The following is a 71,569-nucleotide window of genomic DNA, read 5'->3' on the forward strand; positions in this document are numbered from 1 at the left end:
GATAATTAAAAGACGGCTCTGGAGGAGGAAGTGAGGCTGGTGACTTTGCACAACCCTCCCTCATTTCAAACCAATTCACTTGCAAATCATGGCATCATCTTCCTGATGTTAAGGTCCTCTTCAGGACCAAAGGACAAACCACACAAACAAGTAATAAGCATTACATTAAAGTCTGAGGACTATTATAGGGCCCTTCTATTAGAAACTATATTCCTATGTGACTTATGCAAAGTAGGGATTTATACATTGCTTATTCTTGCCCAAATATGCGAAAGAGGCATGGCAGAATACAGAATGTCATTGGTTGATAGACCTTGTTCTTGATGGCCAAATGACATATTAGCAGGGAGGTCACAGATTGGGTGAAACACGGGGCATTTCCACTGACTAAGTGGTCATAAGATGGTCATAAGATGGTTACCTGCTCATATTGGACAAGAGAGAATGGTCTGGAGGCTCAAAAATAAAATTAGGGGACTTTCTGTGTGATTGGGTCATCTCAGCCCCTATGGGCTGGTCACCACGACAAAGAAAAACAAGGGTAGTGGGCCTTTAGTTAACTTCCTATGATTAACCAAGTGATCCTACAATCTGTAGCTCACAGATCTGGTGCCAAATATACAGAATTTATAATCACTACCCCTATAGAATCACATCAGATTGATTGATACTGATTGGAACAGAGTAGATGAATCAATGAGTCAACATTTTCAGTTTCTATTTTTATTGGCTGCAATCATCAAATTGTTTTTGCCTAAGAATTGCTAACAGGGTTGGTTTGGTGTGTGTTTGGAACTGGTGGAAATTAACATTTTAATCGGGCTGTTGGTTAGAAGTATGGAATGTTTACTTGTGTAATTCATATGGCTTACTAGTACAGTGTGGATTACTTATATTTGTGTATTTGTGTTGTATCCCTTTATACAAGTACTGTGTGTCTTTGTTAGTTAAGTTACAAGTACTTTGTACAAGTACTATGTTTACTTGTTAGTTAAGTGGTGTTATTATTTTTGAGTCTGGGACAGATGAGTGGAACAGTCAAAGGGGAGGGAGCAGCCCTTCTCATCAACTTTCCCGCAGAATGAGCATGTGCCTTGTGACAGACTTGTTCCGGCAGGGTAGTACTGTGGAGCAAGTTCAGTTTCTTTCCTTCTTTGTTAATAATCTTTGCCCACCCATCTCTAAACAAATTAAGCTGACCACTCTGACACTGGGTTCCTCCCTGAGACTCCAGCCCTGCTGGCAGGTACTCTGGCAGAGGAGGATGAAAATAGTAAAAAGGAACTTAGAGAAGGAAAAAGGAATGTTTTCCTTGCAACCCCTCTGCAGCAGCTGCAGCCCATTCCTCTCCATGCCCAGCCCATCCCTTACTGTCCCATCCCTTACCTTCCCCCACCCATCAAAATCAATAGGGGAGGAGTTTGTTTTACTTGTAGAAAACCTGGCCACTGGAGGACAGGTTGTAAAATGGGGGCTAGGGTAGATGCTGGAAAGAAAAAAGAGAAAGCACCCCGGAAAACATTGAGGGACCCTCCCTGCAACCCTGGGCACTCAGCAGTGAAAGCTTTGAGTTCCAGCCTCAGGCTCACCCAGATGACCACATGCTGCAGCTGCCATGAGCTGCTGAAGAGAGGAAAGAGGCAGCTCCTTTCTTCCCCATAGAAAGTCCAAGAAACATTGGTATCAAGCCAAATGTTTGGAAAAGAAGCATGAGAGGATGAGAACGAAAATTGTCTCTTCCCTCAAAGTCTAATGAGTGGCCACTTTTTCTGCTCTGTGGCCAATTCTCTTTGACAAAGTACCCCTTCTCAATCAAGGTAATGGTGGGGAGATGGCACTTGGGTACTAACCAGTGGTTCCACAAGAGACCAGAGCACATATCTTTCCAGAAGTGTCCAGGGTCTGGGTTCAGAGCTACACATGGTCCATGGGATGCCCCTCCCCAACCCATCCCCAGGTATGCTCTGTGGGGTGGGCTCTAATCCACCATGATGCTTCTCCCACCAACCTCCACTGCCTCAACAGAAAGAAAAGTTTTGGGAGAAAATATGAGGAGGTTAGACTAGATAATTTCAGAGATTCCTTTCTCTGTCTGTCTATGTCTGTCTGTCTGTCTGTCTGTCCTCTTTTCCCCTTTCTCAGTTCACTGATGGCACCTCCTTCTTTCTAGTACTTGTTCTAAACTCTCCTCATCCCTCTCCCCGCTTCACCTCCCCACCCTTTCACCTTCACTCTATACCAGTCTGGTAGCTTTATCCTTGTTAATCTTCATGCACAGGCATCCTCCTACTTCTTCATTAGGGGTACCTCCATGGAGGGACAGAGAGGGGATGATGAGAGCCCGTGAAGACCTGGAGTCCCCTCCCAGCTTGGTAGTGCAATGGATAGAGTGCTGGACCTGGAGTCAAGAAAACATGACTTCCAATCTGGCCTCAGACACTTACTAGCTGTGTGACCTCTGTCAAATGCAGATCTGTGTCATTCCCAACCCAGCCCAAAGTGAAAAGGGAGGACCTCCCAGCTTGTCTTGAACCAGGGAAGATAATGTTAGCAGTTAGGATTTCTTTTTTTTGGAGGAAGTTTAAGAGATTTTGAAGAATCTATGAAAAGTGGCAGGAGGGGGAGATCTGCTGCATACAAAGTTCATAAAGTCTTCCTGGGATACCTTATCTTAGCATGGAAGGGAGTCTGTCTGGGCACTAACCCTCACAAGTTCTACCATATGACCTAATAGTATGAGATCTCAAACTATATTAGAAAGTGGCAATCATCAAAACTATTTGGTAATGGCTCAGGGATCAGTGGAAGAGTTGAGGTACACAGGACACGGTAGTAAATGCAGTAGTACTATGGTCATGGTAATTTAGTGTTTGATAAAAGACTCCATCTTTTGGGATGAGAACTCACTAATTGACAAAAACTGCTGGGAAAACTGGAAAACAGCATGGCAGAAACTAGGTATAGACAAACATCTCACACTGTATACCAAGGTAAGGTCAAAATGGGTACATGATTTAGATGTAAAGGGTGATATCAGTGGCAAATTAGGGGAGCAAGGAATAGTTTACTTGTCAGATCTGTGGAGAAGGGAAAAATTTATGACCAGACAAGAAATAACATTACAAAATGCAAAATGGATAATTTTGATTATATTAAATTAAAAAAGTTTTTATACAAACAAAACCAATGCAACCAAGATTAGAAGGAAAGCAGAAAGCTAGGAAACAGTTTTTTCCAGCAAGTGTCTCTGATAAAGGCCTAATTTCTAAAATATAGAGAGAACTGCATCAAATTTAAAGAATACAAGTCATTTCCCAATTGACAAAGGGTCAAAAGACAGGGACAGGCAGTTTTCAGATAAAAAAATCAAAGCTATCTATAATCATATGAAAAGAGTGCTCTAAATCATTATTGATTAAAGAAATACAAATTAAAACAACTCTGAGGTACCACCTCACACCTTTCAGATTGGTTACTATGACAGAAAAGGAAAATGATAAATGTTGGAGGGGATGTGGGAAAATTGGAACACTAATGCACTGTTGGTGGAGTTTTGAACTGATCCAATCCTTCTGGAGAGCAATTTGGAACCATGCCCAACGGGCAATCAAATTGTGCATACGTTTTGATCTAACAATACTACTCCCGGGTCTATATCCCAAAGAGATCATTAAAAAAGGGAAAAGGACCCAGATGTACATAAATATTTATAGCAGCTCTTTTTATAGTGGCAAAGAATTGGAAATGGAGGGGATGCCCATCAATTGGGGAATGACTGAACAAGTTGTGGTATATGAATGCAATAGAATACTATTGTGCTATAATAAATGATGAACAGGTAGATTTCAGAAAAACCCAGAAAGACTTGCATGAACTGATGCTGAGTGAAGTGAGCAGAACCAAGAGAACATTGTACACAGTAAGAGCAACATTGCATGATGACCAACTTTGATAGACTTAGCTTTCTCAGCAATGCAAAGATCTAAGATAATTCCAAAAGACTCATGCTATCCACATCCAGAGAAAGAACTATGGAGTCCGAATGCAGATCAAAGCATATTATTTGCTCTCTTTCTTTATTTTTTTTTTCTTTCTCATGGTTTTTCCTTTTTGTTCTGATTCTTCTTTCACAATATCACTAATGTGGAAATATAAATTTTTTTTAAAAGACATGCTTGATGAAGACTGTAGTAGGGAACAATCTGTCCCAAATAATATTTTGACATTAGATAATATCTTTATTATTATGCAATTGACTGAATGATGTAGACTTCAAAGTTTCACCTTGTTTATGTTTTTTGACTCTCTTTAAAAACATTTAATTTGGTAGGATGAAAATACCACCTTATGGCTCTCTTCCAATAAGGTGTGTCTATGCATACATCAAAATTCTTTGACGTTCTGTGCCAGCTCAAACAATAGACATCACCTTGTTCACCTGTCATCTAATTATCAACATTAGGTAAAGCATACAATAATGTGACAGAGTCACTAAAGGTACTTGTCACTGTCTTGTAGAAGACCCAAAGCAGAGTCCAGTTTGGAGAGGGATTCCCAATAGGTCATCATTATCATAAGAGATAGCATTTATATAGTGCTTTAAGGTTGTCAAATCACTTTACAAATATCATCTTTTTTTTTCTTCTCAAAACAACCTGGGGAGGTAATACCTGGAGTATTATTATCACCATTGTATGAATGAGAAAATTGAGGCATATAGAAATTAAATGACTTTCTCAGGATCATGCAGCTAGTGTGTTAGGTTGGATTTGAACTCACTTTCCTGATTTCATGTCCAGTCCTCTATCCACTGAGTCAGATAGCTGATAAAGTCCTCCAGATGCCCTTTTTGCATATTATATCGTGCTAAGTAAATCAAATCCTTGACGGTTTCAGGGCCTCCTGAATGAGATCCATAAGCACTCAAGAGTTTGACCTATCTTTATAGGATCATACCCTTGATTTTGCCCTCACCCACAGATGTACTACCTCCATGTTCAAGACTTACAAAGTCCCTTTATCTAACCATAACCTATAGATTTTTCACCTCTCCCTCTGCCTTCCCTTACAAAACTACTTCTTACCTGAACTGCGCTGTCTCCCACAATCCCTCAACCCCTCAATTATCTCCCAGATTATCTTCCCTGAACTAGCCACTCTCTCATCTTCTGCCCATCTTGACCCTTTGGTGAACTAAGAGAAACTAAGAGAATTCAACTCTACATTGTCCTCTCTTGAATCTCCGGCTCCCTTATCATATCATCAATTTTGCCCAGCCAAGCCTAAGCTTTGGATCATTCCCACCACATGTTGCCTTCATTCCTACACAGATAGTAGAGAAAATCATACAGCAGTTCTGATGGGATCCACTACACATTTATGTTGCACAACCTCACTGGGCCCTTTCTGCTGCCAGGCAATCCGACTACCCCTCCTTTGTCAATTCATTATCCCATTCTCCACAGTGACTTTTCCAAACTTTTTCATCTCTTCTCAAACCTCCTATAGTTTTCCTTGCTGACAACTTGTCTCACATTTGACAGAAAACATAGAGGCCAGTCACCATGAGCTCTCTCTTCTCTTCCTCATCTCCTGTCACTCAGGTCCTTCTGCCACTTTCTGCCACCACCCCCATCTGATGAATTGATCTAATTCCCTACTAAGGCTGTACTTGCACAAGTGGTCCCATTGCTTCTTATCTCCTCCAACAGATTGTCTCCTCTGTCATTCTCACTCTTTCACTTATTTTCAATCTCTCTCTCTCTACTGGCTCATGCCCTTCTGCTTACAAACATGCCCATGTTTCCCCCATCCTGAAAAAGTCTTCACTCGATCCTTCCATCCTTGCTAACTATCATCTTATATTTCTTCTGCCCTTTATAGCTAAGCTCCTCAAAATGGCCACTTACAACAGGTGCCTCCACTTTCTCTCCTCTCATTCCCTTCTTGACCCCTTACAATCTGGCTTCTGATCTTATCATTCCAATGAAACTCCTCTCTCTTTTTTTTTTTGAAACTCCTTTCTTTAAAGTTACTAATGACCTGTTAGTTGCCAAATCCAATGACCTTTTTTCAATCCTCATCCTCCTTGACCTCTCTGCAGCCTTGGATACCATTGATCACTCTCTCATCCTTGATACTCTCTTCTTTCTAGGTTTTCAGTACACCCTCCCTCTTTCCTAGTTCTCCTCCTACCTGTCTGACCACTCCTTCTCTGTCTGTTTTGCTGGATGCTCCTCCAGATCATGCCCTCCTTTAGGGCTCTGTCCTGGGTCCTCTTCTCTTCTCCCTCTATAGTACTTCACTTGGTAATGTCATCAGCTCCCATGGATTTAATTACCATCTCTATGCTGATGATTCTGAAAACTATTTATCCTGTTCCTATCTTTTTGCTGAACTTTAGTCTTGCATCTCCAACTGTCTTTTAGACATCTCAAACTGGATGTTCAGTAGACATCTTAAACTCAATATATATAAAATCGAACTAATTCTCCTTCTCTCCAATCCATCCTCCACCCTTCCTTCCCTATTACTATAGGGGGCAACACTATCCTCCCAGTTCTTCAGCTCTAAAGCTTAGGAGTTATCCTCAGCTGCTCACTATCTTTTTCCCCAACCCGTCTCTATATCCAATATGTTGCCAAGGCCTGTCAATTTCATCTTTGTAACATCTCTACAATACACCCCTTTTCTCCTCTGATGCTCCTCCCACCCTGGTACAGGCTCCATCACCTCATGCCTGGACTAGTGCAATACCTGCTGTGGGGCAGGGTCTGCCTGCCTCAAGTCTCTCTCCATTCCATCCTCCATTCATCCTCTAAAATTATTTTCCTAAAGCTCAGGCCCAACCATATCAGTTCCCTTCAAAACAAACTCCAGTGGCTCCCAATTGCCTCCAGAATAAAATATAAAATTCTCTGATAGTATTCAAAGACCCTCCTAATCTCACTCCCTCTTACCTTTCCAGTCTTCTTATACATTACTCTCTGATGTGTACTGTTTGATCTAGTGACGCTGACCTCCTGACTCTTTGAGAAACAAGACTGGCCGTCTCTGGGTTTGACATTTTCTCTGTTTCCCATGCCTGGAATGCTCTCCCTCCTCAACTGTACCTACTGATTTCCCTGGCTTTGAGTCTTTACTAAAATCCTATACTCTATAGGAAGCCTTTCCTGAACCCTCTTAACTGTAGTGCCTTTCCTCTATTAATTATTTCCCGTTTATCTCGTATTCAGCTTGTTTGTGTAGAATTGTTTGCATGCTATTACCACATTAGATTGTAAGCTCTTTGAGAATAGGGACTCTTTTACCTTTTTTATATCCCTAGCATTTGCACTGTTTGGCTCATGGTAGGCACTTCACAAACGTTTAGTGATTGATTTATTATTAGGAAAAACCAAGTAGATGAATGAATGAAGAATGAGAGAAAAATGAAGAATGCCTACTGTCCAGATTATGAGATGCAGTTGGATGGGCAATGTGTAAATGTATGTATATGCATATACATACGTGTAGGTGTGTGTATACACACACAGTTATTATGTGCATATACATGTGTGTATCTTAGCCGGAAACAGCCCGTGACCAGTGAGTTCTGTCCAGATTTAAACAAGAGGAGGGGAGGAGGCTGGATTTCCTTTGGGAAATTTCATGGCTCCTTTGATGCCTCAGAACTTCTTGGAACAAAGGAGCATCCACAGGAGGATATAGTTCAAACACTTGTAGTCTTGAGTTCCCTCTAGTGGCCAATGGAAATCACAACTTCAGATGTGACTATAATATCACATCAGTTAGGGAACTTCTTTAAAGTGAGCCTTAAGTAGTTTGCACGTATTCTTACATGAGTTCTAGTTCCTGATTAAATAACATCATGAGTAAAATTAAATTTCCATTAAGATCATAAGTTACTACTCTAATAGATTTGCATCTCTGCTTCTTAAGCTTATTTATCCTTCTCTAACTATACTTAATCTGAAAGAACGAAACACTTAAGGAACTGAATCTTATACATGTGATAAGATCAAACACTAATTTATTTATTTTTATTAATACAATTTTGTTCATCTTTTATATTTTTATTTTATTTTTTATTTTTTAAATGAACACATTAAGATAAATTTCAATGAAATAATCCTCCCAAATTGATGGGCACAATTAGAACATCAGTAAGCTATAAGGCTAAATTGCCAGGTGCTACATTCATTATTTGGTTCTAATATCCCCTGCCTAACTGGTGCCATTAACCCATGAGGCTGGTTGGTGATGTTGTGGGGGTCAAGTATGCCAGTCTGTTATCAGCTTTTGACAATGGTGCACTGTGTTTCTGTTTGAAGTAGAATTTCTGAATAGTTACAGAGCTCCATAGTATTTTTTTAAATTCTGTCCACTTAATAGCTCATCATGTCAAAGAAGACCAAAAGAATGCTGAAGGAAGAAAACAGGTTTTTTAATGATGAATTATAATTGTAATATTATCTTGTTTCTGCTAAAGATAAGATGATTCACTTGTTTTGTGATACTACAATATCAATATTAAAGAAATTCAATGCTCATCAGCGTTATAACACTCATAAGAACCACAAGTATATTTTAAATTAGAGAGAGAGGCGTGAAAGATTGTATTGCAGAAATTAAAAGATGAAAAGCAAAAGCAAAGACAATTCTTTGAGGCAGCAATAAGACTTGGAAATAACGCCAATAAGCAACTTATAAAGTAACTTATATTCTTGGGGGAAAAATGGAAACCATTCTGTGATGTAGAAATTGTAAAAGATTGCTTTGTTGAAATTGTAGGGTACTTAGACCCCAATAATGTTTCAAAGGACAAATAACTGCCTCTTTCAAGGAGAACCATAACTCATTGGCAGCATGAATTAGCCTTCAACTTAACAGAACAACTTCATGAAATATTTCAGAAGGAAAACATATATTATTCAATGGCTTTGGATGAATCAGTTGATACTACTGATTTGGTATAAGTTTTATACTTCATTTGGGTCATAACAGAAGATTTTCTTTGCTATGAAGAGTTGCTCACTGTGGGTACTATTCTGAACAAAACATGGGGAATATCTCCAACAACTTTCAAAATAAATGTCATGAAGTTGGACTGAATTTGGTAAATTTAGTGAGTGTATGTACGGATGGTGCACCTTCCATCACAGGACAACATGAAGGGTTTATTCATGAACAGATCCAGATGCTCTCATTTCTTTTCATTGTGTCTTGCTCAGCAAAATCTCTGTGCGAAAGCTACTATTTAGGGCAGCTAGGTGGCACAGTGGGTGGATAGAGCACTGGCCCTCGAGTCAGGAAGACCTGAGTTCAAATCTGACCTCAGACACATGATAATCACACTAGCTGTGTGACCCTGGGCTAGTCATTTAACCCTCACTGACTCACCAAAAATAAATAAATAAATTAAGTTACTATTTCAAGTGACACCTTGCAATAAGTTATAAGTATTATTAACTATATTTGTGCAAGTGCAACATGGCATCATCAGTTTTGTAACATGCTAAAGTTGAATGATGAAGTATTCAGTGTGGATTTGCCTTCTCACTCTAAAGTGTGTTGGCTATTATAGGGGCAGGTGTTAGCCAAAATCTTATCTCTGGGAGAACAGATAGTTAAATTTTATGAAGAACAGAATCAGCAATGTGAATTATTGAAAATATTTCCATAGAAATGTTGCATTTTTGTGTGATATTGTGAGAGATGTTAACAGTTTGGTTTCCACAGACTCTATAGGAACAATGAATATTGCAAAAACAGATGTTATATATGACGTACAGGAATGTACAGAACAGGACGAGGGGAGGAAGGGCAGAACGACCTTATCCAATCGTATAGCTGGAAGAATTCTGTAAGTTCCTTTTGAAGGGGGCCCAGGCTGAAACTGGCTCAAATTGGTGAAGGTCAAGGGATGGTCACTGACTTTCTACTAACATGCATGCTTAATTAGCCTCATGCATATTAACTTACACATCCCATGGGAGGAGACAGCTGCCATTTTCGTACACGGCAAGGGAGGAGTAACACATCAAGGAGTAGCATGTAGAGGGCGGTCCAGGATGAGTGACATCCTATCCAATGGATGAAAGGAAGGGTGGGACAAGGTGGGATTAAAATCAAATAATCCTGTATAATTGCTTGCTCTACTTCTGTGTGTGTGTGTGTGTCCCATGAGGGAGCATAAACCTGCTCCTTGCGAGAATCAATAATAAAGGTATCTCTTCTTTCACTCCGCAAACTGTGATTTCATTATTACCCAGCTAACTCTTGTTTGGGCTAGCCTCAGGCTGAATTCTGAATTGAGTCTGGGGTCTTTATAACAATTTCATGTCAAATCAAAACAACTTGAATATTTCTTTGCAAGGTAAAGTATGTGTGTGTGTGTGTGCGCATGCACGTGTGTATGATATGTGGCAAAGGATCCAAGCATTTAAAAAAAAAACTATCTTTTTTCAAAACACTTCTTCTTTTAAAGGAAATTTCAGATGAACATTTTTGCCAGTTAGCAAAAGTCATTGACAAGCAGGATGAAAAATTCAAATCATTTGAAGAATATGCAGCTGTTATAGACCTATTAATTGGAGAAAACAATGAAAGATTCACTGACTTGAGAATCATATCACACTCAAATTAGCATTTCAGCCTCACATAGTTGATATCACCAAAGCATTAAGAATTACAGATGGAATTGATTGAGCTCTCAGGAGATGACATTTTAAAGTCATTGTTTGATGCCAAGGAAGATCCAGTTGGAATATGGAAAAATGCAGTAGGATACCTACCTCTTCAGCAACATGCCCCCAAAATGCTTTCTTGCTTTTCAGCCCCTTCTGGCTGCTCATCTACATTCTCCTACCTAGCCCAAATCAAGACAGCTTCAAGCTCACAAAGGACTGATACTTATCTACAGGATCAGCTTAAACTGTGGACCCCCAGGTTTCAAGCCAATATTCAAATGCTTTCCAACAAAAAGCAGACACAACAAAGTCATTGAAAGGTTTGTTACTTTGAAAATTAACAAATAGTTTTCATGTTTTGAAATTATGAAGTACGTGGTAGTTAGAATTTCACAAAATAATGTACATTTTAAAATATATCTAATTGAAGTTTCTTGAATTTGGCCTTATTTGATTACAAGTAGATATTAATGAAGCCTTCCAACATGAAAAGGTTCCCCACCCCTGCCCCAAGGCATCAACTTTTCCAGCTCAGCAGTCAGCTGGAGAGAATTGAACAAGAAGTCTGAATCAGGCAGAGTATATCTGCATGTTGTTTCTACCCAGTCCTCAAGAGGCAGGTAAAAAAAGTCTGCTTGCTATTCCTCACACATGAAATTTCATCTCCCATCTCCACACCTTTGCACTTGTCATCCCCAGTGCCAGCAATGCTCTCCCTCTTCCTTTCTACTTATTGACCTCCCTGGCTTCCTGTAAGACTCAGCTCAAATCAGTCTTCTCAGAGGCCTTTCCTAGTCATTTGCAGCTGGGAGGGCCTTCCTTCACCAAAGTTATCTTCCTTGGACTCTTTATATATCTTTTATATACTGATTTTTTTCCGTCATGTTCCCCACGTTAGAATGTGAGTTGCTTGAGAGCAGGGAATGTTTCTACATTGTTGCCTTTCTTTGTATCCTCCTTGCTTAGTCCAGTGCCTGGCACATTGTAGGAGCTGCAAGAAACCTGAGGAGCCAGCTGGTTGGACACACATTTAACAGATGAGGAAACTGAAGTCCCAAGAAGTTTAAATGTCTTGCTCAAGGCCACACAGCTGTAAGTATTGGAGTCAGGACTGGGATGCAAGCCTCTCTTGATTCTAGGTTTTGCCCTTTCTCTACTAAACCACCTTGTGCTTCACTTCTCTTCCCTAGCCTTGCTCTGTCTTTTTAAATAATTGAATATTTTTTCAATTAATGAGACTTTTTCCTTCTCTCTCTCTCACATCCCCCCACCCCAATATTAGAAAAAGAAAACAACCCTTGTAACAAAGATGCATTTAGTTTATTCACTTTTCAGTCATGCCATATCCTGTGACCCCTTTTGGGGTTTTCTTGGCAAAGGTACTAGAGTGGTTTTCCATTTCCTTCTCCAGCTGATGTGACAGATAAAGAAACTGAGGCAAACAGGGTTAAATGACTTGTCCAGAGTCACACAGCTAGTAAGTGTTATGTATCTGAGGCTGGATTTGAACTCAAGTACTCCTGAATTCAGGGCTGTGCTCTATCCACTGCGCCACCTAGCTGCCCCTTGCCATCATCAATTTCTTACAGCACAGTGATGGTCCATCACATTCAGATGCCATAATTTGTTCAGTCATTCCCCAATTGAAGGGCATCCCTCTAGTTTCCAGTACTTTGCCACCACAGAAAAGAGCTGCTACAAATATTTTTGTATATTTGGATCATTTTCCTCTTTCTTTGGAGATAAAGCCTTATAGCGGTATCTCTAGGTCAAAGGGTATGCAGAGTTTGGTAACTTTCGGGGAATAGTTCCAAAATGCTTTCCAGAATGGCTGGACCAGTTCACAGTTCCACAGCACCTTGGTGTCCAGCCTTATTCTGTGTGGGTTTATATTTTATATTCTGCAACTTTGCTAAAATTGTCAATTGTTTCAGTTAATTTTTTGGATGACTCTTTGAGGTTCTTTAAGTAAGCTATCATATCACCTGCAAAAAAGAGCTAATTTTTTCCTTTTTTGTCCATTCTTAGTCCCTCAATTTCTTTTTCTTATCTTGTAGCTAGTGTTTCTAGCCCTATAACTGATGGGGATGGGATCTGAACCCCTAAAATGAAAAGACCATGTCTTTGGGAACTGGACCCCAAAAAAGAAAAGTTCTAAACTTTCCCTTGTGGCCCAGGTCCCTGGCATTTGCCTGCGATAACAGACCCTTCCCGGCAAATTAACTGCCCTTTCATTATGGCCCTCATTTTCTGCACCTGGCCCCACCCTAGACCCCCATTCCTTAATTCCATCTAGACCCCTTCTCTGTTCCTACAGTCTTCTGTATAAAAGATAATACCTTCCCTCCATTAAAGTGCTCAGATTTAATAATCTAGCCCGCTTGTCAATACAAGCATCACAAATGCTCTGATTCCTTAAGAGTCTGGCCAATAGCTTTAGAATCATGCCCACCTTGCCAGTGTTCTAATAAGCCTTGTCTTCAGCTTAAAGAAGGCTTGGGTTGAATTCGTTTGGCCTCTGTCGCTATTTCAGAATCCCAGCATCTCTAAACCTCAACATATCTACTCTGTTTCTCTCATCTCACTTCCCTTAGTCTAGCAAACTTCAGGGGGATAAAAAAAAAAGACCTCTTCCCTCAACTCATCCATATTCCTCCCTTCCCATTTGGGTAACAAAAACTTTCCATCAGGTGGAAAATTTCCTTCCCAGATCTGCCCTAGAAGATCTTTCTACCAAGTCTCAATGATAGGGGTAAATGGGCTGCTAACAGCCTAGCATCTTCTCTGGATTGTTTCATGGAAAGAAAATAGTGGTTTGGCTCCTTGGACTAACGCTCTACAGCTGAAGGCTTTTGTCTGAATACAGATGTTAGTGGAAAACTTTCTTTGGTCTGTGAAATGTGTCCCACCCATCAGAGGAGTGGACATTGAATCTGGAGTCCAAGGGATTGGGTTGAAATTCCTGCTGTTAGTAAATGTTATTTGGTATAAAGGCAAGAACACTGGTTCTGGGTTCAAATCTCAGTTCCAATGTTTATTACCTCTGTGATCTCTGTGAGAAAAGGCAGAAAGCACTTGGTAAATTTAAACCCTGCCTCCTCCTTGCTTTTAGGAATTCTGCCCTTCCCTCCTTTCCCATGGAGAGAGTGACAGACAGAAAGCACTTCTTTTCTTGCTTTCCCTGGTGGTTTCATATGCTACCAGTGCATAATCTGGATCCTTAATTAATGAACAGGCCTGGGTTCCTTCCCCCAGAATTGACAAGTGTAAAGGGGGATCTCCTGCCCCAAGAGCCCTCCCTGCTTCTGGAGAAGAGAAGGCAGACACTTTGTGTATTTCATCACAGCTGTACTCATGCCTGCTTTTGGAAGGGCCCATAGAACAATACAGGCTCAAGTCCCTAGAAAGAAAAAACAAAAAAACAAAGCCAACGACCTATATTGGGCAAGCCACGACCTCCCTGGACCTTGTTTCATCATCTTTAAAAAGAGTAGGGTAAGATGACCCTTGAAAGAACTCCCAGCATTAGTTCTATAGCTGTGACCTTGGGCACATCATCTCCCCTCTGATAACAAGGAATAAAGTGGGCTTCAGTTTTTTCATCTGTATAATGCAGCAGTTGAATTTCAGTTATCTTTTCCACATCTTGGGGGTTAGGGGTGTGGCCTACTCCCAAATCTGGAAAATCTGCGTAAATTTTTTTGGCCCTCGCTTCTTACCAGAGCAGTCTGAATTTTTTCTTTTATGGGGTGTTTATAGTACCTTTTTGTAAAATTTGGGTTACTCTGCAATACTATAAATATATTTTATGCATTTCTGAGCTTCTAAACCTTTTCTGTGTTGCCTGCTGGCCTTCTCATGGTGTCTGTTGCTTCAGCAAAACTCCCCCAAAATTCCCATCTAATTTCTTATGCTGATCTGTTATATATCAAAACTGGGATGGGGAAAGACCACGATGTGAAAGGGAAAACTGTAAATATCCCTTCCAACTTTTAATCCTATGGACCCTTATAGTAACCAGAGCCCTCTTTCTATAACTGAATAGACTGGAAGTCACTGGAGGGTAGCAACTGCATCTTCTTATTTGCATTCCTCTTCTGACTGCGCCTGGTAGAGCTCCCAGAGTTAGCAATTAGGCCCCCAAAACCTGTTGATTGATTGAACAGTTAAGAATAACCAAGTCTCTAGTATACAGTCAACCTACCCGAGCTGGGTTAAGAAGAGTTAAAATGAAATAAATGATATAAAACTTTTTTTTGGTATTTTGCTTATTAACATTATAAAAGTCTGCTCTCGCTAAAATATAATTAATGTATCAATAATTTAATTAATATATGATGCATGAATGTTTGACACATGGACAGAGTGAAGGAGCCAGTTTCAATAAATATTTGAAATAATAGCAAAACTTAATTTTCCCACCCAAAGTAATAAAATAAAAATGTTTAAAAACTATATTTAGCAGGTTGACAAATGCTGATTGCAATAGTACCTATATGCTAGAGTGAGTTAACTTTTAAAAAATCCTTGTGCATTTCCTGGGAGATAAGGAGGACTTATAAATGATGATCACTAGTAATTAATTCAGTGATAAGCTGACCAATGTAGCTAGCCAAGCAGGTGACATTCAGTTCTAAATACCACTCTCCCACCCAAAATGGAACCCATAAGGGCTAGGTTCTTACTCTGCCCTGGATGCAGTCAGTGAGGTGATGGGGTGGTGCTGTTGAGGTTCAGGGTTTAGGGGTGCTGGGACCCCAAAATCACACTGCCCAAATGAATTTGACACAAGTCTTCTTTCAGCCAAAGACAGGGTTTATAAGAACATCCGCCATATTGGGCAGACTCTTGAGGAATCTAAGCATTTGTATCACTAATGCAAGGGGGCCAGATCTTCAGAATCTGAGCATTTGGCTAGATTTTAAGAATCTGAGCACTTTAATGGAGACAAGATGGACCTTACATACAGAAAGACTGTGGGAAAGATCTAGGAGTGGCCAAGTAGTTTGGGGTGACTGGAGGAGGGGTCTCAGGAAGATCTGGATGGGAGGGGCCAGTAAGCTAGGGTGAACAGAACACCTGAGACCTGGACCAAGTGGCCAAGGGAGAATGGAGTTTAGCTAGGATTAAATGTGGGAAATGGCCTGGAGCCATCTGGAGATAATAGACAATGGAGGGCTAGGTAACAGAATTGGGAGATTGGGAGTTAGGCCAGTTGATAGGATTATAGCCTCAGGTGAATGCCAGAGATCTGGCTATGTGGGAAAGTCCAGGGTTTTTCCTTTTAGGGGTCCAGATCTCATCCTCATCAGTGGCAGGTGTGCATAAGCTGGTTGGTGGGGGTTCCCTAAAGGAGTCTACTTGTTAACCACTGTAACCCCTGATCAGGGGACACCTGGTGCAGTGAATAGATGGAGTGGGACAGTGGATGATAAAGGCTGAAGCAGGTCACAAGGTATGTCTGAGCCACAATGAGGGTGGGATAGAGTCCATCTTTCAGTTTACTGATCTTCACCCCCATGGATCATCATGTTTTACACTGTTCTCTGGAGATTGGGAGTACATCTCAAATCCTTTGCCCTCTTGTCTTATTGTTGCTGAGGACCCAATTCTTCAGTGGGAGAGGAAGTTGGGATAGGCATTCCCAGAACTCCCATGGGCCACCCTTGCTAGTCGCCAACCCTGGCATATTTCCACCACCCTCCTCCTTCAGTCCCATTTACATGCTGGGTTCACTGACATTCTGTGTTATCTAATCTCTGGAGATCCTTCACCCTAGAAGGCAATCCTTCTCCTCCTCCCTAAACAGCTGACCATCCCACTCTTCAAGGCTGTCCCAAACCTTCTCTTCTCTCTTTGAGCCTCCCATGATTCCTCTCCAAGGCTGTCAGCTGGGGACTCCAGTATCTGTTGAATTTCTCAACATCTTTCTGATGGGTAAAAATAATAAACTACTTTCCACAAAAAAAACCAACCTTACAATTAAAAAATAGAAATAACTTTAAAAGTATTATAATAATATACAATGTTTGGTGACTAACTTGACATTGAAGTATCTCAATTTTTTTTTTATTGTTTCTAAGTTTTCAAAAGTGTGAGGGACAAGGTATCATGCTCCCACAATTTAAGATAACCTTTTGATGTGGTCTAGAGGTTAGGGGTCCTGGAATCCCAAAATCACAACACCTAGGTCCTGCCTGAAAGAATTTGACCCAAGCCTTCTTGCAGCCAAAAACAAGGTTTATTGAAGATTCACCATATTAGCTAGACTCTTAAGGAATCTGAGCATCTATGGGCTATTGGCTAGATTCTAAGAATCAGAACATCTTAATAGAGCCAATGGAGAATGGAAAGTCCAGGGTTTTTCCCTTCTGGGGCCAAGATTCCAACCCCATCACTTTGACATCTTACAACATCAGCAAAGAAGTTACATTGTTTTAACAAGCTTGCAAAAAGTTGAAAGGGCAAGTCAATGAGAAAGGCCCTAATCTTTTAATAGGCCCCAAAGTTCCAGAGGGCAGAATAGCTTTTAACCAGCCCTAAGTAGGACAAAGGGCATGGGCTTTTGGATGATGAGGGATGGGGGGGGGGCATGTCAAGGTGACATGGGATGGGTGGATGTGTAAGATTGTTAATATATCAACCTATTGAAAGCAATGCCACATCAAGAGAAATTTTCAAATATAATTGTCAGATTTTTAAAAATAAAAATTGCAGAATGTGGAAGAATTGTGTTGGTTTCTGGACTAACAGAGCTGAATGATAGAGTGAAATACAGGTCAATAAGCACTAGTCAAAAATATGGCTCCTGTTGCAATTTGGATCTAATGCATGTTTCACAGATAATAATTTATGTTGAGAAAAATAAATTAAAAGTTATAAGGGGCAGCCTGATGGCACAGTGGATAGAGCACCAGCCCTGGAGTCAGGAGGACCTGAGTTCAAATCCAGCCTCAGACACATGATATTCACTAGCTGTGTGACCCTGGGCAAGTCACTTAACCCTGATTGCCTTGCCAAAAAAAAAAAAAAAGAGAGAGAGAAATTATCTTAAAAAAAAAAAACAAGCCTGAGTTCAAATCCAGTCTCAGACACACAATACATGACACTTACTAGTTGTGTGTCCCTAACAAGTCACTTAACCCTGATTGCCAAGCCAAAAATAAGTTAGTTTCAGTTATTACAAGAATAATAGATTTTTAAAAATTTATTTATTTATTTTTAGTTTTCAACATTCACTTTTATAAGATTTTTGAGTTCTAAAAATTTCCCCCTTCTTCCTCTCTCCCCTCTCCAAGACAGCATGCAGTCTGATACAGACTGTACATGTATTATCATATTAAACATATTTCCACATTAGTCATACTGTGAAAGAAGAATCAGAACAAAAGGGGAAAGCTACAAGAAAGAAAAAAAAAAGAGAGAAAACAGTATGCTTTGATCTACCTTCAGACTCCATAGTTCTTTCTCTGGATGTGGACAGCATTTTCCATCATGAGTCTTTTGGAATTGTCTTAGATCATTGTGTTGCTGAGAAGAGCTAAGTCTATCAAAGTTGGTTATTGCACAATTGCTATTACTATGTACAATGATCTGTTTCTGCTCACTTCACTCAGCATCAGTTCATGTAAGTCTTCACAGGTTTTTCTGAAATCTGCCTGCTCATTCTTTCTTTCTTTCTACTTTTTTGAGAGTAGACTTTTTAAAAATTAATTTATTTTTAGTTTTCAACATTCACTTCCATAAACTTTTGAGTTTTTAATTTTTCTCCCCCTTCCTCCCTGTCTCACTCCCTAAGATGGTGTGCAATCTGATATAGGCTATACATATACATTCCTATTCAACATGTTTTCACATTAGTCATGTTGTAAGGAAGAATTAGAACCAATAGGAGGAACCACAAGAAAGAGAAAACAAAATAAAAAAGAGGAAAAAAAAAGTAAATCATATGCATCAATCTGCATTCAAACTCCATAGTTCTTTCTCTGGATGTGGATAGCATTTTCCATCATGAGACTTTTGGAGATGTCTTAGATCCTTGCATTGCTGAGAAGGGCTAAAGTCTATCAAAGTTAGTCATTGCATAACGTAGCTGTTACTGTGTACAACATGCTCCTGGTTCTGCCCACTTCACTCAGCATCAGTCCATACAAGTCTTTCCAGGTTTTTCTGAAGTCTGCCTGTTTATCATTTTTTTATGGCACAATAGTATTCCATTACATTCATATACCACAACTTGTTCAGCCATTCCCTAATTCATGGGCATCCCCTCTATTTCCAAGTCTTTGCCATCACAGAAAGAGCTGATATAATTATTTCTGTACCTGTGGGTCCTTTTCCCATTTTTATGACTGCTCATCATTTCTTATGGAACAATAGTGTTCCATTACATTCATATACCACAACTTGTTCAGCCATTCCCCAATTGATGGGCATCCCCTCAGTTTCTAATTCTTTGCTACCACAAAGAGAAAGGCTATAAATATTTTTGTACATTTGGGTCTTTTCCCCTTTTTTACAATATCTTTGGGATACAGACCTAGTAGTGGTATTGTTGGGGCAAAGGGTATGTACAATTTTATAACCCTTTCGACATAGTTCCAAATTGTTCTGCAGAATATTTGGATCAGTTCACAACTCCACCGACAATGTATTAATGTTTCAATTTTCCCACATCTTCCTCAAAATTTATCATTTTCCTGTTTGGTCATGTTAGCCAATAAGAGGAACTGATTTTTAGTCCATTAATAAGAAGATTTTTTCTATTCTCCAACTGATATGTGGTCAAAGGATACAAAAAGGCAGTTTTCAAAGGAAAAAAATCCAAGCTATCAATAGCTAAATAATAAATGTACAAATGAAAATTAGAGACATTCTGAAGCTCTACCTCACACCTATCAGATTGACAAAAATAACCAAAATTTAAAAAAATTTTTCTGTTAATTGATTGCAAAGGTTTTCAAACACATGGGCACATTAATGTACTTTTGGTGGAAATGTGAATTGGCATAACCCTTATAGAAAACAATTTGGAACTATGCCCCCAAAGTCACAAAATGATTTATATGTTGACCCAGCCATACCACATGAAGTCTATACTCCAAAAATATCAAAGAAAAAGGAAAAGGACCTATGCACTACATATATATTCATATATGTATATGTGTGTCTACATATGTATATATATTTCAGCTTTCTTTTTTGGTTTAGTAGTGGCAAACAACTGGAAACTAAGGGGTGCTCATCAATTAGAAAATGGCTGAACAAATGATGGCATGTAAAAAAAAGGAATATTATTGTGCTGTAAAAATGGCAAAAGGGAGAAACATAAGAAAATGTACCAAATGCTTCAGAGTGTGGAATGCTCCAGCCTGAAGAAAGCCTAGACTCATTGTTCCCTTTGCCGGTACCAACCTTATAATGACTTACTTTCTGTTCAAATATGGCTCCTTCAGTGCAAGGTCTGGTACTTCATTAGGTGAGAAAGCAGACTTGAAATTTGCCCATGACCTCTTTCAGGCTACTTTGGGATCTGTATGAAAGAACTGTCACAAGACGTGAACTTAAAAAAAAAAACCAACAACCACATTTAGTCATCTTTTAATTCTTCCCAAGTTGAAAATATCAAGTCCTACTGCTAAGGAGAAAGAAAAAACCAAAACAAAAAGCCTCTCTCTCTCCCTTAAAGTCACAGGACACAAAACGATCTGTTCTGGGATGAGTGAGTGCAGAGGACTAGGAGGGCAGATGGCCAGCAAAAACCCCTCCCAAATACTAAAAACAAACAAAAAGTTTTCAACAGAAACCATGATAAATACAGGACAATGCAAGACAAGTAAAAATGAAGAACAGTGGAAAAAAACTCCAGAGTGAATGAGAGAATGAAAGAGACGATGATCAGACTATAAAGATAAACAACGTTGAAAGATTTAGGAACAATTCAATGACCAACCCCATCTCCAGAGAACCAATGATAAAGCCTGCTGCCCACCTCCTGATAGAGAGGCAATGGACTAAACATGTAGAATGAGGCGCACATTTTTGGACATGGCCATGAGGAAATTTGCTTTGCTTGATTATGCAAATTTGTCACAAAGGTTTAGCTTTTCTTTTTTTCTTTTCTTTTTGTTAGAGGAGAAGATGGAGGGGAAGCAAGAGGTAGAGAAAAAAATCAATTTTTGATCATTTAAAAAAAGAATGCTCTTTGTAAAATTGTGTGATGAAATGGGAGCAGCTATTAGGACACCTGTCTACTGTTGTGAAACACATTGACTTTTCTCATACGAAATACTTTGAAGAGTGAACTAACAGAAGAAATCACCATTTTCTTATGATAATAATGGAGGAAATTCATTTAATAACAACAATTACCTTCTGAAACATCCGTTTGGAGGATATTGTTGAAAAAGTGAGTTGGCGTTATTTTTGGGGTTTGAGGAAAATCATTGAAACTGAGAGTAGATCAGATTCTCCTAGTCATGGTACTTCCTATATGTTGAAGAGAAAACTATTTATATATCCTCTTCGTTTTAGGCACAAGTCTGTCAGAAATGATTTTTATTCATTAGGGTTAGAGTTCTTATTCCAGCATTGTTTTGCTAGGGGAGAGGAATATTCAGACTGGTTGAGTCCCTCATGCCCTGGCTCATCTCTTCACACAAGGCCTTTTAAAATAATGTTTATAGAATCTTAAACAAGGACAACTTCACAATGACAAAGCCTAGTTTTATAGCTCTGGGTTAACATTTTACTTCATTGAATAAAGTAACATTGACTTTATCTTTCAGGAACAGCACTGGGAAATCACTGTCCTAAAACCTTTCAGCTCCTCTTTGAGCGTTCCCCTCATGAGGAGAGATCCTTCATGTTATAGCTGGGGTATGTATACATCCATGCACATGGATGTCCATTTTGCAGGGTCCATCTCTTTAATGAGCATTTGCCGTAGCCATTTCCAATGAACCCCATGTGCTCTGGCCCTTTGCTAAGGGACAAGAATGACCAGGAGAATCTAGTTAGTCCTGTGGTCCCCATGAAGGGGTTTGTGTCAAAACTGACTGGCCGTGAGTTACAGATAGTGCAGGTGAGATGGGAAAGTAAGACCTTTGCTGAGCAGTCCTATAAGGTTGTTTTTACCTCCTGAAAGAAGAGTGGTAATGGGGTTACTGTTTCATGTTTTTCATCTTTTTTGTTAATACATATTTGTGAGTGTTTTGTGTTTTAGGTGCCTTTTTAAAAATTTTTTTTGTAATTGGGGTTAAGTGACTTGCCCAGGGTCACACAGCTAGTAACTATCAAGTGTTTGGTCTGAGGCTGGATTTGAACTCAGGTCCTCCTGACTTCAGAGCTGGTGCTCTATCCACTTCACCACCTAGCTGCCCAGGTGCCTTTTTTCTGATGAAAGAAATAAATAGCTGTCCTTCACCTGATATGAACTTAATACCCTAAATGCCTTTCTAATGTTAAGAGTCTCCATAACTTAGCACAGTGCCTGGTACATACAGGTGATTAATAAATGCTAGTAGACTGATTGACTGTTAATCCTTTTTAGAAGAGACCCTAGATGTCAGCCATACCTCAGTTTTGTTATAGAGATATTCCCCAGAGTTCTACTCAGAGATGTATTCTCTCTTTTTGGAGCTCAGATTAAGTCCTTTTTGTGTGCTGGCTAGTACCAACCAAGCACACATTCCACCGTATCTCGCCCTCTTCTGCAGGCTCCGCAGGTTCCATAGATGTAGATAGAATGTTGATTTCTTTCTGCTTTGATACTTACTTGCGTGCATGCAAACTGTTCCATTGCCTTTACTGTAGAGCCCTCATGACCAATAAGGACCCACAAGTTAACTGTCGGCTGGCAAACAAAGTGAAGCTGCTGCCTCTCTCTTTAGGAATATGGAGCCCTTGGCCTTGCTTTTCTCGCTCCAGCCTCGAAGGCTGCTTTATCCACCTCAGAGGCTTGGACTTCTGTCTTGGGCTTTGGGAGCAGCTGAATCCTTACTCAATCAATCGTGCTTCTTCCTGGAGATCACTTATGCTTATAGCATTGGGCAGGTATGGCAATAGTTTCCTCGGAAGAGGCATTTCTTTAGATAGTAATAAAGAAAAATGGGTATGAGACATCTTTCCTCCCCTCCCCATTTCCCTTGATTATTTATAGATGACTCTCAAAGTGTGGCCAAAATTCTTTGCAGGCAACATCACTTCAGTTTTTGCAAAAAATGGCCTTTTTGCATTTAGTCTGAAGCCTGAAATTGATTGAGAGTACCCTCACATAGTTAAGATTGTCAAGGCTAAAATGGGGTAGGGTCAATTCCAGCTCATCCTCACATATATTATGGACAGTATTATAGAGCTATGGACAATACATGAGGTATTGCAGGAGTCAAAGTTTGATGGGTCTCAGTATAAGGGGACAGGAATGACCATAGATTGTAGAAGCTTCATTTGCCAGGGTTAAGATAGGGAACTTAACCCAAGGTCCAGGTAAATGCTGCCTTGTGATGTGATGGACAATGTAGGCCCCTCACCTACAACTGTCTCTGTGGAGGTTGTGGTCTTGTCCAACATCTTCACCATTAAAATAAGGCAGCTCTTTGTCTCCAAGAGTCTTCTTTTGAAAACTGGGTGGGCCTAGAGAGGAATATCAGCTAAGAGCTGACTTGTGGGGACAAGTGGTTCATGTATATGCATCACGGGCAAGGAGAGGGGCTCCAGAAAAGGTCAGGTTGGCGGGGGGAGCAAAAAGGAAAGGCTGGAACCCAGAGACTTTTCCCCAGGCATGGCCTCAGGAATAGCTCTAGTTTGAGGTGGTGCAAAACCAGGAATAGGGCAGGGATGGGGTCCCAGTAACTCTGCTAGGAAAGATCAGGTCCTTCTCCTGTCCTACCCCCAAAGCAGAAATCTCAATTTTAGGGAATTCTCATCCCAACCTAGCCTGTACCCTATTTAGGGGGTTAGTTCCAACTCCCTCAAGTCTCTTCTCATTTAGAGAAGGCTTTCCATGGAAGGGCTGAGGAAAGTGTGCCACCTGCCCCTAGGTTCACCCCTTTGTATATCTGAACTTAATCCCCCCATGACAGGGTCCCACTTCCTCCCTGGTGACCCCTTCCCTGTGACCCATGCCAGCTGGCAGGGGGGGATGACAGAGACCTCCCACAATACACCTCATCCCCTTTGACCTCTCTGTAGCTTTTGACACTTTAGATGAGGTTGAGTTGACCTTAGAACCAGGGTTCTGACCCCTTTGACCTTTTCCAGTTTTCTTTTATGTACTGTCTTCCCCCCGTTAAAACATAAGCTCCAATGGCAGCTAGGTGGCACAGTGGATAGAGCACTGACCCTGAAGTCAGGAGGACCTGAGTTCAAATTCAGCCTCAGACCAAACACTTGACACTTACTAGCTGTGTGACCCTGGGCAAGTCACTTAACCCCAATTGCCCAAAAACAAAACAAAACAAAAAAACACATAAGCTCCCTACATTCCAAAGAGGCCAAGAAGAGGGCATGGTTGACAGGGTCAAAAGCTTTTGAGATTCAGTTCAATACAATTTAATTCCATAAGCATTTATTAAGCACCTACCATTGCATGCCAAGTACCATACTAGGTGTGGGCAATGCGTGAACAAAAGGAAAAACAAGACTCTGCCCTCCAGGAGCTCCCAATGGATTGAGGGTTTACAAGAGGAACCACAGAGAAACTGGCAGAAGAGGCTGAGCTGCTGGAGACAAGGAAAGAAACCGAGGCAGAGCCTGGAAGGTAGAGAACAGGAGGGTGAGGGAGTATGTATGTAGGAGGCATGCTCTGTGAGTGTGCCTGTGTGACATCAAGAGAGGTCTGTCAGCTTTATACCAGGTTCCCCATAGGCTTGGACTTGCCGTCACTGTCCCTGGCAGAGCTTGCACCCTCCTTCTTGTCCCTTTCTCTTAGAAGAAGTGAGGCAGCTGGTCAGCTGGTGGATCCAAAACCAGATGCAGGGGGAGGGCAGGGGCCCTTCTGCAAAGCCACCCTCAGGGCCTCAGTTTGGTTCCCCAATTGGCATCAGGCAAAGCCTTGTGGCAGTGGAGACAGCCAAGGTGAGAGACTTCAGCTTGGCAGCTAGGTGGCACAGTGGAGAGAACCCTGGACTTGATGTCAGAAGACCTGAGTTCAAATCCCACCTTAGACACTTCCAAGCCATGGGACCTTTGGCTTGGGTCTGGGGAAATCCTTAGTTTCCTCATTTGTAAGAGGAGGGTAATAAGAATTTCTGGCAGGGTTGTTGTGTGGATCAAGTGCAAGAAGGCAAAGTATTTTGCCAACATTAAAGGGCTATTTAAATGCTTATTATTTTTACATCTCCCACTCCCCACAATTTGGTCACCCAGAGCCTTATTCAACTTTTCCCTTATTTGGGCATGCCCACATCCCCTTTGCCTGGGATATGGATACCTAACCTCAGAATCAGTTTTCGCTGGTAAGTCCATTCACCCACCAACTCTACTTTATGTCTTTCCTTCGTTCAACTTCCATCCAGTCCCTAGACTATAACCTTGTAGAAAAAAAAACAGTCATTTCCCACACTCCCTCCCAGTCCAAACTGACTCTAATGCTGTTGTGTAGGCATTCAACCCCTGATTGAATGATATGCAAAAGCAACATCCTCAACCACATTTTCCACAATTTGATCTTCACAATGGCCCTAGGAGGTAGGGGTTATTATGAGTCCCATTTTACAGCTGGGGAAATGGAGGCTAAGTGACTTACCCAAAGTTACATAGCTAGAGGCCAGATTTTTCTAGGCTCATTGCTCTATCTATTCCACTCCCTAGCAGCCTTATTATGGCTATTGTTGATGTTGTTTTTATTGTTAACTTATTATAAATATAATAATTATTAATAATATTTAATTATTAATGTGGGAAGTCACAGCCCTGACAGTTCCATTCTGCTAATGTTGAAAAGTGTTCAGTTCAGGGCACCATATTCCAGAAAAGACATTGATAAGCCAGAGAGTATCCAGAGCCCCCAGGATGGTGAAGGGCCTCAAATAAAACTGATGCAACTTAAAAGAAAAAAACCTGAGAAAACAAACTGTACATGGTAGATTCATGGTTCCATATAGAATCCTCTTTTTTCTGTCTTTGTATATGGAAATGTTTATTTCTGTTGCTATCTATCAAGGTCACAAGAAGAGTATTTATTTTTCTAAAAAAAGAAAAGAAAGTGGGTCATTGAAACATGTAAAAATTGCAGAGCAAAGAACAGAAGTAAGTTTGGTGGGAGCTGAAGACAAGAAGACAACTTGGAAATTAACATGCTGAATTTATCGTGTGATTAAAAAACCCCAAGCTGTTCATAACAGAGATTCACAATGTCTACAATTCTCTTTCTCTCTTATTCTTTTCCTATGGGAATGTTCATATTGATTGGTGTTAGTTCAGTTATGAATTAGAAAAAGATGGTTTTTTTTTAAAAAAAAGATTCCAACTGAAGGAAGAGCCTAGGGTTCTCTGAGTGTTTGAAAGTTCGAAAGTGGAATGTGGGGAGAGGGAACATCTTCTAGGACAGGAAACTGAGGATACTGTTCATGAACTCTTGGGGCTTCTGGATATGGAGGATGTGACCAGCATCAGGGATGGTCTGGAACTGGGCTTCAGGGAACAGTAACTTGATCTTGGAGTAGTGACTTGACCTGTCAAGAGAGAAAGAGAGAGAATGAAAGAGGTGAAGAGAGGAAGAGAGGAAAGGAAAGGGTAGTAGAGAGGGGGAAAGAAGAAGAGGGAGAGGGTATAGGATGAGAGGGAAAAGGGGAGAAAGGAGAGAGGAGAGAGACAGCAATAAGAGAGAAAGAGAGAGAGAGAGAGAGAGAGAGAGAGAGGGAGAGAGAGAGAGAGAGAGAGGAGGGAAAAGATGAATCAGAGAATCTGAGAATCAGAGACAGGCAGTCACAAAGGTAAAGGCTGAGTAGTAGGTATGGGAGGTGACAGGAGGAAAAACAGTCTAGGCAGATAGAAAGGCATAAATTGTGATAATGTACATGTTTTCTCCCAGTGCTGGAGGGACCTTCCCCTCCTGAACCCAAGCATCACTGAAGCCCCCAGGTGCCCTTGTCCTTGGTGATGAAGAACGCAACTGGGGTCCAAGAAAGGCAGAAGTCTTTGGGGTTAGGCATGCCCCTCCACCCTCTGGCCCTGCCTTACGGGATGAAGGATGAATTGGCGCTTCTGAGGAAGAGTGTGGGGCCACGATAGACGCCCTGGATATGAAGACTATCCAGAAACAAGTTTTGTTGCTGCCACAGGTTTTCAGCATTGACTTTCCACTCATACTGCCCGTTGACCTGCACCAGACTGTTGAACAGATACTGCCGAATGCTTGAATCCTGGAGGGTACAAGGGCTTAGATGGCACACCCACCTGAGTCCCTGTCTTCTCTCCACCAACCCCAGCCCTTTCTGAGTCCTACTCAGACTAGACTCCAGCTCATTTCTAAACACCCTTCTCCCTTCATGTCAACATTTAGTAAATGCCTCCTGTTGGCATACAAAGTGCTGGGAACACAAAGAAAAGTAGTAGATAGGGTTGGCTTTGGAGGAGCTCATAATTGAAGCCCTCTCTGTTCCCCTTAACCTGTCCCCTCCCCCCAGAGATTTTCTCCTTCTGGGCTGCATTCTACTCCACCCCACCTCCACTCTCCTGAGGATTCCAAACTCAAATGATTGGCTTGTGGCTTCAGCAGCCCATCTCCACATCCCCAGCCCTGGGGGTCCTGAAGGATCACCTTGACAAATAGCTTCAGATACTCATCAACTACTTCAAAAGCTTCAGAGTTGGAAACATCTCCAAGGATGTTTATAGCCTTCATAGCAGGTATAATTTTAAAGATCTTTGGGATGTCGGTGGCCACCAAGGGGCTGACATCCACTGAGACCAGACGTTCCACCAGCTCTGGCTAAAGGAGAAAGTCCATCACACAATGATCAGTGCACAATGGCCTCCCTCCTCTTCCATGCACCTAGTGATGGTACTAGAGCAGATAAAGTGGGAGCCATGGTCCCCAAAGGAGAGCGATGGGGGATTATATATAGGTGCCCATTCCATAGCCTGTAAGTGGTCCTGATGCCAGCCTTCCTGTTTGCATGCTCTGGGTTAGCCATGGAGAGGTGGTGACATTCATGAGGAAAAGTTCTTAGAACTTGACTCTGAACCCTGAAATCTCCCAGGCCCGGGGGAGGCATCCACAACTTCCCTTCAGTCCATTAGGATGTAGAAAGATGAAGTGTGTACAGTAAAGCTCATGTTATTCCCCTAGGAACTCTCTGTTTCCTGTCCCAGTGTTCACTCACAGCCTCATTCCACCCCCAACCCCACAAGCAGCTGGCTGAGTATGATGAATCTTTGGTGTTGCTTATGGGGTTACAGGCTGCTGTTGCCTGCGGACAAGTATGACTCTCTGCCCCTTCAGCCCTAGCGGGGCTCCCTCACCTTCTGCAGTGCCAGCGCCATGGCTGTCTTGCCTCCCATGCTGTGCCCGATGAGGACACAGGGGCTGAGTCCTAGCTTCGACAGCAGAGCCTGCAGGTCGGCGCTCATGGCCTCATAGCTGCAGTCAGGGCTATGAGGGCTCTCTCCATGGTTCCTAGCATCCACTGTCAATACCTGGGGGGAAGAGACTTGGAGTTATCAGTCTCCCTGATTCCTCCCCCTTCCCTCTCCACCCTGGGGGTGCTGACCACTGCCAGCAGTTGATGGAGGCTTCCTGAGGACTCCTAGACTGTCCAGGAAGCCAGGAGGGTACTGAGTAATTCCTGATAATAGGAGGAAGTGGGGAAGATGGGAACATAGTAGGACAATAGCATTAGAAAGGAAAATATTCTGTTCCCTCTCCCATTCTCCCAACCATGACTGTGGTCAGTGCTGATCCTTCTGCACTCTGATTCTTGGGTCACTGATTCCCTCTTTGCCTGATTTTCAACTTTCTTCCATTTCCTTTTGCTTTCTGATGTTAGGAAAGAAAGTAACTGGTAATTTCATTAACCATAAAGGCATTACAATTACTATTCATTACTAGGAATGTGTGCCATTCAAAATAAATTTTTAAAAAAGGTTCAATTGAGCCATGGCAACGCTTCCAAGATGAATAGAATTCCAGGTGTCAGTAGTGGGGATTATTTAGGGGGCAGGGGACCTTTGCTAAATCTCCAGGCTGAAAGGAATCTCTGGTCCAACTCTCGGCTGAACAAAAATCCCCCCAACAAGTGATCATCTGTCCTTTGCATGAAAGTCTCCTGTGAAAAGGAACCCACTACATCCAGTGGCAGTTTGTGGATAGACTTCCTGGTGCCCCTCAAGTCATCCCCTTTGAGTGAAGGTCTATCCCACCTTGACAGCTCCCGCCTCTCATTTCAACCTCCTCCATCCCCCTACATTCTCTTTTTCCCCTCTTCCTCTGACTTTGTCCCTCCCCAAAGACTGTTCCCTCTTCCACCTCATCTCTTTCTGGGAATCTTTACCTTCCTGCCTGTCTGCTGTGCCAGGGCCTCAGCCTCAGCCTGGAAGATGTTTTTGTTGCTAAACAGCCCATGCAGGAAGATGACAGGTGGGAGGGTGTCCTGACCATCCAGGAGCCTGTAGGAGAGGGGCACTGGCCTGGCCAGGGTGAAGAGAGAGAAAGGCAGAGGAGGAGGGATGGATCACATCAGGAAACATGTAGGAACATGGGATAGTAGGGAAGTACAGGGTCTCTTGGGCTTTCATCTCCCCCATGTAGGTGCCTCTGATGGAGAAGTGTGCATGTTCATCCACAGGAAGAACAGTTGGGGTGTGGGGTGGAAGGTCTGGGACAGGAGGCAGGAGCAGCCCCAGGTCAAGTGGATCTCAAGGGGAAGTTAGGGAGGAGGGAGGAAGTCAGGGATGGCTATAAGAAGGCTGGGAGGAGGGAGATGAGGTTTGGGAGAAGCAAAACCAGGAGAAGAAAGAGAAAGAGGATAGCTGGGATGGTCCATGTAGGAAGAGAGGAAGGGACAGAGGGGAGGGTTGACCAAGGGAAGGCAAGGAAGGGTAAAGGGGAAAGAGATGAACTGAAGTAATGTAGGAAGGAAGAAAAGAATGGAGGAAGAGGGGAGGAGGGAGGGAGAGAAGGATCTGGAGGAAAGAAAAGCAGGGTAAGGGGGAGAGAGAATGAAGATGAGTGGGTAAGAAGAAAGGAAGTGAGGGAGGACACATGGAGAAGGGAAAGCTTGGAGGAAGGAGTGAGGGGGTCAGGAAAGGAAGGGCATTAGTGTAGGGAAAGAGACTGGGGAGGGGAACTGGAGGAGAGAGGAGGGCAGGAGAAAGTTGTGGGAGCAGAAGGAGAGGTCAGGGCCAGGAAAGAGCAGAGGCGGCCCTGTGTGCTTTGGACTGACCTGGATCCACTGCTCCTGAGAGTGGCCATGGCTGGACCAACACCTTGAATGAGTGATAGTCGGCATCGTGAGGATCCCCAGAGGTTTTGAGCCCATTGCCACATGTTGAGGATGCACACCTGCCTTCTGCTCTCACACCTGGTGCTTCACAATTTCTCCCTGCCAGACCTGCCCATGGCTTGTCCCACCCCTCCATTGTTCAGGGTCACCCAGATCCCTTCCCTCCTCCAGTCTTCTTCCTCCTCCAAAACTCCTGACAGCTAAGCCATACCTCTTTTCACTGAACCACACTGACCCAGGTGCTGGAGCCTGATGGGCTTAGCTGACACCTTACTCCAGACTTTCCTGTCTTCTGTGGGATCAGAGGATGGTAGAAACGGAAGGACCCTTTGAGGTCATCTGGGGCATAAGGTGGTGGAAGGGGAAGCACTTTCCTCCTTGTTTTTTTTTTTTAACTCCCTTCCATTTTTTGACATGTTGATTGGCAATTTTTGTGTGTGTGTGCATTTTTTTTTGTTTTTGTCTTGTTTTTATTTTGTGATGATAAAAATTATAAAACCTACAATAAGAGACACTAAGGCAGAGCTCTGAGCCAATGGCACTTTATGAAAAGGTCCGTGGTCCCCTCTAATAAATGTACCTCAGACCTTCCTCCCAATCGGAGATACCCCCTTCTTCCAGATCCCAATTTTTATGGGACTAGATACCTAGACATTCTTGAGCAGCTATACCAAATAGAGAATAATTCCATTGGTGGACACATGATTCATAGGCTAAAATAAGCAAACTGTATCAGCAAAGTCACAGGTTAGGCAAAGCAAGAAATATTTCCACTGCCCAGGTGATCACAAGATGGATGGGCTTCTCCTTAGGTTCCACAGGAGCTATACCTAAGCTCCAAGAATATATGAGTGGGGAGAACTTTCCTTCCCATTCCACCACCCATGTGTGGTTTGGTCATGGAATTCAAATAAACAGGATAGAGATATCATTGTCGGCATTCTTATGGTTGTGCAAGTGAGCTCTTCAGATGGTAACCAAGGAATTTATGGCTCTGAAAGAGAAAGTGAGTTTGCATAGCCCTCCCTCACTTCAAGCCAATTCATTTGCTAGTCATGGCATCACCTTCCTAAAGTCATGGTCCTCTTTGAGAAGGAAGGATAAACCACTACCTGTTAATAGTCCAATCTGGCCCCTGGGGACTGATGATCATTTAAGATCATTTGAGCCAAAGGGGCTGAAGCCTGAACTTATCAACCAGAAGAAGCACGCCAACATAATAGACATGCTTTTTCTTTGTTCTCTGAGTGAATTCAAAATGCCCCTTTCTCCCAGCAACTACTGGACCAGATGAAGCTGACCAGCATTCTTTCGTTTATGACCACTAAGGTGTCTTAGACAGGGACACTACCTTGACCAATGGAACTTTTGTTATCTTGGTATTTTATGGAAACATACTATGTCATGTCATGTTGATGGTAAAAGAAACACAGATACCATGGATTTATAATTTCAATGGACATTTTGACATTCTCCTATCTTATTGTATTTACAACCTATTCAATTAAGAAAATTCCTTTCTCATGCTACGGTTAAACATATATGGAGATCATAAATCTGAGTGACACAGACATCCTGAGTAAGGGTTTAAATGTCCTCCTAAAATTACGTGATTCAGTCAGAGTTAAAGCTTTGGCTCCATGTACATGTTACTAACAAGAGAATAAATAATATGAATTTACTTATCGCCTAGCTTGTTGCCTCTTTAACCAATTTTCGGGTCGACAAGACCCAACTGGCTACTTCCAGTTAGGCAACTCAACGCCTCCTCTCCTCTTCCCTCTTTTCTGCTCTTCTCCTGTTTGCTTCCTTCCACACATAGGATATCATGCCCTTCCCTGAGGGTGCTCTGCCCAAAGAAAGGTACATTTTGAAGGCTGAAACCTACCTAGATATCTTGGGGTTTACTGGCTAGATTTCTTTCTTAAAGCCTAAGTCTTAAACCAATTCACTCTGGCTCTCATAGATTGGCCAACAGTGGGTCCCTAGCACCACTTAATGGTTATTGTTTGGGCCACCTGGGGTCTGAGGGAATGTAAATGGAAATTGTTTCTCTTTTGGCCAGAAGTCCTGAGGGCCTTCCCCTCCCTGTTTTGCTTTTTTATTTTTTTTATTAAAGGGGCCATCCCTTGGTTCACTTCTTAAACAGATCTAATCACTGAGTGGGCCTTATCTCAGTCAAAGTAAGAAAAGGAAAAGACTTTAGCTTAAAAAAGCCAAAGTCTCCACTAAATCCTGAGTCATCTCCAGTTGCCCTGTTCTGTATCCGACCACCGGACCCAGAGGAGAAAATGAGGCTGGTGACTTTGCACAGCCCTCCTTCACTTCAGACCAATTCACTTGCAATTCATGGCATCATCTTCCTAATGTCATGGTCCTCTTTGAGAATGAAGGATAAACCACATGATATTCTGATTTTTGACTTAAAGGAGGAAATGGGAAGGGAATTATGATTTTCATATTTATTGATATGATACATTTAATGAATATACTGATAATTTTGATTTCTCAGGAGACTCTGGCTTGGGAGTCAGAGACTTACAATGCAGTTGACATGGTCATTCAAACCCTCGACAACGCTCTCACAATCACTACGTTCCTGTGCCTGTGTGTTAAGTGAAGCCAATCGAAGACGATAGAACCTGGTCCAATCACAAAACTCTGCTCCTATGCCCCACCATGTAATGGCCCCCAAAGAATTGGAAAAATGCTGTTCCCACAGGACTCCAGAACACCCACATTGTCCTGCACTTGTGGGCTTATTGTGGGAAACCACTCAGGCCCTGGAAATGATTGTTTGTAATGCACCTCCCCCACCCCCTCCTTTTCCACTTGTGATTTATGTATATGCTGGAAATAACCTCTGGTGCCCAAGTAGGCACAGTAAGTTAGAAAGACTCAGGATGAGAGAAGCAGTGAAATCTTTAATACTGTTCCCATAGGAAGTGGGTGTGGAACTCAAGATAAGCACACAGACCCTACAGAAGTGAGAACAAACCTTATATCTCTATTCCTGACAGCAAGTCCCTCCTTGCTGACTTTCATAGGGAGAAGTCAACACAGTTCACAGACTTCCCCAAATGCCCACCACATGTACCCCTAGGTAAATTTCAAGCATGCACACTCTAAGTAAAGCTTAACTTTTGTCCTACTTACAGCCTCTTTAATCAAACAACCAGTTTCACCCAACTTTAGCTGGTTCTCAAAGCTCCTGATCCAAAGCTACTTTCTTCTCAATTTCCTTATATGGAAATATAATTGTTTCTTACTTCTCAACATGTACCTTTGCTCTAGCTTAGAGAGCATTCCTCACTCTGAAATCTATTTATTAAACACTACTTGTTTCCTGGTGCTCCTGTGTCTGGCCTGCTTCAAGGGGCTCCAGGTCTTCACAGGTTAGAGACAGGGTCCTGCCCAGACTACATTTAAAATTCTGTTAACAAAGGTTAGTGCCACAGAGTTGGAGAAGTGAAAGGGGCCTGCAGGGCCACCTAATGCATCCCATCCAGTGAAGGAATCCCCACTGCAACATCCCTGACAAGTGGTCATCCAGCTTGAAGTCCTTAAGGAAGGGGATCCCAGCACCTCTCCAGGAAGCTCATTCTACCTTGGACAAATCTGTTAGTGGGTTTTCTTAAGAACAAACTTAAATGAACCTTTTTTTTGTGATTTCTACATATATTATCCTTCCCTCTGGATCCAAATAGAGCAGATATAATCCCTTCTCTACATAATAGCATAACACTTGAACACAGTGTTCACGTCTCCCCTGAGTCTATTCCTTTCCAGGCTAAACATACCTGTGCTCAAAGAAAGAAACCCAAAGCAGGAGAGGCAGTGAAAGCTTTGAGTTCCTGCCTCAGGCTCACCTAGATGACCACATGCTGCAGCTGCCATGAGCTGCTGAAGAGAGGAAAGGGGCAGCTCCTTTCCTTCCCATAGAAAATCCAAGACACATTGGTTTCAAGCAGGATTGAAGCAGGGTGCTGGGGGAAGGGGGGAGGGCACCAGCCTTGACAGGGTAGTGGCAAAGTAAGAATATACCATTCTCTGAGTTTTGGGTACAAGCTTGGCAGAAACAATTTTTATGAATTGAAATTATTCTAATCTAAGCAATTTTTTTCTGCTTAGAAAGGGAATTGTCCAAGCTGATACCCTCCTCATATCCTTGGACATATCCTCTCTTAACAAAAGTCATTTGAAGTTACAATTTACAGTTACCCCTTTCATATCACAACTTTCCCCACTGCAGTTTCAATATACCATGGGTTGGCATAAGAAATGAAATGGGAATTTAGGGGGGAGTTTTGTGGAAGACACGTATGACATGTGAAGGCCAGCAGATCACACAGAAAATGTTTAGGAATTCAGAAATGGAAAAGATATACATACAGTATCTTATAATATAACATATGTATGGTTTAATATCATAATAATTCTGACTTCTTCTCTGGTATGAAGGGAGGGCCAAAAAACTTTAGGCAGATTTTCCAGATTTGGGGGTGTGGCCTTGTTATCTATATCATGAATTCCACGATGTCATTGTTGAATCAGGCAGAAACTTTATTAATGACCTGGGAGGGCCCGGCGTCCAACATATGTGAGAGAATGCACTTGGGAGCATAAGTGTCAACAGATGCATATCTTTTTATTCCCTATTCCCCATTCTAATTTCCTTCCCTTATTTCCCCATTGGCTGAGTACTATAGAGGTTACAGCCTATCTGAAGTGCCTAATTTCCCCTTGTGAGTCTCCACCCCTAATTCCATCTTCCACTCCCCACAATTTTGGGACCCCAGCCCTTACTTGGGAACACCCTTTTGGTGTTAATCTATACCTAACCTCAGAACTGGTTTTCAGCCCCTTAGTCTATTCACCCACCAATAGTGTTTTCTTACTCTAACTTACAGCTTTCCTTATTCAACTTCCACCCAGCCCATAGATTGCACCTTTGTGGAAATGAAAACGAGCTATTTCCCACACTCCCTCCCAGTCCAAACTGACTCCAGTGCTGTCATGTATGGTTCAACCCCTGACTGAGTGATATTCAGAAGCAACATTCCCAACCACATATTCCATAGCCTTAACCCTCAGGGGTTGTGAGGGATAATTGTGTTTTTCCTTATAACTGTAAACTGTTTCCTTGAACAAAGAATATTTCATGGTCAAGGATGAGCAAGAGTTCAGAGTTTAGGTAAGAGCTCAGTTAATGGCTTGCTTCATCAAACAGAAAAATAATCACCTAAATTTTGGCACAAACTGGGAGAATCATTTTCCTAAAATGATTCAGTGCCTCTTTGACCAATTCATTTTAAGGACTCTTCAGTTGGTCAAACTGTGAACTCAAGAAATGCTTACATTAACTGAAATAATCAAAGACTTTTCCCTTCTTTTATTCTGATCATTTACCAAATATCTTCAGGGCATGGGAATAAACCAATGGCATTAACTAGATTAAGGTATTTTCTTTTCTCAGTCTGATTGTTGGTATGGTTGTTCAGTACTTTCAGTTCTGTCTGACTCTTCCTGAACCAATTTGGAGTTTTCTTGGTTTGCTATTTCCTTCTCCAGATCATTTTACTGATGGGGAAACTGAGTCAAACAAAGTGAAGTGATTTGCCCAGGGTCACACAGCTAGTAGGTGTCTGAGGTCAGATTTGAACTCAGGAAGATGAGTCTTCCTGACTCCAGGCCTCACTCTATACACTGTGCCACCTAGCTGCCTCAATCTCTTTCCTGGACCTTAGCTTTGTTCCTATCCATTTGTATTCTTTCTTAAAAGAGTTAGAGGAAAAGGATTAGTGGAGGGTTTGTTGTTTCTTGAGAAGTTTAATTCAGTACTGACAATGATTTCCTTGATTCTGGTAAGACTAGAAAGGACTTTAGACCGGAGAAAGATTTATTTCTTAATATTTTCAGTTGTAATAAAAAGAATTCTGTAGAAGAAAAGGACCCTTCTTTCCTCTACCCCACCTAGAGCCAGATTTTGAATTCTGGATGGCTGGTCCTCAAGAGAACCACAAGTTGGGAGCCTCTCCCTTCTTCTGCTCCTGGTGGAATACCCCACGTCAGGGGTGGGGAAACTGAGGCTTTAAGGCCACATGTGGCCTTCTAAGTCATTAAGTGTAGCCTTTTCACTGAATCCAAATTCTACAGAACAAATACCCTTATTTTTATCAATATATTTTTGTCTTTTATATTTATATTTTATTTTAAAAGGAACATATTTAAAATACCAAAAAAAAAAGTTTCAATGAAATAATCCTCCCAAACTGATGGGCACAATTAGAACATCAGTAAACTATATGGTTAAATTGCCAGGTGCTACACTTATCATTTAGTTTTAACATCCCCTGCTTGATTGATGCCACTACCCCATGAGGTAGGTTGGTGATATTAAGGGGGTCAAATATGCCAGTCTGTTACCTGCTTTTGCACAGTTCAACAACATTTTTCAATTCTGTCTGCTTAACAGCCAATTATGTCAAAGAAGACCAAGAGAATGCTGAAGGAAGAAAACAGGTTTTTTTTAATGAAGATTTGGAATTGCAATATTATCTTGTTTCTGCTAAAGATAAGATGATTTACTTGCTTTGTGATACTACAATATCAACATTAGAGAAATTCAATGCTCATCAGCATTATAACACTCATAAGGACCACAAATATTTTAAATTAGAGAGACAGGTGCAAAAGATTATATTGCAGAAATTAGAAGATGAAAAACAAAGACAATTCTTTCAGGCAGCAATTAAGACCTGGAAAGAATGCCCCTGAAGCAACTTATAAAGTAGCTTATATACTTGGGAATAAAGGGAAGCCATTCAGTGATGTAGAAATTGTGAAAGATTGCATTGTTGAAGTTGTAGGGTGCTTAGACCCCAAAAATATTTCAAAGTACAAACAACTGCTTCTTTCAAGGAGAACCATAACTGATTGGCAGCATGATTTAGCCTTCAACTTCAGAGGACAACGTCATGCAATACTTCAGAAGGAAAACATATATTATTCAATGGCTTTGGATGAATCAATTGATAGTACTGATTTGGCGAAGGCTTTATGCTTCATTTGGGTCATAACAGAAGATTTTCTTTGCTATGAAGAGTTACTAGCTGTGGGCACTATTCTGAACAAAACATGGGGAATAGATATCTCCAACAACTTTCAAGATAAATGTCATGAAGTTGGACTGAATTTGGTAAATTTAGTCAGCGCATGTACAGATGGTGTACCTTCCATGATAGGAAAACATGGTTTATCGCACAGATTAAAAAAAGAACCCAGATGTTCTCATTTATTTTCATTGTATATTGTATCAGCAGAATCTCTGTGCTAAAACTACTATTTCAAGTAACACTTTGCAACAAGTTATAAGTATTGTTAACTATATTTGTGCAAGTGCAACAGGGCATCATCAGTTTTGTAACATGCTAAAGTTGAACAATGAGGTATTCATTGTGGATTTGCCTTCTCATTCTAAAGTGCATTGGCTATTGCAGGGGCAGATGTTAGCTGAAATTTTATCTCTGGGAGAACAGATAGTTAAATTTTATCGCAAATTTATTTTTTTATTTATTTATTTTGTTTTCAACATTTACTTCCACAAGACTTTGAGTTCCAAATTTTCACCCCATCTTGCCCCTCCCCCACCCCAAGATGGCATGCATTCTGCATACCCCTTCTTCTAGTTTGCCTTCCCTTCTATCTCTCCCCCCTTCTCTTATCCCCTTCCCCTTCAATTTTCCTGTAGGGCAGGGTGGATTTCTGTACCCCATTTCCTGTATTTCTTATTTCCCAGTTGCTTGTGAAAACATTTTTTTTAACATGTGTTTTTAAAACTTTGGGTTCCAAATTTTCTCCCTTCCTCCCTCCTCACCCACCCTCATTGATAAGGCAAGCAACTAAATATAGGTTATATATATGCAGTTATGCAAAATACTTCCATAGTAGACATACTGTGAAAAACTAACTCTATTTCCCTTAATCTTATCCCACCCCTCCCATTTATTCTATGCTTTCTTTTGACCCTGACCTTCCTTAGAAGTACTTGCTTCTGATTACCCCCTTTCCAAATTTGCCCTCCTCTCTATCATCCCCCTACTCTCTTGTCCCCTTCCACCCCTGTTTTCCTGTGGGGTAAGACAAATTTCCATACCCAATTGAGTGTGTATGTTATTCCCTCCTTAAGTCAAATTCTATGAGAATAAGATTCACTCGTTCCCTCTCACCTTCCCCCGTTTGCCCTCCACTGTAAGAGCCTTTTCTTTTCTGCTTTTTTTTTGTGAGATAATTTACCCCTTTCTACCTCTCCCTTTCTCCTCCTCCTAGTATAATCCTCTCTCACCCCTTAATTTTATTCTCCAGATATGACCCCTTCATTTTCAACTCACCCTGTGCCCTCTATCTATCTGTCAATCTATATCTATATATACGTACATAAAATTTTTTCTCCTCCAACTACCCTAATACTGACAAAGGTCTCATGAGTCACAAATATCATCTTTCCATGCAGGAATGTAAACAGTTCAACCATAATAAGTCTCTTATGATTTTCTCTTTCCTGTTTACCTCTTCATGTTCCACTTGAGTCTTGTATTTGAAAATCAAATTTTCTATTCAGCTCTGATCTTTTCATCAACAATGTTTGAAAGTCCTCTATTTCACTGAATGACCATTTTTTCCCCTGCAGAATTATACTCAGTTTTGCTGGGTAGGTGATTCTTGGTTGTAATCCTACCTCCTTTGCCCTCTGGAATATTATATTCCATGCCCTGCGGTCCCTTAATGTAGAAGCAGCTAAATCTTGTGTTATCCTGATTGTGTTTCCACAATACTTGAATTGTTTCTTTCTGGCTGCTTGTAATATTTTCTCCTTGACCTGGGAACTCTGGAATTTGGCTACAATATTCCTAGGAGTTTTCCTTTGGGGATCTCTTTCAGGTGGTGATTGGTGGATTCTTTCAATTTCTATTTTCCCCTCTGGTTCTGAAATATCAGGGCAGTTTTCCTGGATAATTTCTTGAAAGATGATGTCTAGGCTCTTTTTTTGATCATGGCTTTCAGATACTCCAATAATTTTAAAATTTTCTCTCCTGGATCTATTTTCCAGGTCAGTTGTTTTTCCAATGAGATATTTCACATTGTTTTCTAATCTTCCATTCTTTTGGATTTGTTTTACAGTGTCTTGATTTCTCATAAAGTCACTAGTTTCCAATTGCTCCATTCTAATTTTTAAGGAAGGATTTTCTTCAGTAAGCTTTTGGACTTCTTTTGCCATTTGGCCAATTTTGCTTTTTAGGGCATTCTTCTCCTCATTGGCTTTTTGGACTTCTTTTGCCATTTGGGTTAGGCTATTTTTTAAGGTGTTATTTTATTCAGTATTTTTTTGGGTCTCCTTTAGCAAGCTGTTGACTTGTTTTTCATGATTTTCTTGCATCACTCTCAGTTTTTCCCCTAGTTCTCTTACTTGCTTCTAAAAATCCCTTTTGAGCTCTTCCAAGGCCTGGGACTGATTCATATTCTTCTTGGAGGCTTTGGATGTAGGAGCTTTGACTTTGTTGTCTTCTTCTGGTTGTATGTTTTGATCTTCTTTGTCACCAAAGTAAGATAATACAGTCTGACTCTTTTTGCGAGGCTTACTTATGATCCCGGCCAATTACTTGAGTTCTAAACTCTTTGTTAAGGTAAAATTCTGCTTCCAATGTGGAGAATGTACTGTCCTAAGCTTCGGGGGTTTGGGCAGCTGTTTTCAGAGATACTTCTAGGGACCTGAAAACGTTCAGTTCGTCCAAGGTGCTATGATAAGGGGCGAGGTGTTTCCCCTCCACCACCACAACAAGCTCCACCACACCAGCAATCTTCCTCACCCCAGGACCGCCCCTCAGAACTGTGACCCTCTTCCTTTCTACCTCTTGACATCCCTGGCTTCCTGTAAGATTCAGCTCAAATCAGTCTTCTCAGAGGCCTTTCCTAGTCTTCTGCAGCTGGGAGGGCCTTCCTTCACCAAGGTTATCTTCCTTGGACTCTTTATATATCTTTTATATACCGATTTTTTCCATCATGTCCCCCATGTTAGAATGTAAGTTGCTTGAGAGCAGGGAATGTTTCTACATTGTTGCCTTTCTTTGTATCCTCCTTGCTTAGTCCAGTGCCTGGCACATTGTAGGAGCTGCAAGAAACCTGAGGAGCCAGCTGGTTGGACACACATTTAACAGATGAGGAAACTGAAGTCCCAAGAAGTTTAAATGTCTTGTTCAAGGCCACACAGCTGTAAGTATTGGAGTCAGGACTAGGATGCAAGCCTCTCTTGATTCTAGGTTTTGCCCTTTCTCTACTAAACCACTTTGTGCTTCACTTCTCTTCCCTAGCCTTGCTCTGTCTTTTTAAATAATTGAATTTTTTTCAATTAATGAGCCTTTTTTCTTCTCTCTCTCAATATTAGAAAAAGAAAACAACCCTTTAAGAAAGATACATTTAGTTTAGTCATTTTTCAGTCGTGTCAGGTCCTGAGACCCCTTTTGGGGTTTTCTTAGCAAAGATACTGGAGTGGTTTTCCATTCTCCAGCTCACATGACAGATGAGGAAACTGAGGTAAACAGGGTTAAGTAATTTTTCAAGGCCCACACAGCTAGTAAGTATCTGAGGCCAGATTTGAACTCAGGAAGATGAGTCTTCCTAACTCCAGACCTAGCACTCTATCCACTGCACCACCTAGCTGCAGTCAGGAAAAAAACAAATTCCTGCATTGATCATGTTTCTGCTGATGAAACGAAAGCTTCTGCTTCTTAAATCCATCACCTCTCTGTTAGGAGGTGGGTGGCATTTTTCACCACTGGTCCTTGGGAATCATGGTTAATCATCTAAAATGTGTTTCAAAATTGTCTTTACAAGTTGTTATTGTGTACATTGTTTTTCCTGTGTCTGCTCATTTCACTCTGTATCAATTCATCTAAGTCTTTCCAGGTTCCTCTGAAACCATCTCCCTCATCATGTCTTACAGCACAATGGTGGTCCATCGCATTCATATGCCATAATTTGTTCAGTTATCCTCAGTTGAAAGGCATCCCTTTAGTTTTCAGTTTTTTGCCACCACAGAAGAGAGTGGCTATAAATATTTTTGTACATTTGGATCCTTTCTGTCTTTCTTTGGGGCATAAGTCATATTATAGTGGTATCTCTAGGTCAAAGGGTATGCAGAGTTTAGTAACCTTGGGGGAATAGTTCCAAAATGCTTTCCAGAATGGCTGGACCACTTCACAGTTCCCCAGCACCTTGGTGCCCAGCCTTACTCTGTGTGGGATTACATTTTATATCTTGCAATTTTGCTGAAATTGTCAATTGTTTCAATTAATTTTAAGTTGACTCTCTGGGGTTCTTTAGGTAAGCTAGCCTATTGATGGGATACTAATGAAAGAACTCTAAAAGACCCTGAACTTTCCCACAAACTTCAGCAACAAAGTCTCTGGCCTTAGAGATCTAGCCCATTCCAGCCTACCTTGATTACTCAGTTAGGATACTTGACACTCCTTAATCCTAGCCAGGCCCCTTTCTCTGTTACCTCAGGTCCCCCCCAGGCTACTTTCCATTCCTTGATCCCATCCAGATCTTTCCACAGTCTTTTTCTGTAAAAAAAAAATCAGTCCACCCTCATCAAATGGGCAGATTCTTAGAATCCTGCCCCTTGTATTGGCAATACAATAAACCTTGTCTCTGACTGAAAGAAGATTTGAAAAGTCAAATTCTTTCAGAGCAGAACCCCCCTCCAATACCCTTGCATTTTGAGATTCCTAGCACGCTTAGACTGCATCAATATCATCTGCAAAAAGTGCTAATTGTATTTGTTTTTTTTTTTTTTTGCCTGTTCTTAGTCCCTCGATTTCTTTTTCTTGTCTTGTGGTAATTAGGGTTTCTAGCCCTACATCCACTCCACTCCTCTCATCTCACTTCCCTTCTCACTCAAGCAAACTTCAGGGGGATAAAAAAAGACCCCTTCCCTCAACACATACGTATTCCTCCTTTCCCACTAGAGTAATAAAACCTTTCCATTAGGTGGAAAATTTCCTTCCCAGATCTGCCCTGGAAGATTTTTCTACCACGTCTCAATGATAGGGGTAAATGGGCTGCTAACAGCCTAGCATCTTCTCTGGATTGTTTCATGGAAAGAAAATAGTGGTTTGGCTCCTTGGACTCATGTTCTACAGCTGAAGGCTTTTGTCTGAATACAGATGTTGGTGGAGAACTTTTCTTTGGTCTGTAAAGTGTGTCCCACCTAACAGAGGAGTGGACTCTGAATTTGGAGTTCAAGGGATTGGGTTGGAATTCCTTCAGTTAGTAAATGCTATTTGGTATAAGGGCAAGAACACTGGTTCTGGGTTCAAATCTTGGTTCCATTGTTTACTACCTCTGTGATCTCTGTGAGAAAAGGGGGAAAGCACCAGGTAAATTTAAACCCTGCCTCCTCCTTGCTTTTAGGAATTCTGCCCTTCCCTCCTTTCCCATGGAGAGAGTGACAGACAGAAAGCTCTTCTTTTCTTGCTTTCCCTGGTGGTTTCATATGCTACCAGATTAATTAATGAACAGGCCTGGGTTCCTTCCCCCAGAACTGACAAGTGTGAAGCAGGATCTCCAGCCCCAAGAGCCCTCACTGATTCTGGGGAAGGGAAGGCAAACACTTTGTGTATTTCATCACAGCTGTATTCCTGCCTGCTTTTGGAAGGGCCCGTAGAACAATACAATCTCAAATCTCTGAAAACACAAAACAAAGCCAATGACCTGTATTGGACAAGCCCCAATCTCTCTGGGCCTAGTTTCATCATGTATAAAACAAGTAGGGCAAGATGGCCTTTGAAAGAACTCCCAGTTCTAGTTCTGTAGCTATAACCTTGGGCAAATTATCTCCCCTCTGATAACAAGGAAAAAACTGGGCTTCAGTTTTTTCATCTGTATAATGCAGCAGTTGAATTACAGTTATCCTTTTGACATCATGGGGATTAGGAGTGTCCTCCCTCCATGTGCAGAATCTGTATAAAATTTTTTGCCCTTGCTCCATACAAGAGAACACTATTTTTTTCTTTTGTGGGGTGTTTACAGTACCTCCTTGTAAAATGTATTTATTATTTATTATAATTTTATTATGTATATTATAAATTTTATGATAATGCTAATGAGGCCTGGCAGAACTCCCTTAGGGAACTCAAAACCTAACAGGAATGTTGCTAAAACTTATATAGGAAAAGTAAGTGGATTGTGTGCCAAGTATAATAATTAGGTGTTAACATACAGCCTTAGTCACAGGCTTCATTCTCTACTGGAAACATGGGGTGGGGTTGAAAGAGGTTTCCTATGGGAGATAGGATTGTATTTTTGCCTGTTATATCTGTGGCAAGATAGCTTGGGGAGTTGATGTCTATAACTTGACATCTGGATCCTATATGACAGCTGTGGGAATCAATACATGATGGTTTTGTTGATAAAAGATCGTCCTGTTCTTACAAGGGAAATTCTACAGAGGTCAACTTGTTCTCATAATGGGGAGAGGTAGTGAGATAGTTTACCTCACTGGGCCGACTCATGAGTTATTGCCAGAGATAGGGCCTTTGAGCTGGGGAAAAAACCATCAGGGATGGTGTTTAGAGGCTAGGGAGAAATATGTTCTTGGAAGTGGGGTGCAAGTACAAGCACCCAAGCTTCCCATCAGTAATAATGAAAAATGGGTATAAAACATCTTTCCTCCCCCCTCCATTTCCCTTGACGATTTATAGATGACTCTGAATATGGCCAAATTTCTTTGCAGGCAACGTTATTCCTGTTTTTGCAAAAATGACCTTTTTGCATTTAGTCGAAAGCCTGGGATTGATTGAGACTACCCTCATATAGTTAAGATTGTTAAGGCTAAAATGGGGTAGGGTCAATTGCAGCTCACCCTCACATACATTATGGACAAGATTATAGAACTATGGGTAATGCACCAAGTATTGCAGAAGCCAAAGTTTGATGGGTCTCAGTACAGGGGGACAGGAACGACCATAGATTGGAGAAGCTTCATTTGCCAGGGTCGAGACAGGGAACTTAAGACAAGGTCCAAGTAAATGCTGCCTTGTGATGTGATGGACAGTGAAGACCCCACACCTACAATTATCTCCCTGGATGTTGTGGTCTTGTCCAACCTCTATACCATTAAAGGAAGGCAGCTTTTTGTCTCCTAGAGTCTTCTTTTGAAAACCAGGTGGGTCTAGAGAGGAATATGAGCTAAGAACTGACTCATGGGGACCAGTGGTCCATGTATATGCATCAGGTACAAGGAGAGGGGCTCCAGGAAGGGTCAGGTGTGTGTGTGGGAGCAATAAGGAAAGGCTGTAGTCCAGGGACTTTCCCCAGGAATGGTCTCAGAAATGGCTCTGGTTTGAGGTGGGGCAGAGCTAGGAATAGGGCAGGCATGGGGCCCAGTGACTCTGCCAGGAAACATCAGGTCCTTCTGCCCTACCCCCGAAGCAGAAACTTGAGTTTCAGGGAAATCTCATTCCAATCTAACCTGTGCTCTACTTAGGGGACAGTTCCAACTCCCTCAAGTCTCTCCTCATTTAGAGAAGGCTTTCCATGGAAGAAGGGCTGAGGAGAGAGGTTCACCCCTTTGTATCTCTGAACTTAATCCCCCCATGACCAGGGTCCTCCCTGGTGACCCCTTCCCTGGGTCCCATACCAGCTGGCAGGGGGATATGACAGAGACCTCCCACAATCCACCCAATCCTTTTTGACCTCTCTGAAGCATTTGACACTTTGGATGAGGTTGAATTGACCTTAGAGCCAGGGTTCTGACCTCACCCCTTTCCAGTTTCCTTTTATGTACTGTCTTCCCCCATTAGAACATAAGCTCCCTGTACTCTTGGAAAGAGGCTAAGAAGAGGGCATGGTTGACAGGGTCAAAAGCTTTTGAGATTCAGTTCAATACAATTTAATTTCATAGGCATTTATTAAGCACCTACCATTGCATGCCAAGTACCATACTAGGTATGGGCAATGCATGAACAAAAGGAAAAGCAAGACTCTGCCCTCCAGGAGCTCCCAATGGATTGAGGGTTTACAAGAGGAACCACAAAGAAAATGGCAGAAGAGGTTGAGCTGCTGGAGACAAGGAAAGAAACCGAGGCAGAGCCTGGAAGATAGTGAGCAAGAGGGTGAGGAAACATGTATGTGGGAGGGATGATCTGTGAGTGTGATATCAAGAGAAGTCTGTCAGGTTTATGCCAGGGTGCCTACAGGCTTGGACTTGCCATCACACCCCCTGGCAGAGCTTGCACGCTCCCTCTTGTTCCATTCTCTTAGGAGAAGTGAGGCAGCTGGTTAGCTGGTGGATCCAAAGCCAGATGCAGGGGGAGGGCAGTGGCCCTTCTGCAAAGCCACCCTCAGGGCCTCAGTTTGGTTCCCCAATTGGCATCAGGCAAAGCCTTGTGCAGTGGAGACAGCCAAGGTGAGAGAACTCAGCTTGGCAGCTAGGTGGCACAGTGGAGAGAACCCTGGACTTGGTGTCAGAAGACCTGAGTTCAAATTCCACCTTAGACACTTCCAAACCATGGGACCTTTGGCTTGTGTCTGAGGAAATCCTTAGTTTCCTCATTTGTAAAAGGAGGGTAATAAGAATTCCTGGCAGGGTTGTTGTGTGGATCAAGTGCAAGAAGGCAAAGTATTTTGCCAACATTAAAGGGCTATTTAAATGCTTATTATTTTATTCAGCTAGAAGGGGGAAGGTTTATGAGATCAGCTTTTTCTCATTAAAGTTTGAAACAGTTTGTACCTCCCCCCCTGCCCTGCCCCAAAGGGAACAATGGGGAAGGTCTGAATCCCCCGCCCTTTACTAGTGAGGGGCTGTGACCCCTCCCTCACTCCTGAAGGACTACAGGACACTGGTCCCCTTAGCCCAGAGGGGAAGCTGATCTGTCCTTGTGTTGGGAAGATCCTGGGTTTCAGAGAAGCCTGGGAAGATTTGTCTAAATTCATGCATTGTGAAGTGAGCAGAACCAGAGAACAATTTATACAATAACAATTTCATTAAAGCAAATGCCTTCGAAAGACTTAAAAATCTGGAGGCATGATTCCAGAGAATCAGTGTTGAAGGAGACTACTCCCGTCTTGACAGAGCAGTGGTGAGCTCAGGGTGCCAAAAAAAAGATATGTGTCTGTGTATACATACACAAGTACACATATATGTATGTATGAATATATACACACAAATATATGCATATATAAATATATACATAAATACACACATATTTTTGGACACATGGGAATTTGTTTGCTTGAATATGAGTATTTTGCTTGAGTATTCATAATGCATATTACAAAGGTTTTTTTCTTTCATTTTATGGGGAATTTCAGGCAGGAAGAAACGAAAACAGATTTTTGTTCATTAAAAACTAATTAAAATGATAAACCAGACTTCAGAAATAAGTTCAATGATAACCATGCCCTGGGGATGCTGCTGAGGTCTGATTCCTGCCTCTTGGATGGGTTAGAGGAGCAGAGTGAGCCTTTGGCCACCACCTGATTGTTTTGCTTGACTATAATAACACTAGCTAGCATGTATCTAGTGATTTAAGAGTTGCAAAGTGCTTCACAAATATTCTCTCATTTGGTCTTCATAGCCCTGGGACCTAGGTGCTCTTATTCTCATTTCACAGATGAGGAAACTGAGGAAGACACAGGTTAAGTGACTTGCCCAGGGTCACACAACTAGCAAGTATCTGAGACTGGATTTAATTCACACCTTCCTGACTCCAGGTCTCTGTTCTGTGACACCTGCTACCTCTTAAACAGTTATATGCCTCTTAACTGACCATACTAATTTGTTATGAGGGACAGCTTTTATTGGATTTGAGTACAATGATAGCGTTGGGGAAAAAGAAGAAAAAAAAGATACAAGTATCAGTGAAACATATAGAAGTATCCAGAGGACAGCAGAAGGATGTTCACAGGTGGACATAGAGAGTCTGCTGATAAATGCATTGGCTCCCCGCTTGGGAAAAAAATGAAAGGACCATCTTAAAATAACCATAGCTAGCATTTATACAGTGCTTGCTACAGGCTAGGTGCTTTACACGTATTTTGTCATCTGATCTTCACAATGGCCCTGGGAGGGAGGGGTTATTATGAGTCCCCTTTTACAGCTGGGGAAATGGAGGCTAAGTGACCTACCCAAAGTTACACAGCTAGAGCCCAGATTTGAACTCAGGTCTTCCTGAGACCAAGCCCAGTGCTCTATCTACTGCACTCCCTAGCAGCCTTATTATGACTATTGTTGATGTTGTTTTTATTATTAATGTGGAAAGTAACAGCCCTGACAGTTCCATTCTGCTCATGTTGAGAGTGTTCAGTTAAGGCACGTTTTAGAAAAGACATTGATAAGCCAGAGAGTATCCAGAGCCTTCGGGATGGTGAAGGGCCTCAAATAAAACTGATGCAACTTAAAAAAAAAAACCAATACAACTAACTGTACATGGTAGATCCATGGTTTCATATGGAATCCTCTTTTTTCTGTCTTTGTATATGGAAATGCTTATTTTTTTTACTATCTATCAAGGTCACAATAACAGTATTTATTTTTCTAAAAAGAAAAGAAAGTGGGTCATTGAAACATGTAAAAATGGCAGAGCAGAGAACAGAAGTAAGTTTGGTGGGAGCTGAAGACAAGAAGACTACATTGAAATTAACTTGTTGAACTTATCAAATGACTAAAAAAACCCCAAGCTGTTCATAACAGAGATTCACAATGTCTACAATTCTCTTTCTCTCTTATTCTTTTCCTATGGGAATGTTCATATTGATTGGTATTTGTTCAGTTCTGAATTAGAAAAAGATGATTTTTTTAAAAAGAAATATTCCAAGTGAAGGAAGAGCCTAGGGCTCTCTGAGTGTTTGAAAGTTGGAAAATGGAATGTGGGAAGAGGGAACATCTTCTACGACAGGAAACTGAGGATACTGTTCATGAACTCATGGGGCTTCTGGATATGGAGGATGTGGCTAGCATCAGGGATGGTCTGGAACTGGTCTTCAGGGAATAGAAGTTTGTTCTTGACGTAGTGACTTGGCCTGGCAAGAGAGAATGAAAGAGGTGAAGAGAGGGAGAGAGGAAAGGAGAAGGTGGAAGAGAGGGGGAAAGAAGAAGAGGGAGAGGGTATAGGATGAGAGAAAAGGAAAGGAAGAAAAGAGACAGCAACAGGAGAGATAGACAGAGACAGAGAGAGAAACAGAGAGAGAGACAGAGATAGACAGAGACAGAAAAGGAGGCAGAGAGAGACATAGAGAAGGGAAAAAATGGGTCAGAGAGTCAGAAACAGGCAGTCACAAAGGTAGAGGGTGAGCGGTGGGTATGGGAGGTGACAGTAGGAAAAACAGGCTAGGCAAACAGAAAAGATAAGGTGAGATAATACACATGTTTTCTTCCACTGTTGGAGGAACCCTCCCCTCCACAATTCAAGCATAGCTGAAGCCCCCAGGTGCCCTCATCTTCAGTGATGGAGAACCCAACTGGGGCCCCTCCACCTTCTGGCTCTGCCTTATGGGATGAAGGATGAATTGGTGCTTCTGAGGAAGAGTGTGGGGCCATGATAGACTCCCTGGATCTGAAACTACCCAGAAGCAAGTTTTGTTGCTGCCACAGGTTTTCAGCATTGACTTTCCACACATCCTGCCCATTGACCCGCACCAAACTGTTGAACAGATACTGCCGAATACTTGAATCCTGGAGGGTACAAGGGCTCAGCTGGCACACCCACTTGAGCCCCTGTCTTCTCCTCAGCAGTATCCCTTTCTCAGTCCTACCCAGACCAGATTCCAGCTCATTTCTAGACACCATTTTCCCTTCATGTCAACTTAGTAAATGCCTCCAGTCGATATAGAAAGTGCTGAGAATACAAAGAAAAGCAGAAGATAGGGCTGGCCTTGGAGGAGCTCATAATTGAAGCCCTCTCTGTTCTCCTTAACCTGTCCCCTCTCCCAAGAGATTTTCTCCTTCTGGGTTACATTCCACTCTCCACTCCGTCCCCACTCTCCTGAGGATTCCAAACTCAAGTGATTGGCTTGTGGCTTCAGCAGCCCATCTCCACACCCCCAGCCCTGGGGGTCCTGAAGGATCACCTTGACAAATAGCTTCAGATACTCATCAACTACTTCAAAAGCTTCAGAGTTGGAAACATCTCCAAGGATGTTTATAGCCTTCATAACAGGTATAATTTCAAAGATCTTTGGGATGTCGGTGGCCACCAAGGGGCTGACATCCACTGAGACCAGACGTTCCACCAGCTCTGGCTAAAGGAGAAAGTCCATCACACAATGATCAGTGAACAATGCCCTCCCTCCTCTTCCATGCACCTAGTGATGGTACTAGAGCAGATAAAGTGGGAGCCATGGTCCCTGAAGGAGAGGGATGGGGGACTATAGATAGGTGCCCATTTCATAGCCTGTAAGTGGTCCTGATGCCAGCCTTCCTGTTTGCATGCTCTGGGTTAGCCATGGAGAGGTGGTGACATTTATGAAGAAAAGTTCTTAGAACTTGACTCTGAACCCTGAAATCTCCCAGGCCCGGGGGAGGCATCCACAACTTCCCTTCAGTCCATTAGGATGTAGAAAGATGAAGTGTGTACAGTAAAGCTCATGTTATTCCCCCAGGAACTCTCTGTTTCCAGTCCCAGTGTTCACTCACAGCCTCATTCCACCCCCAACCCCACAAGCAGCTGGCTGAGCATGATGAATCTTTGGTGTTGCTTATGGGGTTACAGGCTGCTGTTGCCTGCGGACAAGTATGACTCTCTGCCCCTTCAGCCCTAGCGGGGCTCCCTCACCTTCTGCAATGCCAGCGCCATGGCTGTCTTGCCTCCCATGCTGTGCCCGATGAGGACACAGGGGCTGAGTCCTAGCTTCGACAGCAGAGCCTGCAGGTCGGCGCTCGTGGCCTCATAGCTGCAGTCAGGGCTATGAGGGCTCTCTCCATGGTTCCTAGCATCCACTGTCAATACCTGGGGGGAAGAGACTTGGAGTTATCAGTCTCCCTGATTCCTCCTCCTTCCCTCTTAACCCTGGGGGTGCTGACCCACTGCCAGCAGTTGATGGAGGCTTCCTGAGGACTCTTAGACCGTCCAGGAAGCCAGGAGGGTACTGAGTAATCCCTGATAATAGGAGGAAGTGGGGAAGATGGGACCATAGGAGGACTAAAGCATTAGAAAGGAAAATATTCTGGCCCCCACTCCCCATGACTGTCCCTAGTGCTGGCCCTTCTACTCTCTGTTTCTTGAGTCTCTGATTCCCTCTTTTCCTGACTTTCAGCTGTCTTCCATTTCCTTTTGCTTTATGATGTTAGGAAGGAAAGTAACTAGTAATTTCATTAACCATAAAGGCATTACAATTACTATTCATTACTAGGAATGTGTGCCATTCAAAATAAATTTTTAAAAAAGGTTCAATTGAACCATGTCAATACCTTCAAGATGAGTAGAATTCCAGGTGTCAGTAGTGGAGATATGTAGAGGGCAGGGGACCTTGGCTAAATCTCCAGGCTGAAAGGGATCTCTGGTCCAACTCTCGGCTGAACAAAAATCCCCCTATCAAGTGATCATCTGGCTTTTGCACAAAAGTCTCCTGTGAAAAGGAACCCACTACATCCAGTGGCAGTTTGTAGATAGACTTCCTGGTGCCCCTCAAGTCATCCCCTTTGAGTGAAGGTCTATCCCACCATGACAGCTCCTGCCTCTCATTTCAACCTCCCCCATCCCCCTACATTCTCTCTTTCCCCGCTTACTCTGACTTTGTCCCTCCCCAAAGACTGTTCCCTCTTTCACCTCATCCACTTTTGGGAATCTTTACCTTCCTGCCTGTCTGCTGTGCCAGGGCCTCAGCCTCAGCCTGGAAGATGTTTTTGTTGCTAAACAGCCCATGCAGGAAAACGACAGGTGGGAGGGTGTCCTGACCATCCAGGAGCCTGTAGGAGAGGGGCACTGGCCTGGCCAGGGTGAGGAGAGAGGAGGGCAGAGGAGGAGGGATGGATCACATCAGGAGATATGTAGGAATATGGGATTGTAGGGGAGTACAGGGTCTCTTGGGCTTTCATCTCCCCCATGCAGGTGCCTGTGATGGAGAAGTGTGCATGTTCATCCACAGGAGGAACTGTCAGAGTGTGGCTTGGAAGGTCTGGGACAGGAGAGGAGGAAGAAACATCCCAGGTCAAGTGGATGTCAGAGGGCAAGCTAGGGAGGAGGGAGGAGGTCAGGGCTGGCTATAAGGAGGGGGAGATGAAAGAGGTGAGGTTTGGGAGAAGCAAAAACAGGAGAAGGGAGAGAAAGAGGAGAGCTGGGATGGTCCATGTAGGAAGAGAGGAAGGAAAAGAGGGGAGGGCTGACCAAGGGAAGGCAAAGAAGGGTAAAAGGGAGAGAGGTGAACTGAGGGGATGTAGGAAGGAAGAAAAGGAGGGAGGGAAGGCGGTCAGGAGGGAGGGGGTCAGGAAAAGAAAGGCATTAGTTCAGGGAAAGAGATGGGAGAGCAGAACTGGAGGGGAGGAAAAAAGGGCAGGAGAAAGTTGGAGAATCAGAAGGAGAGGTCGAGGCCAGGAAAGAGCAAAGGTGGCCCTGTGTGCTCTGGACTGACCTGGGTCTGCTGCTCCCAGCAGAGTGGCCATGGGTGATAGTTGGCTTTGTGAAGATCCCTAGAGGTTTCGAGCCCATTGCCACATACTGAGGGAGCACACCTGCCTTCTACTCTCACCCTTTGTACTCCACAACTTGTCCCTGCCAGGGCCCTGCCCATGGCTTGTCCCACCCCTCCACTGCTCAGGGCAGCCTTGACCCTCTCCCTTCTCCAGCCTTCTTCCTCCTCTCAGCTTCCTCACATCTAATTCACACTTGTTTCCATTGAACTGTGGTTCAGTCCCCCAAGTGCTCACTTCTTAAACAGACCTAATCCCTGGGTGGGCATTGCCTCAGTCAAAGTGAGAACTTGGAAGGACCTGAGCTTAAAAAGGCCAAAGTCTCCCACTGTATCCAGGGCCATCTCCTGTTGTCCTGATCTATGTCTAACCACTGGACCCAGATGACTCTGGAGGGGAAAGTCAGGCTGGAGACTTTGCACAGCCCTCCCTCACTTCAAACCAATTCACTTGCAATTCATGGCACCATCTCCTAACGTCATGGTCCTTTTTGAGAATGAAGGATAAACCACAAGACATTCCAACCTTTGACCTAAAGAAGGGAATGGAAAGGGAATTATGATTTTCATATTTATTGATATGATACATTTAATGAATATACTGATAACTTTGATTTCTCAGGAGACTTTGGCTTGGGAGTCAGAGACTTACAATGCAAGTCGAAATGGTCAATCAAACCCTCGACAACGCTCTCACAATCACTCCATTCCTGTGCCTGTGTGTTAAGTGAAGCTAATCGAAGACGATAGAACCTGGTCCAATCACAATCTGCTCCTATGCCCCACCATGTAATGGCCCCCAAAGAACTGGAAAAATGCTGTTCCCATAGGACTCCAGAACACCCACATTGTCTTGCTCTTGTGGGCTTATTGTGGTAAACCACTCAGGCCCTGGAAATGATTGTTTGTAATGCACCTCCCCCACCCTGCCTTTCCCGCTTGTGATTTATGCATATAACCTGTGCCTTTGCTCTAGCTTAGAGAGCATTCCTCACTCTGAAACCTATTTATTAAACACTACTTGTTTCCTGGTGCTCTTGTGTCTGGCCTGCTTCGAGGGGCTCCAGGTCTTCACAGGTTAGAGACAGGGTCCTGCCCAGACTACATTTAAAATTCTGTTAACAAAGGTTAGTGCCACAGAGTTGGAGAAGTGAAAGGGGCCTGCAGGGCCACCTAATGCATCCCATCCAGTGAAGGAATCCCCACTGCAACATCCCTGACAAGTGGTCATCCAGCTTGAAGTCCTTAAGGAAGGGGATCCCAGCACCTCTCCAGGAAGCTCATTCTACCTTGGACAGATCTGCTAGTGGGTTTTTCTTAAGAACAAACTTAAATGAACCTTTTTTGTGATTTCTACATATATTATGCTTCCCTCTGGATCCAAATAGAGCAGATGTAATCCCTTCTCTACGTAATAGCATAACACTTGAACACAGTGTTCACTTCTCCCCTGAGTCTATTCCTTTCCAGGCTAAACATACCTGTGCTCAAAAAAAGAAACCGAAAGCAGGAGAGGCAGTGAAAGCTTTGAGTTCCTGCCACAGGCTCACCTAGAAGACCATATGCTGCAGCTGCCATGAGCTGCTGAAGAGAGGAAAGGGGCAGCTCCTTTCCTCCCCATAGAAAGTCCAAGAGACATTGCTTTCAAGCCAAATGTTTGGAAAAGAGACATGAGAGGATGAGAACAAAAGTTGTCTCTTCCCCCAAAATCTAATGAGTGGCCACTCTTTCTGCTCTGTGGCCAATTCTCTTTGACAGAGTGTCCCTTCCCAATCACAGGTGATGGTGAGGAGATGGCACTTGGGTACCAACTAGTGGTTCCACAAGAGACCAGAGCACACATCTTTCCAGAAGTGTCCAGGGTCCAGGTTCAGAGCTACACATGATCCATGGGATGCCCCATCCCCCAAACCCATCCCCAAGTGGGCTGCAATCCACCGTGATGCTCCTCCCACCAACCTCCACTGCCTCAACAAAAAGAAAAGATTTGGGAGAAAATATGAGGAGGTTAGACTAGATGTTTTCAGAGATTCCTTTCTCTCTCTGTCTCTGTCTGTCTGTCCTCTTTTCCTCTTTCTCAGTTCACTGATGGCACCTCCTTTTTTCTGGTACTTGCTCTTCACTCTCCTCACCCCTCTCCCCGCTTCACCTCCCCACCCTTTCACCTTCACTCTATACCAGTCTGGTAGCTTTATTCTTGTTAATCTTCATGCACAGGCATCCTCCTACTTTTTCATTAGGGGCACTTCCATGGAGGGACAGAGAGGTCATGATGAGAACCTGTGAGGTCCTAGAATTCCCTCCCAGCTTGGTGGTGCAATGGATAGAGCACTGGGCCTGGAGTCAAGAAAACTTGAATTCCAATCTAGCCTCAGACACTTATTAGTTGTGCGACCTCTGTCTGCCTCAGTTTCCTCATCTATAAAATGGGAAACCCCATTTTAATAGCACCTACCTCTCAGGGGTATTGTGAGGATCAAATGAGATGATATTTGTAAAATGCTTAGCACAGTGCCTGGCACTTAGTAGGTGCTTAATAAATGCTTGGTTTTTGTTTTCCTCCATCCTTGATGGGAGGAAATTCCCCCTAGGCTTAAGCATTGCATGAGCCTAGCCCAAACCCTGCATTTTACAAGGAGGGAAACTGAAAGTCAGAGGAGAAGATAACCTGTTCTTGGTCACTTTTCAAGTGCCTGGTGGAAATGGAATTCAAATGCAGATCTACCTCATTCCCCTACCAACCCAAAGGGACAGGGCAGGACCTCCCAGCGTGTCTTGTGTCCTACCCTGGAGAATCCTAGACTGAACCAGGCAAGATAATATTAGCAGTTAGGATTTCTTTGTTTTGGAGCCAGTTTGAGAGAGTTTGAAGATCTATGAAAAGCTGCCCGGGGTAGGGGCGGGGGAGGGGGAGGGTGGAGATTGGGGGGGTGGGGGTGTGGGGGAGATCTGCTGAATATAAAGTCCATAACGTCTTCCTGGGATACCTTAGCATAGAACAAGGCAGTGCACAAGTTCTATCACATGGCATAGCCGTACCAGATCTCAAAACTATATTATAAGGTGGAGTCATGGAAACTCTTTGAAATTGCTTAGAGTGTGGATCAGTGGGATAGTTAGGTACACAAGACACAGCAGTAAATAACTATAGTAATCTAGTGTTTGATAAAAGACTCCAGCTTCTGGGATAGGACTTACTATTTGAGAAAAACTTCTGGGAAAACTGGAAAATAGTAAGGCAGAAAGTAGGTATAGTATAGACCAAATAGAAAGTAGGTATAGTATAGAGTATAGTATCTCACACTGAGTATCAAGATAAGGTGAAAATGGGCACATGATTTAGACATAAAGAAAGGGGAATCCCTTGACCCCTCAAATATCTCCCAGGCTATCCCCCCTGAACTAGACACTCTCTCATCTTCTGCCCATCTTGACCCCTTGGTGAACTAAGAGAAACCAAGAGAATTCAACTCTACATTGTCCTCTCCTGAATCTCTGGCTCCCTTATCATACCACCAAATATGCCTAAGCCTGAGCTTTGCATCATTCCCACCACCTGTCATTTCACTCATACACATAGTGGAAAAATCATACAGCGGTTCTGATGGGACATCGGCAATATTGTGTGATGACCAACTTTGATAGACTTGGCTTTCTCAGCAATACAATGATCTAAGACAATTCCAAAAAACTCATGATGGAAAATGCTATCCATATCCAGAGAAAGAACTATGGAGTCTGAATGCAGATCAAAGCACACTATTTTCTCTTTCTCTTTTTTTCCCCTTTCTCATGGATTTTCCCTTTTGTTCTGATTCTTCTTTCACAACATGACTAATGTGGAAATGTTTTGTTTTGTTTTGTTTTTTAAAGAGACATCCTTGAGGAAGACTTTAGTAGGGAGCAGACAGTCTTTTCTTAATAATATTTCCACAGTAGACCATATCTTTACCATTACATAATTGACTGAATGATGTTGACTTCAAGGTTTCACCTTGTTTATGTTTTTTGACTCTCTTTAAAAGCATTTAATTTGGTAGGATGAAAATACCACCTTATGGCTCTCTTCCAATAAGGTGTGTCTATGCATACATCAAAATTCTTTGACATGTCTGTGCCAGCTCAAACAATAGAGATTACCTTGTTCACCTGTCATCTAATTATCAACATTAGGTAAAGCATACAATAATGTGACAGAGTCACTAAAGGTACTTGTCACTGTCTTGTAGAAGACCCAAAGCAGTATCCAGTTTGAAGAGGGATTCCCAATAGGTCATCATTATCATAATAGTTAGCATTTATATAGTGCTTTAAGGTTGTCAAAGCACTTTACAAATATCTTTTTTCCCCCTCAAAACAACCTGGGGAGGCAATACCCAGGGTAATATCCCCATTCTATCGATGAGAAAACTGAGGCACACAGAAGTTAAACGACTTTCTCAGGGTCATGTAGCTTAGTGTCTGAGGATGGATTTGCACTCACCTTCCTGATTTCATGTCTAGTCCTCTATCCACTGAGTCAGATAGCTGATAAAGTCCTCCAGATGCCCTTTTTGCACATTATATTGTGCAAAGTAAATCAAATCCTTGACGGTTTCAGGGCCTCCTGAATGAGATCCATAAGCACTCAAGACTTTGGTCAATCTTTATAGGGCCATACCTTTGATCTTACCCTCACCCACAGATGTATTACCTTCATGTTCAAGAGTTCCAAAGTCCCCTTATGGTTACATAACCTATAGGTTTTCACCTCTCCCTCTGCCTTCCCTTACAAAACTACTCATTGCCTGAACTGCAATGTGACCTACAATCCCTCGGCCCCTCAAATATCTTTTAGGCTATCTCCTCTGAGCTAGCCACTCTCTTATCTTCTCGTGAACTAAGAGAAACCAAGAGAATCCAACTCTACATTGTCCTCTCTTGAATGTCTGGCTCCCGTATCATATCACCAAATGTCTAAGCCTAAATTTTGCATCATTCCCACCACCTGTCACTTCACTCCTACACACATAGTGGAGAAATCACACAGCAGTTCTGATTGGATCCATTGCATATTTATGTTACAGAACCTTAACTGGGCCCTTCCTGCTGCCAGGCAATCCGACTACCCCTCCTTTGTCAGCTCATTATCCCATTCTCCACAGTGACTCTTCCAAACCCTTCTCACCTCTCCTCAAACTTCCCCTGTGCTGAGAACCTTGCCTCACATTTGACAGAAAACATTGAGGCCATTCACCACGAGCTCTTTCTGCTCCCCTCTTCCTCTTCTCGTGTCACTCAGGTCCTTCTGCCACTCTCTCTCTTTCCCCTCTGTCTCATCTGATGAATTGGCCTAACTCCCTACTAAGGTTCCACTTGCACAAGTGGTCCCATTCCTCTCCATCACCTCCAAGAGTTTGTCTCCTCTGTCATCCTCACTCTTTCACTTATTTTAGTCTCTCCTTCTCTACTGGCTCATACCCTTCTGCCTACAAACATGCCCATGTTTCCCCCATCCTGAAAAAGTCCTCACTTAATCCTTCCATTCTCTCTAACTATCATTTTATATCTCTTCTGCCCTTTATAGCTAAGCTCCTCAGAAAGGTCACCTACAACAGGTGCCTCCACTTCCTCTCCTCTCACTCCCTTCTTAACCCCTTACAATCTGGCTTCTGACCTTATCACTCCAATCAAACTCCTCTCTTTAAAGTTACTAGTGACCTTTTAGTTGCCAAATCCAATGGCCTTTTTTCAATCCTCATCCTCCTTGACCTCTCTGCAGCCTTGGATACCATTGATCACTCTCTCATCCTTGATACTCTCTTCTCTCTAGGTTTTCAGGTCAACCCCCCCCCCCACAGGTTCTCCTCCTACCTGTCTGACCACTCCTTCTCTGTCTGTTTTGCTGAATGCTCCTCCAGATGCCCTCCCTCAGAGCTCTGTCCTGGGTCCTCTTCTCTTCTCCCTCTATAGTACTTCACTTGGTAATGTCATCAGCTCCCATGGATTTAATTACCATCTCTATGCTGATGATTCGGAAAACTACCTGTCCTACCTCAGTCTCTTTAATCTTGCATCTCCAACTGTCTTTCAGACATCTTGAACTGGATGTCCAGTAGACATCTTAAACTCTCTCTATAGAAAATATAACTTGTTCTCTTTCCCTGTAACCTGTCCTCCACCCTTCCTTCCTTATTACTATAGAGAGCAACACTATCCTCCTAGTTCCTCAGGTCCAAAGCTTAGGAGTTATCCTCAGCTGCTCACTATCTCTTGCCCCACCCCCTCCCCATATCCAATATGTTGCCAAGGCCTATCAATTTCACCTTTGTAACATCTCTACAATACAGCCCTTTTCTCCTCTGATGCTCCTCCCACTCTGGTCCAGGCTCCCATCACCTCATGCTTGGACTAGTGCAATAGCTGCTGGAGGGAGGGATCTACCTGCCTCAAGTCTCTACCCATTCCATTCCATCCTCCATTCATCATCTAAAGTGATTTTCCTAAATCCCAGGCCCAACCATGTCACTCCCCTTGGAAATAAACTCCAGTGACTCCTAATTGCCTCCAGGATCAAATATAAAATGCTCAGCTTGGCCTTCAAAGACCTTCATAACCTAGCCCCCCACCTTTCCAGTCTTCTTCTACCTTACTCTCTGATGTGTATTCTTTGATCTAGTGACATTGGCCTCCTGGCTGTCCCACAGACAAAACTGGCCATCTTTGGGTTCTACATTTTCTTTTTCCCATGCCTGGAGTACTCTCCCTCCTCAACTCTACCTACTGATTTCCCTGGCTCTGAGTCTCAACTAAAACCCCATATTCTATAGGAAGCCTTTCCTGAACCTTCTTAACTCTAGTGCCTTTCTTCTGTTAATTATTTCCTATTTATCCTGTGTGTAGCTGTTTTGTGTAGAATTGTTTGCATCTTATTCCCCCATTAGATTGAGGATAGGAACTCTTTTACCTTTTTTCATATCCCTAGCATTTAGCAATGTCTGGCTACTAGTAGGCACTTCATAAATGGTTACTGATTGCTTTACTGATAGGAAAAACCAAGTAGATGAAAAATGAATGGAAAATGAAAGAATGAACGAAGAATGAAAGAAGAATGAAGAATACCTACTGTCCAGATTATGATATGCAATTAGATGGGCAATGTGTAAGCATATTCACACACACACACACACACACACACACACACACACACACACAGTTATTATGTGCATATACACGTGTGTATACTAGCCAGAAACAGCCCATGGCCAGTGAGTTCTGTCCAGATTTAAAAAGGAGGGGAGGAGGCTGGATTTCATGGCTCCTTTGATGACTCAGAACTTCTTGGAACAAAGGAGGACACAGTTTAAACATTTGCAGTCTCGAGTTCCCTCTAGTGGCCAATGGCAAGGTTACTTTGGGCTAAAAAGTGCTTAGCCCAAGGCCAGTTGTTTGTTTCTTCTTGCTATTTATTGATGAATAACTAACTCTAAGCGACCTGGGCTGGTAACTTCAGCAGTTTGGGCTTGAATTCTGGGTGAGATCAATCCCATTGGTTGGATTTTAACTCATATGACAGCTTATCCAAGCTCCATGTGAGCATTACATCACTGGTAAAAACAAAATCCACACATGCACAGAGGTATGACTGGAAAAGAATGGGGGACACTCAGGGGAGCTACATGGCACAGTGGATAGAGCATTGGTCCTGAAGTCAGGAGGACCTGAGTTCAAATGCTGCCTTAGATGCATCGTACTCACTAGCTGTGTGACCCCGGACAAGTCACTTAACCCTGATTGCCTTGCAAAAAAAAAAAATGGGGGACAGTCATGTGGCAAGAATGAGGTGGACAGCCAGGTGTTCCAAAATATCCCTTAACATCAAGAGAAATCCATCAAGGCCTCCAGCATGGAACTAGTGTAATTCAGGCCACATTGGGACATAGTTTTCTTTTCAAGACTGTTAATTGGCTGTCTTTCATTTTACCTCTACTGATCATAGTTCAATCAAAGTAGCCTGGTTTCTCTCCTTCCTCCCCACCCCCTCTGTGTCTCTCTGTGTCTTTGTGTTGCTGTTTCTCTCTGGCTTTGTCTCTGATGACCACTCTATTCTTCCTGCTCCACTACTCCTACTGCTGCCAAACTTGTAACTACTCTTGTAGTCTCTGCTTCTTCTTCCCAGCATTCACAAGTCTCCTTTCAGATTGACAAGCCCAATGCTGGAGGAAAGGAAACATGAAAGGAGAGGTAAGACAGGCGAGGCTTCCACCCAGCTAGTTGAGTCCGTGTTATAAGTGTGGAACCCGGTGCTGAGGGAAGCGAGGGTGGGAGTAGGGGAGTGGGTACCAGCCTTACCAGGGTAGTAGTGAAGTAAGAAAATATCATTCTCTGAGTTTTGGGTATAAGATTGGCAGAAACAATTTTGTGAATTAAAAATTTTCTAATCTAAGCATTTTTTTCTGCTTAGAAAGAGAATTGTCCAAGCCGATACCCTCCTCATATCCTTGAACATATCCTCTCTTAACAAAACTCATTTGAAGTCACAATTCAGAGTTATCCCTTCCACATTGAGACTTTCCCCATCGCAGTTTCAATATGTTGGGGATCTCCATAATAAATTAAATAGGAATATTTTGGGGAGTTTTGTGGAAGCCGCAGATGACAGGTGAAGGCCAATAGCGAAAATGTTTAGGAATTCAGAAATGCATAAAATATATGTAGAGTATTATATAACATCAACATATTTTATCTTTTAATACCGTAATAATTCAGACTTCTTCTCTGGTATGAAGGGAGGGCCAGAAAACCTTAGGCAGATTTTCCAGATTTTGGGGTCATGGCCTTATCCCTTAGGAGATGTGAAAGGGATAACCGTGTAGGATCCTTGAACAAAGAATATCTTCTTTGGACAAGGATGAGGAAGGCTTCAGAATTCAGGTAAGAGTTCAGTTAATGGTTTGCTTCATTAAACAGAAAAATAGTCACCTAAATTTTGGCACAAACTTGGAGAATCATTTTCCTAAAATGATTCAGTACCCCTTTGACCAATTCCTTTTAAGGGCTCTTCAGTTGGTCAAGCTGTGAACTCAAGAAATGCTTTCATTGACTGAAGTAATGAAAGACTTCTCCCTTCTCTTACTCTGATCATTACCCAAATATCTTCAGGGCATGGGAATAAACCAACGGTATTAAGAAGATTAAGGTATTTTCTTCTCTGAGTCTGGTTGTTGCTGTGGTTGTTTAGTCCTTTCAGTCCTGTCTGACTCTTCCTGACCCCATTTGAGGTTTTCTTGACTTCCCATCTCTGTCTCCAGCTCATTTTACTGTTGGGGAAACTGAAGTAAACAGGGTGAAGTGACTTGCTCAGGGTCACACAGCTATTAAGTGTCTGAGGTCACATTCGAACTCAGGAAGATGAGTCTTCCTGACTCCTGGCGTCACTCTATACACTATGCCACCTAACTGCCTTAAGACCTTAGCTTTGTTCCTATCCATGCTTGATACTCACTAGCTGTGTGACCCTGGACAAGTCACTTAACCCTGATTGCCTTGCAAAAAAAAAAAAGTTACATCTTGAGTTAGAGGAAAAGGATTAGTGGATGGTGGTTGTTTCTTGGGAAGTTTAATTCAGTACTGACAATGATTCCTTGATTCTGGTAAGACAAGAAAGGACTTTAGACTGGAGAAAGATTTATTTCTTAATATTTTCAGTTGTAATAAAAAGAATTCTGTAGAAGAAAAGGACCCTTCTTTCCTCTACCCCACCTAGAGCCAGATTTTGAATTCTGGATGGCTGGTCCTCAAGAGAACCACAAGTTGGGAGCCTCTCCCTTCTTCTGCTCCTGGTGGAATACCCCACGTCAGGGGTGGGGAACCTGAGGCTTTAAGGCCACACGTGGCCTTCTAAGTCATTAAGTGTAGCTCTTTGACTGAATCCCAATCCTTTTATTTTTATTAATACATTTTTGTTCATCTTTTTTTTTTTTTTTGCAATTAGGGTTAAGTGACTTGCCCAGGGTCGGGTCACACAGCTAGTAAGTATCAAGTGTTTGGTCTGAAGCTGGATTTGAACTCAGGTCCTCCTGACTCCAGGGCCAGTGCTCTATCCACTGTGCCACCTAGCTGCCCTTGTTCATCTTTTATATTTTTATTTTTAAAATGAAGGTATTTGAAATACCAAATAATAAAATAAATTTCAATGAAATACTCCTTCCAGACTGACCAGCACAATCAGAACATTAGTAAGCCATAAGGACTAAACTGCCAGGTGCTACACTCATTACTGATTTCTAGCTTCCCCCACCTGACTGGTGCCACTACCCCATGAGGCTGGCCAGCAATATGATAGGGGTCAAGTGTGCCAGTCTGTTATCAGCTTTTGACAATGGTGCAGTTTGGGTTTGAAGTGGAATTTGTAAATAGTCACACAGTTCGACAGTGTTTCTTAATTCTGTCTGCTTAATAGCCCATCATGTCGAAGAAGACCAAGAGAACACTGAAGGAAGAATACAGGTTTTTAAATGAGGATTGGGAATTGCAATATTATCTTGTTTCTGCTTAAGATGAGATGATTTGCTTGCTTTTAGATACAATATCAACATTAAAGAAATTCAGTGTTCATCAGCATTATAACACTCATAAGGACCACAAATATTTTAAATTAGAGGGAGAGGCATGAAAGGTTGTATAACAGAAATTAAAAGATGAAAAGCAAAAGCAAAGACAACTCTTTCAAGCAGCAATAAGATCTGGAAATAATGTCACTGGAGCAACTTATAAAGTTGCTTATATACTGGGTGGGGGGGAAAGGGAAGCCATGCAGTAATGCAGAAATTGAAAAAGAATGCATTGTCAAAGTTGAGGGATGCTTAAATCCCAGTAACATTTTTTTGGGGTGGGGGGAAGTGAGGCACTAGGGGTTAGGTTACTTGCCCAAGGTCACACAGCTTGTAAGTATCAAGTGTTGGAGACTGGATTTGAACTCAAGTTCTCCTGACTCTAGGACCAGTGCTCTGCATCACCTAACTGCTCCCCCTTACCCCCCCCATAACATTTCGAAGTACAGCCAACTGCTTTTTTGAAGGAGAATCATAACTGATCAGAACATGAATTAACCTCCAACTTAACAGAACTTCATGAAACACTTCAAAAGGAAAATATATATTATTCAATAGCTTTGGAGGAATCAATTGATACTATTGACTGGGCACAGGTTTTGTACTTCATTTGGGTCATAACAGAAGATTTTCTTTGCTATGAAGAGTTACTAGCTTTGGACACTGTTGCGAACAGAACATAGGGAATAGATATCTTCAACAACTTTCAAGATAAATGTCATGAAGTTGGACTGAATTTGGTAAATTTAGTGAGCGTATGTACAGATGGTACACCTTCCATAGAAGGGAAAACGCGAAGGGTTTATTGCACAGATAAAAAAAGCATGAACAGATCCAGATGCTCTCATTTCTTTTCATTGTATCTTGCATCAGCAAAATCTCTGTGCTAAAGCTACTATTTAGGGCAGCTAGATGGCACAGTGGATAGAGCACTCCTGGAGTCAGGAGGACCTGAGTTCAAATCCAGCCTCAGACACATGATACTCACTAGCTGTGTGACCCTGGCCAAGTCACTTAACCTTGATTACCTCACCAAAATAAATAAATAAATAAATCTATTTCAAGTGACATCTTGCAATAAGTTCTAAGTATTCCCTCCCTCCAAGGTAATAAAATAAATTTTAAAAAATTTTAAAAACTATACTTAGCAGGTTGACAAACAGGGGATTGCAATGGTGCCTACAAGCTAGAGTGAGCTCTTTTAAAAAATCCTTGTGCATTTCCTGGGTTGCCATCTCCACAGAGACTTTCCAGATCCACAAATCCAGTTCCAACCTCTCTAATGACCTGTATCACCTCCCATCACCAACTGTTTTTTGGCCATCTCAAACCAGATAGCTTGCATTTCAAACTCAACATGTCCAAAAAAAGAATTATTTTCCCCTAAACTTTAATCATTTCCCCTCCTGGGAGGGCTTATAAATGATAATCACTAGCAATTCAGCAATTAGTTGACCAATGGAGCTAGTCAAGCAGGTAAATTTCAGTTCTAAAAACCACTCTCCCACCTAAAATGAAACCCAGAAGGGCTAGGTTCTTACTCTTCCCTGGACACAGTCAATGAGGTGATGGTGGGGCCGGTACGCGCAAGCTGGTTGGGGTGGGGTTTCCCCAAGGGAGTGTGTTTATTGGCCAGTATAACCCTCTAGCAGGGGACACCAAGTTCAGCGAATCGATGGAGTGGGGCAGTGCTGGATGATAATGGCTGAAGCAGGTCACAGGGTATGTCTGAGCCATAGTGAGGGTTCCTGTTTACTGATCTTCATCCCCATGGATCACCATGTTTTACACCGTTCTCTGGAGACTGAGAATCCATCTCAAATCCTTTGCCCTCTTGTCTTACTGTTGCTAAGGGCCCAACTCTTCAGTGGGAGAGTTGGGGTAGGGATTCCCAGAACTCCCATGGGCCACACTTGCTAGCCTCTCACCCTGGCATATTCTCTCCCCCCTCCCCCCGCCCAGTCCTTTTCACGTGCTGGTACCACTAAAATTCTGTGTTATCTAATCTCAAGTGAGCTTTCAACCTGGAAGGCAATCCTTTTCCTCCTCCCTAAACAGCTGGCCATTCCACTCTCTGAGGCTGCTCATTCTCTTCTCTCCCTGACTCCTCTCCAAGGTTGTCAGTTGGGGACTTAAAAAAAAAAAAGCCGTTATTAGCTAAGCGCTCCTTCTCTTTCACATGATTCTTGTACCTTTCCCCACTTAGTCCTCCCTTTCTGCTACCAGCAGAGGTGGCCCTATTCCTTGCTAAGGTTATTCCCCAAATGCCCGTGAGCCATTTCCTCCTGACATCTCCAGCAGAGTGCTCCCACTATCATCTACACGTTCACCGATCTTCAATCTCTCTCTACCTACCAGGTCCTACAAACACACTCCTGCCTCCATCCTTCAAACCAGCTGAACTTGCGTCCTTCTCAGCTTAACTCCGGGTGTCTCCACTCTCCCAGCTTCCAACCTCATCCCTCCTGTCACCACGCCCTCTTGAATGCCGTATCTGGCGGATTCTCTCAATGCTCTTCCTTCTTGGCCTCCATAGCACTGGGGACTCTGATCACCTCTGCCTCCCGCAGACTCTTAGTTCTAGGTTTTTGGGCTGCTGTGCTCTCTCTCGGTTCTTCTTCTGCAGTTGTGGGCATCCCCCAAGACTCCGTCCTGGGGCCTCTTCTCTTCCCTGGCTCTCCTATCTTGCGCAATGATCTCATCAGTTCCCACGGGCTCAGCTGCCATCTCCACAGAGACTTTCCAGATCCACAAATCCAGTTCCAACCTCTCGAATGACCTCTTATCACCTCCCATCACCAGCTGTTTTTTGGCCATCTCAAACCAGATAGCCTGCATTTCAAACTCAGCATGTCCAAAAAACAATTATTTTCCCCCAAACCTTAATCATTTCCCAATTACTGTTGAGGACCCCTGAGTCACGAGGTTAATCAAAAGCCTGGACCCTCAGCCATCCCCTCTGGCAAGACCAGCTTCTCTCCTGGACACGCTTTGGGAACCACTAATTTTGTTTGATAGTAAGCACTCAGTCAACTTGAATACTGGCGCTAGCCATCTTTCTCTCTTTTTCTCAAACACACACATTAAGTGGGAAATCTCCCATGGGCCCTAGAAATAGGGCCACACTTAGTCACCAAAGCCCAATGCAAGACCCAAAGCCAGATGCAGAGAAAGAAAGGTCTCTGGGGGGAGCCCACGACCCTTCTAATCCTCCGTCTAGCCCAACTACCCATCTGTCCTAGTAGTGTTGGGGATAACACAGGTGATAAGGCTGGGAATAGCTTTATTAGTTAAAGTCTGAAACACTGGTTGTGGTGCCCACTCTGAAGTAGATGGAGTCAGGGTGCTGAGCATCCTTCACCAGCGGCAGGTGCTCCCTGGTCCCCAGGGTCCTCGGAGTGCTTGAGAGCTGGTATAGATGGGGAGAGGGAGGACCACCAATTGCTAGGCCAGGAAGCGTTTAATCCTGCTCATGAAGTCCTGGGGTTGTTCGGCATGGATCCAGTGGCCGGCCTCCGGGACAGACAGGATCTGAGCTTGAGGGAACAGCCGCTTGATTTCAGAGAAGTGACCAGGCCTGTGGAGATGGAGGAGAGATGGGGGGTGAGAGACCGAAGGAGAGGTATAAAGGGGGCCGAGCAGCTGTCCACCCGTTGGCCCAGCCTTACTGGATAAATTTGGACTTGGCACCACTGAGGAAGAGAGTGGGGCCAGGGTAGGATTTCTGGAGCAGGGGGAAGTCCATGATCTTGTCCATCTGCTGGAGCAGGGCTTCGACGTTGACCCTCCACACGAACTCCCCGTTGCTGGCTTTCACCAGATTGGTAAGGAGGAACTGCCGTATGGGAGGCTCCTGGGGGGCAGATAGGCTTAGTCGGCACCCTCGCCTGGACTCCCACTTCCTTTCTTTCCTCCCCTCTCATGCCAGGCCCATCTCCACCCCCAGCTCCATCTCTACCCAGGGGCCTCCGTATCCTGACTCAGCAGCCACCCGACCTCCTGCCCCCATGAAAAGGGTGACTGCTCCAGAGGCGGAATGGACTGCAGAGGCAATCTCGTCCAACCCTCTCACTGTGCAGACACGGCCAAGGGAGACGACTGGTCCACGGCAGGAAGCACCAGGTGCAGGGTGTGAAGCCAGGTTCTCTGGTCTTTCTACTGCGGCACACCACCTCTCACAGGGTCCTCTGAACCTTCCTCCTCACTTCCCCAGAGTACTGCAACCCCCCACCTTGTTCTGAGAGCCTTGGCAGCTGTCTCCCCAGCAGGGGGCAGGGTTACCTTGATCAATAGACTGAGCTGCTCGTCTGCCACTCTGCGTGCCTGAGGGAGGGGCAGCTCCTTGGGGACCTGCACAGACTTCATGGCCACCAAGTAGGGAGAGAAGTCTGAGACGGCTGTGGTTGGCAGTGGGCTGACGTCCACCGAGATCAGGCGTTCCACCAGCTCTGGCTACAGGGAAAAGCGACCCCCAGGATGACCTGCGGTGCCCTCATGGGCGTCACTGAGGCAGGGCAGGGGGGAGCAGGGCTCTGAAAGGAGAAGGAAGGGGGCACTACAAGCCAAAGGTGGAAGACTGGAGACGTTCCGAGGCTTCCAGGGAGTTACTGATGGCACCCTTTCCAACCCCATCAGAGCAAGGTAAGGAGGGCAATTCTCAGAACTTGGACCTGAACTCTGAAAACCCCAGAGGTCGGGCACTGGAAGCATCCTCTCATCCATTAGGATTCAGCAGGGAGTCATCCAGTCCTGAATGTTGGCTGCCCCAGCCATACTTCTGTCAGTCAGGCAATAAGCACTGATTAAGTGCCTACTGTATACCAGGCACCGTGTTTCATTCCTGACTCCCTGGCTACCTTGAGTGGACCCTGTCTCTTCCTCCTCAGCCCTCCAGGTTTGGAACTATGATGAAAGACTATTCCGGAGTGGGGGGCCTAAACTCTACTACTCATATCCTACCTTGGTCCCAACTCACCACCATCATCCCTGTAACTTTCTGTACCAAAATGTCCCTCCCTGGACACTGCTCCCATACATGTGTTATCTTACTCCATCGCCCTTGAAATTCAAGGGCAAGGACTGTTTTGGTGCAGAGTAAGCACTTAATAGTTTAATAGCTCCTCCCTCCCTCTCTCCTCCTCCCCTCCCTATGCCCATGCCCCTGGCTCTCAGGGGGGCACTCCTACCCTCTGCAGCGCCAACATCATGGCTGTCTTGCCCCCCATGCTGTGTCCGATGAGGACGCAGGGGGTCAGGCCAAGCTGGGGCAGGAGGGCCTCCACGTCGGCAGTCATGGCCTCGTAGCTGGAATCAGGACTGTGTGGGCTCTCTCCATGGTTCCGGGCATCCACTATCAGCACCTAGGGAACAGAGACTAGTGGCTGTCTGCCTCCCAGTCTTTCCCCTTACCCATACGAGCCCTCTGCCCAACCTGGGGGTGCTAGCCTGGGTGCAGAAATGAGCAGACTCTGATAAGAGGTGGGGATGGGGCCTGAGACAAGAAGAAGCAGGGGCCCTGGCAGGGACTACAGGATCCTAGACAGACAGCTAGAAGGGACCTCAAAGGCTATCTAGCCAGTCCATTTTACAGATGAGGAAATTGAACCCCAAGAGGACAAATTATTTTCAAGTGGGCAGCAAGAAGTCAAGTCAGGATTTGAATCCAGGTCCAAACCAAAAGTAGCAGATACACATATGTTAATAACAGTTGCCATTTAAACAGAGCTTTCAAGTTTATAAATCACTTTACCTTCCTTCAGCAAGATTAGTTGAAATTCAGTGACTTCCTGATGCTAATAGGTCCAAGGTGGGATTTGAACATAGATGCTTCCTGTCTCCAATTCTAGGGCCCTTTCCCCCATGTGTCCCACCAGAATGTTCCCAGGCCACCCCTCAGCAAACTGGTTTGGCTCCATCTTTCTCTTTCAGCCCAACAGTCACCAAGGAGGAAAGAAAATAAGTCTTCAGGGAGGGTACAGGTGCCGTTCTGAGGAGCACCTGCGATTTTCAACATCAAGGGAAAAGGCACAGCCACCCCTCCGTCCAATAGGGAGTCCCAGGTATCCTGGGGGAGCTGTTTCTGGGTGCCCCCCAAATCATGGCATGTGGTCATGGGTCCCAAGTGCCGAGGCATGGCTGCTCACTTCAACTCCCTCCTTCCCGCTGTGTCTCTGTCCTGACCTACTAGCCATCGCCCATCACTCGGGGTCCCCCTTACCTTCCTGCCCGTTTGCTGCTGAAGGGTCTTGCCGATGGTCTGGAAGTTAGTTTTGCTGCCAAACAACCCATGCAGGAAGACAAGGGGCGGGTGGGTGTCCTCAGAGTCCAGCAGTCTGTAGGACAGGGGCACTGGCCTGGGGGACAGGGGAGACAAGAGAGGAAAGGTGGCTCAGATTAGGGGGCAGGGAGGGATGGGGGGTGGGGGAGGAAGGGCAGAGTCTCACCAGCCCCACCCAGGGTGGGGTGTGCGTGAGAGGTAGTAATGGAGGAGGGCGCTGATGCAGGAGGAACCTGGGGATAAGGCCAGGGAGGGGATGCAGTGAAGGGGGTGCATGAGAACCCGGGAGGGGGGACCGACCATGGGGGGAGGGGGGAGGGAGAGGAGGAGGAAGGGGGGGAAGGGCAGGGGGATGGGGATGGGAAAGAGCAGAGGGAGGGGGAGAAGGGGGAAGGGCAGGGGGGAGGGGGAAGAAGGGCGGGTGGGGAAAGGGCACGGGGAGACAGGGAAGGGGAAGAGGCCAGCAGCCTGGAGGGAAAAGGCCAGGCAGTTTGGGGTGGGGGGCCGTCACCCAGGAAGGGCGCCCCTCCTCCCTCCCCGTGGCCTCTGCTGACCTGGGGCCGCTGCTCACATGCGCGGCGGGGGCCCCGGGGAGGCCAGGTCCCCGGGAAGGCAGTGGGGGCTTCAAGGTCACCCCCGAAAGATCCCTCCAGGCCCGGCTCCAGCGCCACATGCTCGGCGCCGCACCGAGCCGGGCCCGTGGAAGAGCGATCCCCACGGTGACCCCGGCAGAGGCGGGCTCCGCTCCCAGCCGCCGTTCCGGCTCCGCGTACCGCCCACGTGACACCACGCATGCGCTCAGCGGCCAGTGCCCCGCCCCCGCCTTCTTCCCAGCGGACTGTTCCCCCCCACCCCCCCCACCTCCCCAAAGCACAGCTCCCCGCCCCGCCCCCTGATCCTCCCACACCCTATCCCTTCGCTGCAGCCGGTCGGGCCCGCCCCTAGTCTCTTTCTTGCTCCTCCCCCCTCCAACCCACGCCCTACTTTCGCGTAAGCCACGCCCCCGCCCTCGCTGTCCCTCACTCCTCCCACCCGCTGCTCCTGCCGCCCTAGGCCCACCCCTCCCCCCGCCTTTCCTGTACTCCTCCTCCTCCCACCAGGTGTCCCTGGCTTTCTCGGGGGAGGGGCCTTGGGCGGGGCACTCCCGGCTCCCTGGGCGGCAGCCTGCGACCCGGAGCGCCGGGAGCCGGGCAGTGGGCGGGGCCTCTGCACCCAGAGCCCGCCCCTGCTGCCTCGCGGGGACTCCCGACTTCAGAGATCGTCAGAGGCGGGGTGGTGCAGTGGGCAGGGTCTGCTCGAATCCAGTTTCGGATCATCATAATGGCCAATTAAAATAATGAGCAGCTAATTTTAATAGCATCTAGCTTTTATAAAGGACCTCTAGGTGGTGCAGTGGATAGAGTGCTAAGGCTGGAGTCAGGAAGATCTGAGTTCAAATCCAGCCTCAGACACTTCCTAGCTGTGTGACCCTGGGCAAGTCACTTTACTCTGTTTTCTTTAGTTTCCTCATCTGTCAAATGAGCTGGAGAAGAAAATGGCAAACCGCTCCAGTATCTGCCAAGAAAACCCCAAATGGGTCACAAAGAGTCAGGCTTTGAACAACAGCAAAGCCAGACCGAAGGCAGCCTCAGGGTGAAGGCGCTAGCATTGAGGGGATCAGGAAGGGAAGAGGTTAAGCATTTATATAGCGCCTACTGTGTGCCAGATTCTGTGCTACAGATGTTATCTCATTTGATTCTTACAACGACCTTGGGAGGAAGGTGCTATTATTATCTCCATTTTACAGTTGAGGAAACTAAGGCCAACGGAGGTGAAGTGACTTGCCCAGAGTCACACAGCTAGTAGGTATCTAAATCTGGATTTGAACTTGGATCTTCTTGACTCCAGGCCCTGGGCTCTGTCCACTGTGGATACAAGAAAGGCTTTTAATGCAGAAGGTGGGATTTTAGCTGAGATTAAAAGCATTTTGGCCTTCCTCCTACTTTGGGGAAGCCCGGAAGACTCAGGGTTAATTAAATCCTTCCTCAAGTATGCAGGAGAGGACTTTTAGTTTGGAAGAACTTTGTTGGAGGGAAAGATTCTTGAGCCCCAGAGCTGAGTAGGGCTTCCTTTATCACAAATCCCCTTGCCCTGCTCACCCCATTACCCCTATTTACTTAAGCCAGAAACATATGTAAGATTAGGACCCTGGATCTGGAGACAGAGCAGACCTTGGAGGCCAGCTGGGCCAGTCCCTTCATTTTCACATCGCCTCAGGGAGCTTCAGGGACTGGCCCGGGGTCATGCCAGAAGTCAGGAGGAGAGCCAGGATGTGACTTAGGACCTGGCCTCTTGCTACATGGCCTTGTGGACTCTCTGACCCTCAGTTAGTTTCTTCTTTGACCCAGGATGTGGTCTGTGACTCGGGGTTAGGGATGGGGTCTTGGCCTGAGGTTAGGGATATAGTCTGAGCTCTGGTGCTAAGGATGCAGTGTGCCTTCCAGAGCTAGGGGTGTAGCCATTGGCCCTGAACGGAACAGAATTCACTCTCTGAAGTCCGGCGATTAGCCTTAAGATCAAACCCCGGACCTTGGTTAGCAGTAGGCCTCAGAACTCTAACAAAGCAGCACCTTTGATCTTGGGCAGAACGCTTCCTGACTCAGTCTCCACACCTATAAAACCCACCACTGTATTGCCTTGTGTGGAGGAGCCATCAGGAATTTTGTTTTTAATCTTGGGAGGGCTTTGAGGCCCCTGCAGAAGGACTGTCTTTAAACACACCAGGTGGTGTTTTAATGAATCCTGGTTATCCTCATTAGGGAAGCAGGCCTGCACATCTGAGCCCAGGTGATGAGGGCCTGAGGGCCCTGGGAGCAAGGGTGGTACTGGGAGTGAAAAGGT

The 71,569-nt window shown here is 43.7% G+C and overlaps 2 protein-coding genes across 2 annotated transcripts; both read right to left on the reverse strand.

The window, feature by feature from the left end:
- Positions 1 to 24,242: 24,242 nt before the first annotated feature.
- LOC114042910 (protein ABHD11-like) lies at positions 24,243 to 51,794 on the reverse strand. The gene is made up of 8 exons (XM_027861696.1): positions 51,764 to 51,794; positions 51,211 to 51,310; positions 50,987 to 51,122; positions 49,969 to 50,142; positions 28,158 to 28,331; positions 27,454 to 27,624; positions 26,874 to 27,055; positions 24,243 to 26,365 (listed from the first exon to the last, which is right to left on the reverse strand). The coding sequence occupies exons 1-8, from the start codon at positions 51,792 to 51,794 to the stop codon at positions 26,233 to 26,235; spliced, it is 1,101 nt and encodes a 366-aa protein (XP_027717497.1). The 3' UTR covers positions 24,243 to 26,232.
- A 13,884-nt stretch (positions 51,795 to 65,678) lies between these two features.
- LOC114043427 (protein ABHD11-like) lies at positions 65,679 to 69,415 on the reverse strand. Its single transcript, XM_027862538.1, has 6 exons — positions 69,244 to 69,415; positions 68,630 to 68,765; positions 67,599 to 67,772; positions 66,694 to 66,864; positions 66,081 to 66,265; positions 65,679 to 65,989 (listed from the first exon to the last, which is right to left on the reverse strand). The coding sequence occupies exons 1-6, from the start codon at positions 69,360 to 69,362 to the stop codon at positions 65,857 to 65,859; spliced, it is 918 nt and encodes a 305-aa protein (XP_027718339.1). The 5' UTR covers positions 69,363 to 69,415; the 3' UTR covers positions 65,679 to 65,856.
- Between the last annotated feature and the right edge of the window lie 2,154 nt (positions 69,416 to 71,569).

This window comes from Vombatus ursinus, unplaced genomic scaffold (assembly GCF_900497805.2).
Source record: "Vombatus ursinus unplaced genomic scaffold, bare-nosed wombat genome assembly UNPS02014768.1, whole genome shotgun sequence".
Lineage (NCBI taxonomy): Eukaryota > Metazoa > Chordata > Mammalia > Diprotodontia > Vombatidae > Vombatus > Vombatus ursinus.

Excerpts from the sequence above, each read along its gene's own strand:
- LOC114042910 (XM_027861696.1), bottom strand. The coding sequence starts at position 51,794 with ATGGCCACTCTGCTGGGAGCAGCAGACCCAG. Across the intron at positions 50,143-50,986 it reads CACAGCAGACAGGCAGGAAG|GTATTGACAGTGGATGCTAG; the intron begins GTAAAGATTCCC and ends TCTTCCCCCCAG. Across the intron at positions 27,625-28,157 it reads TGGCGCTGGCACTGCAGAAG|CCAGAGCTGGTGGAACGTCT; the intron begins GTGAGGGAGCCC and ends TTTCTCCTTTAG.
- LOC114043427 (XM_027862538.1), bottom strand. The coding sequence starts at position 69,362 with ATGTGGCGCTGGAGCCGGGCCTGGAGGGATCTTTCGGGGGTGACCTTG. Across the intron at positions 66,865-67,598 it reads TGATGTTGGCGCTGCAGAGG|CCAGAGCTGGTGGAACGCCT; the intron begins GTAGGAGTGCCC and ends TTTTCCCTGTAG. Across the intron at positions 65,990-66,080 it reads GCCAAGTCCAAATTTATCCA|GCCTGGTCACTTCTCTGAAA; the intron begins GTAAGGCTGGGC and ends CCATCTCCACAG.